Raw genomic sequence first — 72,089 nt, 5'->3', positions numbered from 1 at the left:
GGTGTTCCGCTAGCGGAACGTCTAGATGTAAGAGGTTAAAGTGATTAGTGTTCCATTCCTTAAAGTGGCCAGTGATTCCTAGTCTATGCCTATAGGCAGCAGCCTCTAATGTGCTAGTTATGGCTGTTTAACAGTCTGACGGCATTGAGATAAAAGATAAAAGCCGTTTTTCAGTCTCTCAGTCCCAGCTTTGATGCACCTGTACTGACCTCGCCTTCTGGATGATAGCGGGGTGAACAGGCAGTGGCACCAGTAATGTGTTGGGCAGACCGCACTACCCTCTGGAGAGCCCTGCGGTTGTGGGCGGTGCTGTTGCCGTACCAGGTGGTGATACAGCCCGACAGGATGCTCTCAATTGTGCATCTGTAAAAGTTTGTAAGGGTTTTAAATGACAAGCCACATTTCTTCAGCCTCTTGAGGTTGAAGAGGCGCTGTTGCGCCTTCTTCACCACACTGTGTGGGTGGACCATTTCAGTTTATCTGTGATGTGTTCGCCAAGGAACTTAAAATGTTCCACCTTCTCCACTGCTGTCCCATCGATGTGGATAGGGGGCTGCTCCCTCTGCTGTTTCCTGAAGTCCACGATCATCTCCTTTGTTTTGTTGATGTTGAGTGAGAGGTTGTTTTTATGACACCACACTCCGAGTGCCCTCACATCCTCCCTGTAGGCCGTCTCGTCATTGTTGGTAATCAAGTCCACTACTGTTGTGTCGTCTGCAAACTTGATGATTGAGTTGGAGGCATGCATGGCCACGCAGTCATGGGTGAACAGGGAGTACAGGAGGGGGCTGAGCACGCACCCTTGTGGGGCCCCAGTGTTGAGGATCAGCAAAGTGAAGATTTTGTTTCCTGCCTTCACAACCTGATAGAATTTAGGTAGCCTTGTTCTCAAATTTGCTTTGTTAAAATCCCCAGCTACTATAAATGCAGCCTCTGGATATATGGTTTCCAGTTTACATAGAGTCCAGTGAAGTTCCTTGAGGGCCGTTGTGGTATCTGCTTGAGGAGGGATATACACGGCTGTGACAATAACCAACGAGAATTCTCTTGGACAAGATGCACCTGTGTAATGATCATGCTGTTTAACCAGCTTCTTGATACACCCCACCTGTCAGGTGGATGGATTATCTTGGCAAATGAGAAATTCTCACAAAAAGGGATGTAAACACGTTTGTGCACAGAATTTGAGAGAAATAAGCTTTTTGTGCGTAGATAGAAAACAACTATCATGATATATACTAGATAGAACACAACTATCATGGTATCTACTAGATAGAACACAACTATCCTGGTATCTACTAGATAGAACACAACTATCAGGGTATCTACTAGATAGAACACAACTATCAGGGTATCTACTAGATAGAACACAACTATCCTGGTATCTACTAGATAGAACACAACTATCATGGTATCTACTGGATAGAACACAACTATCAGGGTATCTACTAGATAGAACACAACTATCATGGTATCTACTAGATAGAACACAACTATCATGGTATCTACTAGATAGAACACAACTATCAGGGTATCTACTAGATAGAACACAACTATCCTGGTATCTACTAGATAGAACACAACTATCATGGTATCTACTGGATAGAACACAACTATCAGGGTATCTACTAGATAGAACACAACTATCATGGTATCTACTAGATAGAACACAACTATCATGGTATCTACTAGATAGAACACAACTATCAGGGTATCTACTAGATAGAACACAACTATCATGGTATCTACTAGATAGAACACATGTCACGGGTGTCGTAGGAAAGAGAGGACCAAGGCGCAGCGGGTTGCATGTTCATCATAATATTTAATAATAAGTAGTGAACACGAAAAACACAAGAAAACAAAGAACGACAGACCGACAGTTTCACAGGCTAAATAAATAACAGCAGTGCGAAATACAACTACCCACAAAATACAAACAAAACCCATGCCTCAGGTTCTGGCCTACTGTCCTCCAGACTGTAGGAAGGCTTTCTTGACTCCGGACCGTAGGCAGATTCACTCGGTTCCGGGCCGTAGGCAGACTCATTTGGTTCCGAGCTGTAGCCAGACTCACATAGTTCAAATTTATAGTAAACTTCATTCTGATCCGGACCGCAGGCAGACTCACTCGGTTCCGGGTCGCGGGCAGACTCACTCGGTTCCGGGTCGCGGGCAGACTCACTCGGTTCCGGGTCGCGGGCTGTCTCACCTGGTTCCGGGTCGCGGGCCGTCTGACCTGGTTCCGGGTCGCGGGCCGTCTCACCTGGTTCCGGACAGTGGGCCGTCTCACCTGGTTCCGGACAGTGGGCCGTCTCACCTGGTTCCGGACAGTGGGCCGTCTCACCTGGTTCCTGACAGTGGGCCATCTCACCTGGTTCCGGACACTCTGGACGAGGCACTGTTGCCGGATACTCTGGACGAGGCACTGTTGCCGGACACTCGGGCCTGGTCTGACGCACTGGAAGCCTGATGCGTGGGGCTGGTAGTGGAGGTACCAGCCTGGGGTCACGCACTTCAGGGATAATGCGGGGAGCAGGAACCGGCCGAGTTGGAGTGGGCTGACGCACTGGAAGCCTGATGCGTGGTGCTGGAAGTGCCAGTTTGGGGACACGCACCTCAAGGCTAGTGCGTGTAGCGGGAAACACTGGACCCTAGAGGCGCACTGGCGATCTCGAGCGCAGGACTGGCATCACCCCTACTGGCTGGATGCCCACTTTCTCCTGGCACATGCGGGCCGCTGGTACTGCGCATACCGGCCTGAAAATACCCGGCCTCGCCACAGCACCCACCACCTCAAATCACGGGACCTGTCCAGTCATATGTTGCCCAAAAAAGGTACGGGGATTTGGCCTGGGGCTCAATCCTCGCCCAGCCAAACTACCCGTGTGCCCTCCCCCAAAATATTATGGGGCTGCCTCTCGGGCTCCCTTAACTCCTCCATAGCCCTGGAAATGCTTATCCTCAGTTCTGCCCATGTCTCACGATAGTCCATCCGTTGCTCCCTCCTCCGCTGCTTGGTCCGTTTGTGGTGGGTAGTTCTGTCACGGGTGTCGTAGGAGAGAGAGGACCAAGGCGCAGCGGGTTGCATGTTCATCATAATATTTAATAATAAGTAGTGAACACGAAAAACACAAGAAAACAAAAAACGACAGACCGACAGTTTCACAGGCTAAATAAATAACAGCAGTGCGAAATACAACTACCCACAAAATACAAACAAAACCCATTCCTATATATAGGACTCTCAATCAAAGGCAACTACAAACACCTGCCTCCAATTGAGAGTCCAACACCCAATACCTAACATAGAAATACTAAACTAGAGATAACATAGAAATACAGAAAAACATAGAACATAACCCAAACCTGGAAATAATAAAACAAACACCCTTCTAATCAAACCACCACCCCGAACCAACCAAAACAAATACCCTCTGCCACGTCCTGACCAAACAATAATACAAATAATACCTAAATACTGATCAGGACGTGACAACACAACTATCATGGTATCTGCTGGAACAACAAACTTAATTATTCCATGCAGAATAACAGAATTGTATTATTCTGTGTGTTCTCTGGCCCCCCAACTCTGTTCTCTCCCCCCAACTCTCTTTCTGGCTCACCTCTTGGTCAGCAGGATCTGTACCAGCCTCCTCTCTCTCCTTCTCTTTTCCTCCTCTCCTCTCCTCCTCCCTGGTGCCTCCTCTAGTCTGCGCTCAAGTATGAACCCAGTCAGCCCTCCTCCCTCTCCTCCTTCTCCCTCTCCCTCCATCTGCCACTCCAGCTCCACCTCTCTGCGCTGCCGACTGCTGTAAACCAGCCTTACCAGGGTCACATTGGGAGGCATGGGGTATCCTGAGAGGGGGAGAGGGCAGGGAGACAGAGAGGATGGGGAGGGGGGGGGTCAGAGAAAGAGAAGGGGATGAGAGGAGGAGGTACAGTAGAACAGTAATGAAATAGCCATTCAGTTCATCAGAAAACCAATTTGTTTTGTTTTGTGGGTGTACAGACTAAAGCTTTATTGATCTTATTCTTGACTAATAGCGTAACAGGCATATTACTCTTGACCAACAGTGTAACAGGGATCTTACTCTTGACCAGTAGCGTAACAGGGATCTTACTCTTGACCAATAGCGTAACAGGGATCTCAGTCCCTCCCACGGCGTTGCTAGCGGAGCACCAGTATTGGCCGCTGTCTGTTGTTCCATCCGTCTCTAGGACCGTCAGGTTGGTCCATGCAGCTGCGCGACGCAGCACATACTTCCTGGTTGTGGCCAGGGCTTCCTGGACTTCCTGTCAAACAACCAATCACCTTTTAACTCTACACGTTACTTCCTGTGAATCAACCAATCACATTTTAACTCTACTTGTCACAGGTAGTTCTGCAGTTAATTAAACAAAGTATACAGCAGATATCTATGTTTCTTCACATTCTTCACATTTTCATAACCTTTTTTGTATTTTGCATTTATTATGGATCCCCATTAGCTGCTGCCAAAGCAGCAGCTACTCTTCCTGGGCTCCAGCAAAAATAAGGCTTAAATTAAAGATGTGGCAAATAGGAGTGGCAATATCGTCTGCTATTATCCTCAGTAATTTTCCAAATTGTCAGACACCGGTGGCTTGTCATTATTGATAGATAACAATATTTTTCCACCTCTTCCTCACTGACTTTATGGAATTCAAAAGTACAATTCTTGTCTTTTATAATTTGGCCAGATATACTTGGATGTGTAGTGTCAGCGTTTGTTGCTGGCATGTCATCCCTAAGTTTGCTTGTCTTGCAAATGAAAAAGTCACTAAAGTGGTTTGCAATATCAGTGGCTTTGTGATGAATGAGCATCTGATTCAATGAATGAAGGAGCCAAGTTGGCTTTTTTTCCCAGGAATTTCATTTAAGATGCTCCAAAACGTTTTACTATCATTCTTTATATAATTTATTTGTTTCATAGTGTAGTTTCTTTTTCTTTTTATTTAGTTTAGTCACATGTTTCTTAATTTGCAGTATGTTTGCCAATCAGATGGGCTGCTAGACTTAATTGCCATACCTTTTGCATTATCCCTCTCAAACATACAATTTTAAAATTCCTCATCAATCCACGGGGATTTAATGGGGATTTAACAGTTTTTGCAGTAATTTTGTTAATGGGTCCATGCTTATTAGTATCCATATACTTCTCTGTTGGTATCACATACGTTATCAAGCATTTCACACATATTATCCAGATACTGACTGTTAGCACTTGGTGGTCTATAGCAGCTTCCCACCAGAATGGGCTTTAGGTGAGGCAGATGAACCTGTAGCCATATTACTTCAACAATATTTAACATTAGATCGTCTCTAAGCTTGACAGGAATGTGGTTCTGAATATAGACAGCAACACCGCCTCCGTTGGCATTTCTGTCTTTTCTATAGATGTTATAACCATGTATTGCTACCACTGTATCATCAAAGGTATTATCTAAGTGAGATTCATAGATAGTCAGAATATGAATGTAATCTGTTATACGAAAGTTATTTACTTCATGGACCTTGTTTCTTAGGCAACAAATGTTAATATGGGCTATTTTTTAGCATTTTTCTGGGTTGCTTGATTGTTTCTAATGCTTTACTGGGAGGCTTATCTGCAGGTTCTGCAGGTTACCACCTGCAGAACCACTCCTTTATTGGGGGTGTCTTGCTAATTGCCTATAATTTCCACCTGTTGTCTATTTCATTTGCACAACAGCATGTGAAATTTATTGTCAATCAGTGTTGCTTCCTAAGTGGACAGTTTGATTTCACAGAAGTGTGATTGACTTGGAGTTACATTGTGTTGTTTAAGTGTTCCCTTTATTTTTTTGAGCAGTATATATACAAAGTATGTGGACATCCCTTCAAATGAGTGGAATCGTCAATTTCAGCCACACCTGTTGCTGACAGTTGTATAAAATCGAGCACACAGCCATGCATTCTCCATAGATGAACATTGGCAGGTGTCACGTCCTGACCCTTGTAAGATGTCATTTTCTATAGTAGAGTAGATCAGGGCGTGAACAGGGGGTGTTTTTGGGTGGTTTTCTTGTTATCTGTTTCTATGTTGTTATTCTAGATTTCTATTTCTATGTTGGGGTTGTTGGGATGATCTCCAATTAGAGGCAGCCGGTTCTCGTTGTCTCTAATTGGAGATCATATTTATGTAGGGGGTTTTTCCATTTGTGGTTGTGGGTTGTTAAATTTTTTGTGTTATTTTCTCTCCGTCACGGTTTGTTGTTTTGTTTTTACAAGTATTTTGGTGTATTGCAAACGTTTCACGGGATAAATAAATATGTGGAACTACAGCCATGTTGCGCGTTGGTCCGATCCTTTGAACAGCCGTGACAGCAGGAGAATAGCCTTATGGAAGAGCTCAGTGACTTTCACCGTGACACTGTCATAGGACGCCACCTTTCTAACAAGTGAGTTCGTCAAATTTCTGCCCTGCTAAAGCTGCTCCGGTCAACAGCATGTGCTGTTATTTTGAAGTGGAATCGTCTAGGAGCAACAACGGCTCAGCCTCGAAGTAGTAGGCCACACAAGCTCACAGAACGGGACTGCTGTGTGCTGAAGTGCGTAGTGCGTAAAAATCATCTGTGCTTGATTGCAACACTCGCTTCCGAGCTATAAAATGCCTCTGGAAGCAACGTCAGCACAATAACTGTTCGTCGGGAGCCGCCATTGGACTCTGTCGCACTGGAAACTGGTTCTCTTGAGTGATGAATCACGCTTCACCATTTGCCAGTCTGACAACAAATCTGGTTTTGTGGATGCCAGAAGAACGCTACCTGCCCCAATGCATAGTGCCAACTATAAAGTTTGGTGTAGGAGAAATATTTGTCTGGGGGTGTTATTCATGGTTCTGGCTAGGCCCCTTATTTCCTTTCTCCTATAGAGCTCAATTTGTATGGAATGGTCTGCATATCCATGTGAGAGATGCAGACTCGGTCTCAGTCTCGACCTTTAAGTCTTTATTTAAGATTCATCTCTTCAGTAGGTCCTATGATTAAGTATAGTCTGGTCCAGGAGTGTGAAGGTGAACGGAAAGGCACTGGATCAACGAACCGCCCTTGCTGTCTCTGCCTGGCCGGTTTTCTCTCTCCACTGGGATACTCTGACTCAAACCCTATTACAGGGGCTGAGTCACTGGCTTACTGGTGCTCTTCCATGCCGTCCTTAGGTGGGGTGCATCACTTGAGTGGGTTGAGTCATTTACGTGATCTTCCTGTCCGGGTTGGCGCCCCCCTTGGGTTGTGCCGTGGAGGAGATATTCATGTGCTATACTCGACCTTGTCTCAGGATGGTAAGTTGGTGGTTGAAGATATCCCTCTAGTGGTGTGGGGGCTGTGCTTTGGCAAAGTGGGTGGGGTTATATCCTGCCTGTTTGGCCCTGTCCGGGGGTATTGTCGGATGGGGCCACAGTGTCTCCCAACCCCTCCTGTCTCAGCGTCCAGTATTTATGCTGCAGTAGTTTGTGTCAGGGGGCTAGGGTCAGTCTGTTACATCTGGAGTATTTCTCCTGTCTTATCCGGTGTCCTGTGTGATTCTAAGTATGCTCTCTCTAATTCTCTCTCTAATTCTCTCTCTCTTTCTCTCTTTTTCTCTCTTTCTTTCTCTTTCTTCTCTCTCCTCTCTCTCTCTCTCTCTCTCTCTCTCTCTCTCTCTCTCTCTCTCTCTCTCTCTCTCTCTCTCTCTAAAAGGACCTGAGCCCTAGGACCACACCTCAGGACTACCTGGCCTGATGACTCCTTGCTGTCCCCAGTCCACCTGGTCGTGCTGCTGCTCCAGTTTCAACTGTTCTGCCTGCGGCTATGGAACCCTGACCTGTTCACCGGACGTGCTACCTGTCCCAGACCTGCTGTTTTCAACTCTCTAGAGACAGCAGGAGCGGTAGAGATACTCTGAATGATCAGCTATGAAAAGCCAACTAACATTTACTCCTGAGGTGCTGACCTATTGCACCTCGACAACCACTGTGATTATTATTATTTGACCCTGCTGGTCATCTATGAACATTTGAACATCTTGGCCATGTTCTGTTATAATCGCTACCTGGCACAGCCTGAAGAGGACTGGCCACCCCTCATAGCCTGGTTCCTCTCTAGGTTTCTTCCTAGGTTCTGGCCTGGAGTTTTTCATAGCTACCGTGCTTCTACACCTGCATTGCTTGCTGTTTGGGGTTTAAGGCTGGGTATCTGTACAGCATTTTGTGACATCAGCTGACGTAAGAAGGGCTTTGTGGTATCCCAGGAGGTCTACCCAGGGGGATGGTAATAGAGGGGAGGTACGTGAGGCGATGTTGGCTCCCTCTGCTGGGAATACGGGAGCTGGGCACCCCGACACGGACAGCTAAGTGGAGGTAATTAGAGGAAAGTGCCAACCAGCCGTAAATAAAAGGAGCCCGATGGCAGTCTTCAAAGTACTGTACAGTAACCTGGCCTAGATTAGCAGCAGGTCATTGGCACCAGATTCAGAGGGGGCAGGGCATGTACCTGTATGACTTCCTGTCTGCGGTTGTTGAACCAGATGATCTGATTGACCGGGGGATAGTTAGCTTGCAGGATACAGGTGAGCTGGACATCACTGCCCTCGAACACAGACACCACACTACGCTGGGTCAACAAGACTGGAGCCTCTACCACACACACACACACACACACACACACACACACACACACACACACACACACACACACACACACACACACACACACACACACACGGACACGGAGAGAGAGAGAGAGAGAGAGAGTCAATCACTGTTTTTTAATATACAGACACCATGTGAACCCGGCACATGTCTATCCAACTGTTAGTTAAACCCAGTACATGTCTATTAGACTGTTAGTTAAACCCAGTACATGTCTATTAGACTGTTAGTTAAACCCAGTACATGTCTATTATACTGTTAGTTAAACCCAGTAGATTTTGATTTATTTTACTAGGCAAGTCAGTTAAGAACAAATTCTTATTTTCAATGGCGGCCTAGGAACAGTGAGTTAACTGCCTCATTCAGGGGCAGAACGACAAAGGTCAGGCGATATTGCTGAATATAAACAGTGTAGTTATTCCCTCCGCAAAGCAATCAAACAAGCAAAATGCCGGTACAGGGAAAAGGTGGATTTGCAGTTTAACGGCTCAGACACGAGACATATGTGGCAGGGTTTACAGGAAGTCACGGACTACAAAAAACAAAACCAGCCACGCCACGGATACCGACGTCAAGCTTCCAGATAAACTAAGCACCTTCTTTGCCCACTTTGAGGATAATACAGTGCCACCGTCGCGACTCGCTAACAAAGTCTGCGCCACCCCCCCCCTTCTCCATGGCTGATGTGAGTAAAACATTTAAACATGTTAACCCTCGCAGGGCTGCTGGCGCAGACGGCATCCCTAGCCGTGTCCTCAGAGCATGCGCAGACCAGCTGACTGGTGTGTTTAGAGACATATTTAATCACTCCCTATCCTAGTCTGTTGTCCCCAGATGCTTCAAGATGGCTACCATACTTCCTGCACCCAAGAAGGCAAAGATAACTGAACTAAATGACTACCGCCCCGTAGCACTCACTACTGTCATCATTAAGTGCTTTGAGAGACTAGTCAAGGATCATATCACCTCCATCTTACCGGCCACCCTAGACCCCCTTCAGTTTGCTTACCGCCCCAATAGGTCCACAGATGACGCAATCACCATCACACTGCACACTGCCCTTTCCCATCTGGACAAAAATAATACCTATGTAAGAATGCTGTTCATTGACTACAGCTCAGCATTCAACACCATAGTACCCTCCAAGCTCATCATCATCAAGCTGGAGGCCCTGGGTCTCAACCCCACCCTCTGCAACTGGGTCCTGGACTTTCTGACGGGCCGCCCCCAGGTGGTGAAGGTAGGAAACAACATCTCCACTTCGCTGACCCTCAACACTGGGGCCCCACAAGGGTGCATGCTCAGCCCTCTCCTGTACTCCCTGTTCACCCACGACTGCGTGGCCATGCACGCCTCCAACTCAATTATCAAGTTTGCAGACGACACAACAGCAGTGGGCTTGATTACCAACAACGATGAGACTGCCTACAGGGAGGATGTGAGGGCACTTGGAGTGTTGTGTCAGGAAAACAACCTCTCACTCAACGTCAACAAAACAAAGGAGATGATCGTGGACTTCAGGAAACAGCAGAGGGAGCAGCCCCTATCCACATCAAAGGGTCAGCAGTGGAGAGGTGGAAAGTTTTAAGTTAGGGTTAGAAGATGCACAATCGAGAGCATCCTGTCGGGCTGTATCACAGCCTGGTATGGCAACTGCAACCACCCGAGCCACTGCCTGTTCACCCCGCTATCATCCAGAAGGCGAGGTCAGTACAGGTGCATCAAAGCTGGGATCTGAGAGACTGAAAAACAGCTTCTATCTCCAGGCCATCAGACTCTTAAACAGCCATCACTAACTCAGAGTGGCTGCTGCCCAATATTGAGACCTGATCACTGGACACTTTAATACATGGATCACGAGTCACTTTAAACAATTCCACTCTAAATAATACCACTTCAATAATGTTTACATATGTTACATTACTCATATCACATGCATATACTGTATTGAGACCCAATCACTGGACACTTTAATACATGGATCACTAGTCACTTTAAACAATGCCACTTTAAATAATGCCACTTTAACAATGTTTACATATCTTACATTACTCATATAAAATATACTGTATTTTATACCATCTACTGCACCTTGCCTATGCCGCTCAGTCATCGCTCATCCATATATTCATATGTACATATTCTCCTTCACCCCTTTAGATGTGTGTGTATTAGGTAGTCGTTGAGAATTGTTAGATTAGTTGTTAGATATTACTGCACTGTCGGAACTAGAAGCGCAAGAATTTCGCTACACTCGCATTAACACCTGCTAACCATGTGTATGTGACCAATACAATTTGATTTGATTTTGAAACAGGGTATTATTATATATTTTTTACTATCCCAAATGCTAGCCCAAACTTAACGAGTTGGAATTCATTTCATAACTGTTGATTCTGTTTTAACCCTATTGCAAACCTGTAACCATGTGGACAGAATACAGTCCAAAATAGGTTGAAAATAGATGTTTGTCCATGATTCGTCAAAAATTGACCTGAAACCGTAAGACCTTGTTGGTTTGTGTGTATGTGCTTACCCAGTCTAAGGCTGCAGGTCCTGGTGCGTGTGTCCAGGGGGTGTTTGGCGTAGCAGGTGTAGGCCTGTCCATTCTGGGTGGAGTTAGAACGAAGTACCAGGATGTTGGAGGTCTCCACTTCTTGGCCCCTTCCCTCTCCTTTAGGCCCCTCCCACCACACCACAGCCCTGGGAGACCCACCTACAAGAACAGTATTATTATAATTATATGTATTGTTGTTGTGGTGGTGGTTGTTGTGGCTGTTACTGTTGTTGTAGTTACCTTCCCAGGAGCAGGACAGCAGCAGGTATTGGTTCTTACCGGTGGCATAAGCAGAACACACTGGCTCATCATAAGGAGACCCTGAGAGAGAGAGAGAGAGAGGGAGGGGCAAGTTAGGGGCAGCGTGTGTGTGTGTGTGTGTGTGTGTGTGTGTGTGTGTGTGTGTGTGTGTGTGTGTGTGTGTGTGTGTGTGTGTGTGTGTGTGTGTGTGTGTGTGTGTGTGTGTGAGACTTACAGGCCCGTGCAGTGCATTGTGTGGAGGTGTTGAGAGCAGGGTGTATCCCAAGGCAGGTGAACAGAGAGTTGTTGGAGGCCTGGGATCCAGACTGCAGTACGGAGACATTGTTGGCTGGCCACGCCCCTTCACCCCCAAGCCACGCCCCTCCCTGTTACAATAACAACCAGAACAACAATCATTTAACTTGTTAGGAGCCTTTTTGCGTGTGTTTGTGCGTGTGTGTGTGCATGTGTGTGTGTGCGTGTGTATACGTGTGTGTGTGTGTGTGTGTGTGTGTGTACCTGTGCCAGAAGGTTTGTGGTCCAGCGTAGTGAAGGGGGGGGCAGGCCCCCTGGCCATGAACAGGTCAGGTTGAGGGAGGAGTAGTTCATTGCTGGCAGAACAGAGCAGGAGGGGGAACCATCTGGAGGAACTGGGGGACAACATACAGCGCAACACTGTGTTGACTGTGTTGTTATTGACTATGTGTTTGTGTGTGTGAGGCGAGACCATATGGAGAGGAGAGAGAGAAGCATCAGAAAGTATCACTAAAATGTTTTCAGAAAACTTCCTTTTGCTAAACAAAGACAAATCTATGGCCCATAGAGATAAACTGATTCTCTGGCACTATTGCACAATAGCCTGGCCTAGACAGTCAGTCAAAATCTCTGGCACTATTGCAACCCAGCAGGCTAAAAACCTAGGTGTGATTTTAGACTCACACATCTCTAATGTGACAAAATCAGCTTTTTACCATTTAAGAACTGGATTGAAACTTTAATAGTAAAGTTGTGGGGCTTGCTAAAGCTCTTTAAATGTATTTTTGTAGTAGTGAAAGAAGTTTAAAAAGTTGTACTTTAATTATATTATTTGAATAGTATAATAATGTATAATTCCCATCTATATTCAATAGTGGTCAGTAGTAGTGTGGTTATGGTCAGTAGTAGGATGTGTGGTCAGACCTTGTGTGGTTGTGGTTCAGTAGTTGTGGTCAGTAGTTGTGGTTCAGTAGTTGTGGTTCAGTAGTTGTGGTCAGTAGTTGTGGTTAGTAGTTGTGGTTAGTAGTTGTGGTCAGTAGTTGTGTGGTTCAGTAGTTGTGGTTCAGTAGTTGTGTGGTCAGTAGTTGTGTTGTTGTGGTCAGTAGTTGTGGTCAGTAGTTGTGGTCAGTAGTTGTGTGGTTGTGGTTCAGTAGTTGTGTGGTCAGTAGTTGTGTTGTTGTGGTCAGTAGTTGTGGTCAGTAGTTGTGGTCAGTAGTTGTGTGGTCAGTAGTTGTGGTCAGTAGTTGTGGTCAGTAGTTGTGGTCAGTAGTTGTGTGGTTGTGGTTCAGTAGTTGTGTGGTCAGTAGTTGTGTTGTTGTGGTCAGTAGTTGTGGTTCAGTAGTTGTGGTCAGTAGTTGTGTGGTCAGTAGTTGTGGTCAGTAGTTGTGGTCAGTAGTTGTGTGGTCAGTAGTTGTGTGGTCAGTAGTTGTGTGGTCAGTAGTTGTGTGGTCAGTAGTTGTGGTCAGTAGTTGTGTGGTCAGTAGTTGTGTGGTTCAGGAGTTGAGTGGTTCAGTAGTTGTGGTCAGTACTTGTGTGGTCAGTAGTTGTGTGGTCAGTAGTTGTGTGGTTCAGGAGTTGAGTACACTGTAGTTCTCCGGTTAGAAATTATGTGGTTGTGGTCAGTATTTATTTGGTTGTGGTCAGAAGTTGTGGTCAGCAGTTGAGTGGTTTTGGTCACTAGATGTGGTAGTGGTCACTAGATGTGGTAGTGGTCACTAGATGTGGTAGTGGTCACTAGATGTGGTAGTGGTCACTAGATGTGGTAGTGGTCACTAGATGGGGGAAGCAGTTATGTGGTTGTGGTCAGAAGTTATGTGGTTGTTATCAGTCGTAGTGTGGTAGTGGTCACTAGATGTGGTCAGATGTTGTCTGGTTTTGGTCACTAGTTGTGTGGTTGTGGTCAGTAGTTGTGTGGTTGTGGTCTGTAGTTGTGTGGTTCAGTTGTTGTGTGGTCAATATTTGTGTGGTTATGATCAGTAATTGTGGTCACTCTTCATCCTCATCATATTTATTGCCCTCTATATCTTTGACATAGCAACTGTCACAAGGGTCGTCGAAGGAGGACCAAGGCGCAGCGTGTAAAGTGCTCATATTTCCTTTATTTATGACGACACTTAAACAAAATAACAAAAAACGACAGCCAACAGTTCCGTCAGGTAAATCAACAAAACGGAAAACCCAAAAAACACAAAGGAAAAACAGGCTGCCTAAGTATGGCTTCCAATCAGAGACAACAAAAGACACCTGCCTCTGATTGGAAACCATACCCGGCCAAAACATAGAAAACAAAACATAGAAATAGAAATCTAGAAAAACCCACATAGAAACAGAAAACCCAAAATACATACAAAACAAACCACCTGTCACGCCCTGACCACTCAAATGACCTCTTCCAAGGGTCAGGACGTGACAGCAACGACTCCATTTGGACTGCTCAATGATGACACAGAGAGCGGTTAGTAGACATCACCATACCACTTGTTGTCACTCTAAGCTCCAAGAAACAGCTGCAACCTTTTATTTGTAGAAGGTATTCCTAATCCACTCTATCCAGTCAGAGAGATACAGCCCACCCTTCTCTATAGAAACAGGCAAACTAGCAAGTTAAGTTATTTAGAGCATGTCTAGTAATGTAGTTCGCATTACAAATCTTCCCTTCATCCTTCCAGGTCCTCCAGACTGGGAAAGTATTCAACATCTTAGAGCTAGCTGTTTGGTCTGAAACAGATTGACAAATCATGGGAATATGAAGGGCTATTAAGACATTCATTCCCGCGTGTCAAGCGTTGCTATTCAACAGTAGCATTGGCAACACTGCTCCCTTTTGGCTAAAGCAGTAAGTTTGTTCTTTAATATTAACTACGTACTGCACTCTGACCCACAAAATGTCTTTGCTAGAATCATGATAGTTACGTTGGACAAAGGAAGGAAAGTGAACTTCAAAACATGAGGTTTTATTGGAATTTGCAGCTTTTGTTAGTAAATAATTCATCTGCTAGCTTCTTACATAACTTACTGCAGCTAGAAAGAGATCAGTTGATGGGTTACTAAAACAGCTCTATCTACAGATTGGTAGAGGGTATTCCTAATCCGCTTTCATATTTGACAAGCAGAGAAGGGGAGGATGTCATACCTTCTATGTTTTTGTCTGACTTATTGGGGGAGAGGTCAAAATGGCAGTTTGCAAAAAAAGTTACAAAAAATGTTGATGCGGTTACTAAAACAGCTTTAACTTTTTTAGAGACGCTCTGCACGTTGGAGTTTCTAGTTTAGAAGGTGTAGGAGGACTAGTGTGGTAAAGAATAAACTACTACTACTAATAATAATAATAGGAAGAAGTATGTTGAAGATTAAAGCTTTTGCTGAGCAAGCCCCACAATAATAATAATACAGTGCATTCGGAAAGTATTCAGACCCCTTGACTTTTCCACATTTTGTTACATTACAGCCTTATTCTCAAATAGATTAAATAGTTTTTTCCCCCCTCATAAATCTACACACAATACCCCATAATGACAAAGCAAAAACAGGTTTTTGAAAATGTATTAAAAAAAAACCTGAAATATCCCATTTACATTAGAATTCAGACCATTATGCAGTACTTTGTTGAAGCACTGTGTGGCAGCGATTACAGCCTTGAATCTTCTTGGGTATGATGCAACAAGCTTGGTACACCTGTACTTGGGGAGTTTCTCCCATTCTTCTCTGCAGATCCTCTCAAGCTCTGTCAGCTTGGATGGGGAGCGTCGCTGCACAGCTATTTTCAGGTCTCTCCGGAGATGCTCAATCGGGTTGAAGTCTGGGGTCTGGCTGGGCCATTCAGAGACTTCTGCGTTGTCTTGGCTGTGTGCTTAGGGTTGTTGTCCTGTTGGAAGGTGAATCTTCACCCCAGTCTGAAGTCTTGAGCACTCTGGAGGTTTTTATCAACGATCACTCTGTACTTTGCTCCATTCATCTTTCCCTCGATCCTGACTAGTCCCCAGTCCCTGCCGCTGAAAAACATCCCACAGCATGATGCTGCCACCACCATGCTTCACTGTAGGGATGGTGCCAGGTTTCCTCCAGACATGACGCTTGGCATTCAGGCTAAAGAGTTCAGTCTTGGTTTCATCAGACCAGAGAATCTTTTTTCTCATGGTCTGAGTCCTTTAGGTTCCTTTTAGCAAACGCCAATCGGGCTGCCCTGTGCCTTTTACAGAGGAGTGGCTTCCATCTGGCCACTCTACCATAAAGGCCTGATTGGTGGAGTGCTGCAGAGATGGTTGTCCTTCAGGAAGGTTCTTCCATCTCCACAGAGGAACTCTGGAGCTCTGTCAGAGTGACCATCGGGTTCTTGGTCACCTCCCTGTCCAAAGCCCTTCTCCCCAGATTGCTCAGTTTGGCCGGGCGGCCAGCTCCAGGAAGTCTTCGTGGTTTCAAACTTCTCCATTTAAGAATGATGGAGGCCACTGTGTTCTTGTGGACCTTCAATGCTGCAGAAATGTTTTGGTACCCTTCCCCAGATCTGTGCCTCAACACAATCCTGTCTCGGAGCTCTGCGGACAATTCCTTCGATCCCATGGCTCGATTTTTGCTCTGACATGCAAAGTCAACAACTTTACATAGACAGCTGTGTGCCTTTCCAAATCATGTCCAATCAACTGAATTTACCACAGGTGGACTCCAATCAAGTTGTAGAAACATCTCAAGGATGATCGATGGAAACAGAATGCAGCTGAGCTCAATTTTTAGTCTCATAGCAAAGGGTCTGAATACTTATGTAAATAAGGTATTTCTGTTTTACATTTTTTATAAATTTGCAAACATTTCTAAAAACCTCGTTTTGCTTTGTCATTATGGGGTATTGTGGATAGATTGATGAGGAAAACAATTAATTTAATACATTTTAGAATAAGGTTGTAACGTAACAAAATGTGGAAAAAGTCAAGGGGTCTGAATACTTTCTGAATGCACCGTAAGTATGTCAAAGATTGAAGCTGGGGCTTTCGCTGCGCAAGCCCCACAAATATTGCAAAAGTCTGTTTCTCAGCCGGGCCAACACTTAGAGACTAATGCATGCTTTTATAACTAGCAGGCTTGACTACTGCAATGCTTTGTTCTCTGGTCTTCCCAAAAAAACATTAGCCAACTACAATTAATTCAGAATACAGCAGCACGTGTGCTCGCAAAGATCAGAAGGAGACAACACACATAAAAAAGTCCCTGCATTGGTTGCCTGTTAGTTTTAGAATTGATTTTGAAAGCATTACGTGGCCTTGCACCTGAATACATGCCTGACATGCTGTTAAGATATGTGCCTGGTTGGTCCCTCATATCCTCTGGCACCTGAATACATGTTTGACATGCTGTTAAGATATGTGCCTGGTTGGTCCCTCATATCCTCTGGCACCTGAATACATGCCTGACATGCTGTTAAGATATGTGACCCGTTTCAAGAGGCTAGGCGTATGTCGCATGTCACTACTTCACAGGAGAGGCACTTGAAAGTTTAATTTTTTATTTATATCAAAATGCATTTTTTGGTCAGAAATGCCTTCTGAAACATGTTCACTTTCATGTGTCTTAATAACAGTCTTGTGTGCCATCTCTAAATATGAATACAATTGTTGAATTACGACCCTACTGTAGTTGGTTTAACCACGAAAAATACAGGAACCTTCCCGCTAGCCATGATTGGTTGAGATAATGGATGGGCTGGACATGCTGAGAGATGAGTTCGGATTGGTCTGCCATGTAGCATGCCTCTGTCTATAACATAGACATCTCCGGATTACATCTTGAAACTAAGGGTAACCATCGCATCCGTGACAGAGAGGGAGAAGCGTTCATCCATGTATATGGGTAAAAGTCCAGATAACTAAATTTTCCAATATTATACGTTACTAATTTAGTCAGTCATTTTCATTGCAAGAGCGTACTGTAAACTAGCTAGCGAAATTTGGCTTGCTGGCTCGCTAGCTAATGTTATGTGTATAATCTGTGTAGTAATATTATTTGTATCTCAAAAATCCATTTGCATTGCTAGTTATAGCCTAATGTTAGCTATCTAGCTAACATTGAACCTAGTTGGTTAGCTATAGCTACCTGCAGATTCATGCATGGTGCAAGGTTAGAATGAGTAGGCATTATGGTTAATTGTTTAGCTAGATAGCTAACTATCTAAACAAAAGACTCCACTGTGCAAGTTACCATTTCCTTCTATGGTTTACACCTTCTTTATCCTCTGCATGTGACAAATAAACTTTGATTTTATTTGATATAGTGTGTGTTTACCAGAGATGGTAATGTGAAGAACACCATGACCTGCACCAAAGTCAGATTAGGATGTAGGTCAAGGTTAAGTGTATTTTTACTTCTACTTTTTACTACTACTTTCATCACTTTTAGTCTTGAAATCGGATTGTTTACTACACTATCGATTTCACTTTGTTTTGCACATGGCCTCACATGTGAATCCTTAAAAAGAGGGGTGGGGCTAAGGCTTAAGAGGGTGTGAATGATGCTGAATGGGTGGAGACAAAGAAGAGCTCTGCAGTTGGTATACCAACATTTTCATGGGACATTTTCTCAAAAGCGAGGGTTACAAGTTTATCAACTTTCAAAGCAGAATTACTTTTCCATGATTACTCAACTACATGGTATAATATAACATTTTGGATCCCTGAGTCTCTACTTTTATCCAATGTAAAAAACACAATTTCAAATTTTGCTACATAGGACTGAATCTACGTGGTGGGTCACATATGTGCCCAGTTGGTCCTTCAAATCATCTGGCACTGGCCTTTTAGTTGTTCCAAAGGTCAAAACTAAAACGTTTGGTGAGGCTGCCTTCAGCCACTAAGAAGGATCTTAAAAAACACCTTTTAAGCTGTGCTGTTACATATGGTGTTTTTAGACATACAATCTATTTGATTAAAATCTCCCCATTTCATAGGTGTATCTTATTTTTATTTATTTGTATTAATCTCAGATAGACAGTTAGTATTTAATTATTGTTTTACTATTTTATTTGATCTAATTTTGTTTTACAATTTTGTTTTGCCTCCTAGTTTTTATCTTTTATTATTTTATGTGTTTAAGCACTTTGAAATGCATCACATTTAAGGTTCGACAGATGGGGATCAGGGGTTAAAGGTCAAGGGTTAGAGGTCAGGGTTTAGAAGTCAGAGGTTACTCACAGAAGACGGTGAGGCTGATGGTCTTGCGAGTGCGGGTGTTGAGGTATGTGTTCTGAGCCAGACAGGCATAGGTACCTGTGTTCATCCGCAGAATCCAAGGGATAGTGAACTGGGATCCCGTGTACACCTGGCTGGATTAGAACCAATATATTAAACAGCTGGCTGGGATTGGAATCAATATATGAAACAATTGACTGGATTAGAACAAATATATAAAACACCTGGCTGGATAAGAACCAATTTATAAAACACCTGGCTGGGATTAGAACCAATATATAAAACACCTGGCTGGATTAGAACCAATATAAAACACCTGGCTGGATTAGAACCAATATATAAAACACCTGGCTGGATTAGAACCAATATATAAACACCTGGCTGGATTAGAACCAATATATAAAACACCTGGCTGGATTAGAACCAATATATAAAACACCTGGCTGGGATTGGAACCAATTTATAAAACACCTGGCTGGGATTAGAAGCAATATATAAAACACATGGCTGGATTATAACCAACAAAAAACACCTGTCTGGAATTCGAACCAATAAATAACTACAGAGGTTGTTGCTGCCAAAGGAGGGTCAACCTGTTATTAAATCCAGGCATTCATATACTTTTTCCAACCTGCACTGTGAATGTTTACACGGTGTGTTCAATAAAGACATAAAAAAATATACTTGTTTGTGTGTTATTAGTTTAAGCAGACTGGGTTTGTCTATTTTTGTTCAAATGTTATGACCAATTTATGCAGAAATCCAGGTAATTCTAAAGGGTTCACATACTTTTTCTTCCCACTGTATATCTAATGTGGGTGCTTTGGTGTTTGGACCCCAGGAAGAGTGGCAGCAGCTAATGGGGATCCCTAATAAATACAAATACATAAAACACATGACTGGGATTATAACCAAAATATAAAACACCTGGCTGGATTAGAACAAATATATGAAACACATGACTGGGATTAGAACCAATATATAAAACACCTGACTGGGATTAGAACCAATATATAAAACACATGACTGGGATTAGCCTCTTACATCTAGACGTTCCGCTAGCGGAACACCTGCAATTGCGGAACACCTGCACCTGCAATATAAAACACCTTGCAATTGGCTCAGAACAGGGCAGCACGACTGGCCCTTGGATGTATACAGAGAGCAAACAGTAATAATATGCATGTCAATCTCTCCTGGTTCAAAGTGGAGGAGAGATTGACTTCATCACTGCTTGTATTTGTGAGAGGTGTTGACATGTTGAAAGCACCGAGCTGTCTGTTTAAACGACTAGCACACAGCTCAGACACCCATGCATACCCCACAAGACATGCCACCAGAGGTCTCTTCACAGTCCCCAAGTACAGAACAGACTATGGGACGCACACAGTACTACATAGATCCATCACTACATAGAACTCTATTCCACATCAGATAACTGATGCAAGCAGTAGATTCAGATTTAAAAAACAGATAAAAATACACCTTTTGGAACAGCGGGGACTGGGAAGCAACACAAACATAGGCACAGACACATGCATACACACACATGATAACATAAACACTATACACACATTCACATGGATTTTGTGTTGTAGATATGTGGTAGTGGAGTAGGGGCCTGAGGGCACACACTTACTGTGTTGTGAAATCTGTTTTTAAAATTCTATAACTGCCTTAATTTTGCCGGACCCCAGGAAGAGTAGCTGCTGCCTTGATAAATACAAGTACAAACTGCAGCTATAGCTGTGGCAAATGACATCATAAAAGCACTTGATAAAAAGCAAGTTCTCTGTTTGTTGATTTATCAAAGATATTTGATTCAGTTGACCATTAATTTTTGCTAGCTAGACTCAGTAACACTGGTCTCAATGAAGGGGAAGTAAATTGGTTTGGGAAATATATTTTTGACAAAACACAAAGTATATATACTGACAATCGCAAGTCTAGCTTTCTTGAGATTAATAGAGGTGTGACCCAGGTTTCTATTTTAGCTCCTGTTTTTTCTCAATTTGTATTATTGATTTGGGAAATGGGATGCAACAAGCAAAGTTGCATCTACATGCAGATGATACAGTCATATATTCATGTGCTCCTTCTCTGGTTCAGGTTGTTGAAGAGCTCCACAATGCTTTTCAGTCAGTGCAGGCCTCCCCTCAAACTGGTCTTGAATGTACAAAAATCTAAATTCATGACATTTACCAGAGCTCGCACTCTGCCAGAGAAGGTTAGCATTGTCACATCTGGTGGCTTGTCCATTGAAAAAGTGTCATCCTACAAATACTGAGGAAAATAAGAACAAACCAAAATGTATTTTTGATACTGTCGCAAAACTAACTAAAAAGCAGCATTCCCCAAAAGAGGATGGCTTTCACTTCAGCAGTGATAAATTCATGAACTTCTTTGAGGAAAAGATCATGATCATTAGAAAGCAAATTATGGACTACTCTTTAAATCTGCATATTCCTCCAAAGCTCATTTGTCCTGAGTCTACACAACTCTGCCAGGACCTATGATCAAGGGAGACACTCAAGATTTTTAGGACTATATCTATTGACACATTGATGAAATAAATCATGGCCTCTAAGCCTTCCAGCTGCATACTGGACCCTATTCCATCTAAACTACTGAAAGAGCTGCTTCCTGTGCTTGGCCCTCCTATGTTGAACATAATAAACGGCTCTCTATCCACCGGATGTGTACCAAACACACTAAAAGTGGCAGTAATAAAGCCTCTCTTGAAAAACCTTGACCCAGAAAATATAAAAACCTATCGGCCTATATAGAATCTCCCATTCCTCCCCCAAAAATTGAAAAAGCTGTTGCGCAGAAACTCACTGCCTTCCTGAAGACAAACAATGTATATGAAACGCTTCAGTCTGGTTTTAGACCCCATCATAGCACTGAGACTGCAGTTGTGAAGGTGGCAAATTACATTTTAATAGCGTCAGACCGAGGCTCTGCATCTGTCCTCGTGCTCCTAGATCTTAGTGCTGCTTTTGATACCATCGATCACCAAATTCTTTTGGAGAGATTGGAAACCCAAATTGGTCTACATGGACAAGTTCTGGCCTGGTTTAGATCTTATCTGTCGGAAAGATATCAGTTTGTCTCTGTGGATGGTTTGTCCTCTGACAAATCAACTATACATTTTGGTGTTCCTCAAGGTTCTGTTTTAGGACCATTATTGTTTTCACCATATATTTTACCTCTTGGTGATGTCATTCGGAAACAATGTTAACTTTCACTGCTATGCGGATGACACACAGCTGTACGTTTTGATGAAACATGGTGAAGCCCCAAAATTGCCCTCCCTGGAAGCCTGTGTTTCAGACATAAGGAAGTGGATGGCTGCAAATGTTCTACTTTTCAAATTTGGACAAAACAGAGATGCTTGTTCTAGGTCCCAAGAAACAAAGAGATCTTCTGTTGAATCTGACAATTAATCTTGATGGTTGTACAGTTGTCTCAAATAAAACTGTGAAGGACCTCGGCGTTACTCTGGACCCTGGTCTCTCTTTTGACAAACATATCAAGACTGTTTCAAGGACAGCTTTTTTCCATCTACATAACATTGCAAAAATGAGAAACTTTCTGTCCAAAAATGATGCAGAAAAATGTATCCATGCTTTTGTCACTTCTAGTTTAGACTACTGCACTGCTTTACTTTACGGCTACCCGAATAAAGCACTAAATAAACTTCAGTTAGTGCTAAACACGGCTGCTAGAATTTTGACTAGAAACAAAAAATGTGATCATATTACTCCAGTGCTAGTCTCTCTACACTGGCTTCATGTTAAGGCAAGGGCTGCTTTTAAGGTTTTACTGCTAACCTACAAAGCATTACATGGGCTTAATCCTACCTATCTTTCCGATTTGGTCCTGCCGTACATACCTACACGTACTCTACGGTCACAAGACGCAGGCCTCCTTACTGTCCCTAGAATTTCTAAGCAAACAGCTGGAGGCAGGGCTTTCTCCCATAGAATGGTCTACCTATGGAATGGTCTGCCTACCCATGTGAGAGACGCAGACTCGGTCTCAACCTTTAAGTCTTCATTGAAGACTCATCTCTTCAGTAGGTCCTATGATTGAGTGTAGTCTGGCCCAGGAGTGTGAAGGTGAACGGAAAGGCACTGGAGCAACAAACCGCCCTTGCTGTCTCTGCCTTGCCGGTTCCCCTCTCTCCACTGGGATTCTCTGCCTCTAATCCTATTACAGGGGCTGAGTCACTGGCTTACTGGTGCTCTTCCATGCCGTCCCTAGGAGGGGTGCGTCACTTGAGTGGGTTGAGTCACTAACGTGATCTTCCTGTCCGGGTTGGCGCGCCCCTTGGGTTGTGCCGTGGCGGAGATCTTTGTGGGCTATACTCGGCCTTGTCTCAGGATGGTAAGTTGGTGGTTGAAGATATCCCTCTAGTGGTGTGGGGGCTGTGCTTGGCAAAGTGGGTGTGGTTATATCCTGCCTGTTTGGCCCTGTCCGGGGGTATAGTCGGACGGGGCCACAGTGTCTCCCGACCCCTCCTGTCTCAGCCTCCAGTATTTATGCTGCAGTAGTTTATGTGTCGGGGGGCTAGGGTCAGTCTGTTACATCTGGAGTATTTCTCCTGTCTTCTCCGGTGTCCTGTGTGAATTTAAATATGCTCTTTCTAATTCTCTCTCTCTTTTTATCTCTCTCTCTTTCTCTCTTTCTCTCTTTCTCTCTTTCTCTCTCTCAGAGGACCTGAGCCCTAGGACCGTGCCTCAGGACTACCTGGCCTGATGACTCCTTGCTGTCCCCAGTCCACCTGGTCGTGCTGCTGCTCCAGTTTCAACTGTTCTGCCTGCGGCAATGGAACCCTGACCTGTTCACCGGACGTGCTACCTATCCCAGACCTGCTGTTTTCAACTCTCTAGAGACAGCAGGAGCGGTAGAGATACTCTGAATGATCGGCTATGAAAAGCCAACTGACATTTACTCCTGAGGTGCTGACTTGTTGCACCCTCGACAACCACTGTGATTGTTATTATTTGACCCTGCTGGTCATCTATGAACATTTGAACATCTTGGCCATATGCTGTTATAATCAGTAATCAGTAGAGGACTGGCCACCCCTCATAGCCTGTTTCCTCTCTAGGTTTCTTCCTAGGTTCTGTCCTTCCTAGGTAGTTTTTCCTAGCCAGCATGCATCTACACCTGCCTTCCTTGCTGTTTGGGATTTTAGGCTGGGTTTCTGTCCAGCACTTTGTGACATCGGCTGATGTAAGAAGGGCTTTATGAATAAATTTGATTGATTGATTGATCGATTGATTGATAGATAGGTATATGGTTAGATGAGAAGTTGTCCTTTAAAGTTCATATATATAATCTTGTGAGGAAGCTTAATTTGAAATTGGGTTTTTATTTTCGTATTAAGGCTTGCTTCCAGCTTATGGCTTGAAAGAAGCTTGTTCAGGCCATTTTTCTCTCTGTAATTGATTATGGTGACTTGTTGTTACAGAGACTGGACTCTGTTTATCATGCATCCTTGCACTTTACTGCAAATGCCAAGTCACTCACCCACCATTGCACCTTGTACCAAATGGTGGGTTGGACCTCACTTTATATGCGCAGAAAGCTACATGTGTATGTGTTCATCTACAAAGCTCTGTTAAGGCCTCTAAGAGACTGCATGTCAGTGCAAAAGGTGTCACTGCAGTACCTGGTTTGAATCCAGGCTGCGTCACATCTGGCTCTGATTGGGAGTCCCATATGTGGTGCACAATTGGCCCAGTGTCGTTTGGATGGGGTACGCCGTCATTGTAACTAAGAATTTCTTCTTAATAAGGATCTGTCCCTTTTTTTCAATGTTCGCCTAAATTACATACCCAAATCTAACAGCCTGTAGCTCAGGCCTTGGTTGGTAAGGTAAGAATTACAGACTACAAAGGGAAGCACAGCAGCGAGCCGCCCAGTGACACGAGCCTACCAGATGAGCTAAATCACTTCTATGCTCGCTTCGAGGCAAGCAACACTGAGGCATGCATGAGAGCATCAGCTGTTCCGGACGACTGTGTGATCACACTCTCCGTAGCCGACGTGAGTAAGACCTTTAAACAGGTCAACATACACAATGCTGTGGAGCCAGACAAATTACCAGGATGTGTGCTCCGGGCATGTGCTGACCAACTGGCAGGTGTCTTCACTGACATTTTCAACATGTACCTGATTAAGTCTGTAATACCAACATGTTTCAAGCAGACCACCATAGTCCCTGTGCCTAAGAACACAAAGGTAACCTGCCTAAATGACTACAGACCCGTAGCACTCACGTCCGTAGCCATGAAGTGCTTTGAAAGGTTGGTAATGGCTCACATCAACACCATTATCCCAGAAACCCTAGACCCACTCCAATTTGCATACTGCCCAAACAGATCCACAGACAAATTTGTAGACGTCCACAAGTCTGGTTCAACCTTGGGAGCAATTTTAAAATGCCTGAAAGTACCACATTCATCTGTACAAACAATAGTACACAAGTAAAAACACCATGGGACCACGCAGCCGTCATACCGCTCAGGAAGGAGATGCATTCCATTTCCTAGAGATTACGTACCTTGGTGCGAAAAGTGAAAATCAATCTCAGAACAACAGCAAAGGACCTTGCGAATATGCTGGAGAAAACAGGTACAAAAGTATCTATATCCACAGTAAAACGAGTCCTATATCGACATAACCTGAAAGACCATTTAGCAAGGAAGAAGCCACTGCTCGAAAACTGCCATAAAAAAGCCAGACTATGGTTTGCAACTGCACATGGGGACAAAGATCGTACTTTTTGGAGAAATGTCCTCTGGTCTGATGAAACAAAAATAGAACTGTTTGGCCATAATGACCATCGTTATGTTTGGAGGAAAAAGGGGGACGCTTGCAAGCCGAAGACACCATCCCAACCGTGAAGCATGGGGGTGGCAGCATCATGTTGTGGGGGTGCTTTGCTGCAGGAGGGTCTGGTGCTCTTCACAATATTGATGGCATCATGAGGTAGGAAAATATGTGGATATATTGAAGCAACATCTCAAGACATCAGTCAGGAAGTTAAAGCTTGGTCGCAAATGGGTCTGCCAAATGAACAATGACCCCAAGCATACTTCCAAATTTGTGGCAAAATGGTTTAAGGACAACAAAGTCAAGGTATTGGAGTGCCATCACAAAGCCCTGACCTCACTCCTATAGAAAATGTGTGGGCAGAACTGAAAAAGCGTGTGCGAACAAGGAGGCCTACAAACCTGACTCAGTTACACCAGCTCTGTCAGGAGGAATGTGCCAAAATTCATTCAACTTATTGTGGGAAGCTTGTGGAAGGCTACCCAAAACGTTTGACCCAAGTTAAACAATTTAAAGGCTATGCTACCAAATACTAATTGAGTGTATGTAAACTTCTGACCCACTGGGAATGTGATGAAAGAAATAAAAGCTGAAATAAATCATTCTCTCTACTATTATTATGACATTTCAAATTTTTTAAATGAAGTGGTGATCCTAACTTACCTAAAACAGGGAATTTTTACTAGGATTAAATGTCAGGAATTGTGAAAAACTGAGTTTAAATGTATTTGGCTAAGGTGTATGTAAACTTCCGACTTCAACTGTACTTAAAGTCCCCAGGACATTTACAGTATTAGGCAAGACTGCCTTCTCGTCTTCTGCACCAGAGGCATGGAATAGTCTACAATCTAGATATATTAGTGCCAGTGAATTAATTTAAAATGTTGAATGCTTGTTTTATGCTGGATCATGTTGTTGTATTGTATTGTTGTATGTTTTAATTCTGTAATGTATTGATTGTTGCTGCCTTCTGGGCCAGGTCTCCCTTGAAAAAGAGACTCCGGGTCTCAATGGGCTTTTCCTGGTTAAATAAAGGTTAAATAAAATACAAATAAACAAATATAAGTGATTTTGTCCAAATACTTTTGGTCCCCTAAAAAGGTGGGGGATTATAAACAGTTCAAACTATTGGCATGAAAATACATTATTAAAGCTGACAGTTAAAGCTGCACTTTAACCGCATAGTTGTTGTAACATTTGAAATACAAAACAACAAAAAGTGTGTCACTGTCCAAATACTTTTGAACCTCACTGTAAAACGCTGATGCTCCAGTGCAGTGACATCTCTGACATCAGGTGGCGGCTATTGTGGTGGAACTGAATTGACTCTAGCCAAAAATGTGCAAGTGAAACGTGCATTTTGAAAACAAAACAAACAAATAATTATAAAATATAATGATTAAGGATGAGTGAGTGTGTGTGTGTGTGTGTGTGTGTGTGTGTGTGTGTGTGTGTGTGTGTGTGTGTATATGTTAAGGCATACCTGTTGTTGTAGAACCAGACATATTGACTGGGAGGGTTGGACTGGGCCTGGCAGAGCAGAGAGACCGTCTGTCTCTCCTGAGCAGAGTATCCTCTGTCTGTTACACTGTAGGGAGTCACGTCGATCTGGGGAATATCAGGACCGACTGGGGAGAGGACACACACACACTATGTTAAACACACAAACACACAACATTACACACACACTATGTTACATAGAAACACAATATGTAACACAAGCACTACTTTATACACAAACACATTATGCACACACTACATGTTACACACACACTATGTTATGCACACACACTACGTTGCACACACACACTACGTTAATGTTAGGTTCATTGTTCATTGAGTAGGCCGTCATTGTAAATAAGAATTTGTTCATAACTGACTTGCCTAGCTAAATAAAGGCAAAAAAATGTATAATAATAATAAGAAGAAATATCTAATTGTTAAGGTATTTGGTATTTTGGTATTTTTTTAGGATCCTCATTAGATGTTGCAAAAGCAGCAGCTACTCTTCTTGGGGTCCACACAGAACATGAATCATAATACAGAATGACATAATACAGAACATCAACAGACAAGAACAGCTCAAGGACAGAACTACATACATTTTTTTCAAAAGGCACACGTAGCCTACATATTAATGCATACACACAAACTTTTTAGGTCAAATAGGGGAGAGGCGTTGTGTAGTGTGAATGCTAACAGATGATGAAGAACTATGGGATTATAATGATGACACGCAAGTTTGTAATTTGAATTTAGTGGTCGTACATTGAGATTTGTGGTTGCAAGTACGGTTCTCAAATGTGTAATTTAATATGACAAGCTTGTATCATGATTGCGTGAAAGATTTAACAGTCGCAAAGTGGAACTTGAAGTGAAATTCTCACGCTCCAAAGAGAAAACAAGAACCTCACAGCCAAGGTAAAAATCCACGATTCCAACTTGGGTTGTCTACTCAGGGAAACCAGGGTGATGAAGGAGTCACTACCAGACATACAAAGTCGTAGCATGCGTGAAAATCCATTTTTTTCTGGGATTCCTGAGGACGCATCCAATAATCCAGAGGGCGCGATCAGAGAATTCATGCAATCCGCCTTGAAACTTCCTATAGAGACTAAACAAGGTGGCTTTCCACCGTGTACACAGACTTGGAGCTCGGAGCGACAAGACCAAGGGTCCCCGACCGATCATCACAACATTTGAACACTACCAACAAAAGGAGCTGATCAAAAGCAGAGGAAGGAGCTTAAAGGGACCAAATACAGGCTCAATGACCAATTTCCAAGGGAGATAAACAAACGTCGTAAGAGACTGTATCCTGTACAGAGGCAACAGAGGGAGAGGGGTAAGCGTGCCTTTCTCATTGTGGACAAACTCTTTATAGATGGACAGCTATTCCGAGACAGCTCCATAACACTGTGGCTGTACTAAATTCTACAGGGACTTCAGGTTACGGAAAAAAGAAGGTATGGGAACTGTAAAAATATCTGAACACTATGAAGTGGATATGAACATACACGTACTCAATTACATGCTTCCTTACACATACGGACTAATACATACACACCTGATCTCGCTCTCTTATCTCACTCTCTCTTTCTCTCATCTCTTCTCTCCCTCTCTCTCTATTGTCGAGAACTGTTTTATAATTTAATGTGTTTCTTGTTTGTCTATCTTTTTTATGTATTTGTCTACATGTTTATATATGTTTACAACAAGCAAGGGGAAGATATCAGAATAGGGGCATTGGGGAATAATAACATATTGTATGGAATACATTTGTACTGTAGTGAAGCCGTCTCCAGAGTAATGCAAGGTCTCTTTCATGATCATGTGAAACATCGATTGCTATGGAAATGCTGGGATGTGTTGTTCAATGATGTTAAAGGTAATTATGATGCAACTACGATGGTGATACGATATAGATTACAATTATGAATATTAAGGCTATACGCACTACATGTTACACACAGAGACACTCAACCATGCAAATTGGCAGAGTTATTATTTATTTGGACATCACACATTATAGTCTTACTCTTATACAGACATCGTACACACTCTCACTATACCACATCCAATATCATACACATCAACCTACTCAGATTTGTTACACATAATATCTTGTCTCAATCTTCTAACATCTGTGGCATTGGCTCACAGGCAAACAGGCAAGGGAATAAAACAAATATTACTAGAACCTATTTCTTGAATTCTAAATATCAGACATTTGAAAGCTCTAGTTTTGACCTTCATAATACCTCTGATGGCAGTAACTTAACAAGCACTAACTATGGTCAATTTAGACTGAGAATGGTATCTAGTTATGGTCAATTTAGACTGAGAATAGTATCTAGTTATGGTAAGGGGTGAAATAAGTATAGCCAGTTATAATTGTAACGGTTTAGCAGGTTATAAAAAAGATCAGTCTTTACATGGCTAAAAGAAAAGGAATATAACACATACTGTTTACAGGAAACTCACTCTACATCCTTAGATGAAGTTGCGTGGAAAAGGGAATGGTGTAGTGAAATAATTTTCTGTCATGGTGAAAGGAACTCAAAGGGTGTGATGATATTAATTAACAAAAATTTAGATCTGAATGTGCCAATAGTCAGGAATGATTCGCAAGGAAGGTGGATCCTTTTGAATATGAAAGTGGACGAAAAGAGATTTGACTCATTAATCTATATGGTCCAAATCAGGATGATCCACACTTCTTCAATGATCTAATCATTATGGTAGGAGACTATAACACAGTGTTAAGTACCTCAATGGACCGTAAAGGTAATCACTCTACAAACTATCATCACCATGCCCTTAAGGAAATCACAAATATTATGGACACATTAGAAATGGTGGATATTTGGAGACTAAAAAACCCCGACCTAGTGAGATATACATGGAGGAGACTTAATCAAGCTGGTCGTCTTGACTACTTTCTTGTCTCTTTCTCTCTTGCATCAAAGGTTAAACAAGTTTTAATAGGAGACAGAATGCGATCGGATCATCATCTAATTGGCATTCACATAACACTTATAGATTTTCCACATGGACGGGGATATTGGAAATTTAATCAAAGTTTACTGGAAGACAACTTATTTTTAACTAAGACAAAATAATTTATAACTGAATTTTTCCAGTATAATATAGGTTCAGCAAATCCCCTTATTGTTTGGGATACCTTTAAATGTACCTTCAGGGTTCATTCAATTCAATATTAATCAATAATAAAAAAGAAGTTTCTGGCTAAAGAGACAAGACTAACAAGGGAAATCCATGAACTAATAGTACAGGTAGACGGCAATAAAAAACGATACTACAGCGATACAAAATAAGTTAGAGGAGAAACAAAAAAAACTTGAGGAACTTATTCTAGAACCATCTAATGTAATCTATTACAAAAATAAAGCAAACTGGATGGAATATGGAGAAAAATACAAAAAATTCTTCCTGAATCTCCAATACAGATGTCAAGGCTGTGGGTAACTGGTGAAAGGAGTCAGGCGCAGGAGAGCTGAGATGCGTGGACAAGGTATTTAATACAAGATAACACCAGTATACACACAATACTATGGTGCGGGAAAAATATCGGTACCACGAAATAAACAGGCATAATCACAAAACCCGGTAACAATATACCAGCCGTCAGATACAGCCTTCACAATAAAACAAACATGCACACAAACATGGGGGAAACCAGAGGGTTAAATAATGAACATGTAATGATGGAATTGAAACCAGATGTGTAGAAAACAAAGACAAAACAAATGGAAAATTAAAAGTGGATCGGTGATGGCTAGAAGGGCGGTGACGTCGACCGCCGAACGCCGCTCGAACAAGGAGCGGGACCGACTCCAGCGGAAGTCGTGACAACAGGAACGCTAACAAAAATAATTTGCAGAAACTCGTTACTCAGTGGGTTTTGTCCAACATGTCTCCGGACCTACTCACTGCCACAGTCATACTCTGGACCTAGTTTTGTCCCGTGGAATAAATGTTGTGGATCTTGATGTTTTTCCTCATAATCCTGGACTATCGGACCACCATTTTATTACGTTTGCAATCGCAACAAATAATCTGCTCAGACCCCAACCAAGGAGCATTAAAAGGCGTGCTATAAATTCTCAGACAACCCAGAGATTCCTTGATGCCCTTCCAGACTCCCTCTGCCTACCCAAGGACGTCAGAGGACAAAAATCAGTTAACCACCTAACCGAGGAACTCAATTTAACCTTGCGCAATACCCTAGATGCAGTTGCACCCCTAAAAACTAAAAACATCTGTCATAAGAAACTAGCTCCCTGGTATACAGAAAATACACGAGCTCTGAAGCAAGCTTCCAGAAAATTGGAACGGAAATGGCGCCACACCAAACTGGAAGTCTTCCGACTAGCTTGGAAAGACAGTACCGTGCAGTATCGAAGAGCCCTCACTGCTGCTCGATCATCCTATTTTTCCAACTTAATTGAGGAAAATAAGAACAATCCGAAATTTATTTTTGATACTGTCGCAAATCTAACTAAAAAGCAGCCTTCGCAAATGGAGGATGGCTTTCACTTCAGCAGTAATACATTTATGAACTTCTTTGAGGAAAAGATCATGATCATTAGAAAGCAAATTACAGACTCCTCTTTAAATCTGGGTATTCCTCCAAAGCTCCATTGTCCTGAGTCTACACAACTCTGCCAGGACCTAGGATCAAGGGAGATACTAAAGTGTTTTAGGACTATATCTCTTGACACAATGATGAAAATAATCATGGCCTCCAAACCCTCAAGCTGCATACTGGACCCTATTCCAACTAAACTACTGAAAGAGCTGCTTCCTGTGCTTGGCCCTCCTATGTTGAACATAATAAACGGCTCTCTATCCACCGGATGTGTACCAAGCTCACTAAAAGTGGCAGTAATAAAGCCTCTCTTGAAAAAGCCGAATCTTGATCCAGAAATTATAAAAAACTAATCGGCCTATATCGAATCTTACATTCCTCTCAAAAATTTTTGAAACAGCTGTTGCACAGCAACTCACTGCCTTCCTGAAGACAAACAATGTATACGAAACGCTTCAGTCTGGTTTTAGACCCCATCATAGCACTGAGACTGCACTTGTGAATGTGGTAAATTACCTTTTAATGACGTCAGACCGAGGCTCTGCATCTGTCCTCGTGCTCCTAGATCTTAGTGCCGCTTTTGATACCATCGATCACCACATTCTTTTGGAGAAATTGGAAACCCAAATTGGTCTACATGGACAAGTTCTGGCCTGGTTTAGATCTTATCTGTCGGAAAGATATCAGTTTGTCTCTGTGAATGGTTTGTCCTCTGACAAATCAATTGTAAATTTCGGTGTTCCTCAAGGTTCCGTTTTAGGACCACTATTGTTTTCACTATATATTTTACCTCTTGGGGATGTCATTCGAAAACATAATGTTTAATTTCACTGCTATGCGGACGACACACTGCTGTACATTTCAATGAAACATGGTGAAGCCCCAAAATTGCCCTCGCTAGAAGCCTGTGTTTCAGACATAAAGAAGTGGATGGCTGCAAACTTTCTACTTTTAAACTCGGACAAAACAGAGATGCTTGTTCTAGGTCCCAAGAAACAAAGAGATATTCTGTTGAATCTGACAATTAATCTGGATGGTTGTACAGTCGTCTCAAATAAAACTGTGAAGGACCTTGGTGTTACTCTGGACCCTGATCTCTCTTTTTAACCTGTTAGGGCTAGGGGGCAGCATTGACACGGCTGGATAAAAAACATACCCGATTTAATCTGGTTACCACTCCTACTCAGTAACTAGAATATGCATATACTTATTACATATGGATAGAAAACACCCTAAATTTTCTAAAACTGTTTGAATGGTGTCTGTGAGTATAACAGAACTCAAATGGCAGGTCAAAACCTGAGAGATTCCTTTACAGGAAGTGGCCTGTCTGACCATTTCTTGAACTTGTTTTCCATCTCTATCATTTACTAAGGATCTCTGCTCTAACGTGACACTTCCCACGTCTTCCATAGGCTCTCAGAGCCCGGGAAAAAACAGAATGTCGTCATTCCAGCCCCAGGCTGAAACACATTATCGCCTTTCTCAAGTGGCCCATCAAGAGACACTAGCTTATGTGCGTGACCCCGACCGCCCCCGCCTTTGGGATTTTTTCCTCTGTTTGCCGAAAAGGAGATTCCCTGTCGGAATATTATCGCTTTTCTACGAGAAAAATGACGTAAAAATTGATTTTAAACAGCGGTTGACATGCTTCGACGTACGGTAATGGAATACTTTGAATTTTATTGTCAGGAATTGCGCCAAGCGCGACACTTCTTTACTATTTCGGATAGTGTCTGGAACGCACGAACAAAACGCCGCTATTCGGATATAACGATGGATTATTTTGGACCAAACCAACATTTGTTATTGAAGTAGCTGTCCTGGGTGTGTATTCTGACGAAGACAACAAAAGGTAATGAAATTTTTATAATAGTAAATATGATTATGGTGAGTGCTAAACTTGCTGGGTGTCTAAATAGCGAGCCCGTGATGCCTGGGCTATGTACTTAGAATATTGCAAAATGTGCTTTCACCAAAAAGCTATTTTAAAATCGGACATATCGAGTGCATAGAGGAGGTCTGTATCTATAATTCTTAAAATAATTGTTATGCTTTTTGTGAACGTTTATCGTGAGTAATTTAGTAAAATGTTAGCAAATTCCCCGGAAGTTTGCGGGGGGTATGCTAGTTCTGAACGTCACATGCTAATGTAAAAAGCTGGTTTTTGATATAAATATGAACTTGATTGAACAAAACATGCATGTATTGTATAACATAATGTCCTAGGGTTGTCATCTGATGAAGATCATCAAAGGTGAGTGCTGCATTTAGCTGTCTTCTGGGTTTTGGTGACATTATATGCTGGCTTGAAAAATGGGTGTCTGATTATTTCTGGCTTGGTACTCTGCTGACATAATCTAATGTTTTGCTTTCGTTGTAAAGCCTTTTTGAAATCGGACAGTGTGGTTAGATTAACGAGAGTCTTATCTTTAAATGGCTGTAAAATAGTCATATGTTTGAGAAATTGAAGTAATAGGATTTTTAAGGTTTTGAAAATCGCGCCACAGGCTGGCAGTGGCTGTTACGTAGGTGGGACGAATTCGTCCCGCCGGTCCCATAGAGGTTAAGAACATATCAAGACTGTTTCAAGGACAGCTTTTTTCCATCTACGTAACATTGCAAAAATCAGAAACTTTCTGTCCAAAAATGACGCAGAAAAATGTATCCATGCTTTTGTTACTTCTAGGCTGGACTACTGCAATGCTCTACTTTCCGGCTACCCGGATAAAGCACTAAACAAACTTCAGTTAGTGCTAAATACGGCTGCTAGAATCCTGACTAGAACCCAAAAATTTGATCATATTACTCCAGTGCTAGCCTCCTACCTATCTTTCCGATTTTGTCCTGCCGTACATACCTACACGTACGCTACGGTCACAAGACGCAGGCCTCCTAATTGTAACTAGAATTTCTAAGCAAACCGCTGGAGGTAGGGCTTTCTCCTATAGAGCTCCATTTTTATGGAATGGTCTGCCTACCAATGTGAGAGACGCAGACTCAGTCTCAACCTTTAAGTCTTTACTGAAGACTTATCTCTTCAGTAGGTCCTATGATTAAGTATAGTCTGGCCCAGGAGTGTGAAGGTGAACGGAAAGGCTGGAACAACGAACCGCCCTTGCTGTCTCTGCCTTGCCGGTTCCCCTCTTTCCACTGGGATACTCTGCCTCTAACCCTTTTACAGGGGCTGAGTCACTGGCTTACTGGTGTTCTTCCATGCCGTCCATGGGAGGGGTGCGTCACTATAGTGGGTTGAGTCACTGACGTGGTCTTCCTGTCTGGGTTGGCGCCCCCCCCCTTGGGTTGTGCCATGGCGGAGATCGTTGTGGGCTATACTCGGCCTTGTCTTAGGACGGTAAGTTGGTGGTTGGAGACATCCCTCTAGTGGTGTGGGGGCTGTGCTTTGGCAAAGTGGGTGGGGTTATATCCTGCCTGTTTGGCCCTGTCCGGGGTATCATCGGATGGGGCCACAGTGTCTTCTGATCCCTCCTGTCTCAGCCTCCAGTATTTATGCTGCAGTAGTTTATGTGTTGGGGGCTAGGGTCAGTCTGTTACATCTGGAGTATTTCTCTTGTCTTATCCGGTGTCCTGTGTGAATTTAAATATGCTCTCTCTAATTCTCTCTTTCTCTCTTTCTGTCTTTCTCTCGGAGGACCTGAGCCCTAGGACCATGCCTCAGGACTACCTGGTATGATGACTCCTTGCTGTCCCCAGTCCACCTGGCCGTGCTGCTGCTCCAGTTTCAGCTGTTCTGCCTGCGGCTATGGAACCCTGACCTGTTCACCGGACGTGCTTGTTGCACCCTCGACAACTACTATGATTATTATTATTTGACCATGCTGGTCATTTATGAACATTTTAACATCTTGACCATGTTCTGTTATGATATATACCCTGCACAGCCAGAAGAGGACTGGCCACCCCTCATAGCCTGGTTCCTCTCTAGGTTTCTTCCTAGGTTTTTGCCCTTTCTAGGGAGTTTTTCCTAGGGAGTTTTTCCTAGCCACCGTGCTTCTTTCACATGCATTGCTTGCTGTTTGGGGTTTTAGGCTGGGTTTCTGTACAGCACTTTGAGATATCAGCTGATGTACGAAGGGCTATATAAATAAATTTGATTTGATTTGATTTGATTTGAAGACGGAGTCATCTATGATTCTCCGGATGATATTTTAAAAGAAGAAGCTAATTATTTTAGGCAGATGTTCTCGTTTCCGTCTCATCCTCTCCCACTGAATGAAGATTATGGTAAGGAATTCTTTCCAAATAATACAAAAAAATAAAAATTAACAAATGTACAGAAAGATCAGCGCGAAGGCCAAATTACAGAGGAAGAACTTTTTGAGGCTATGAAATCCTTTCAGTCTGGAAAAACCCCAGGGCTTGATGGCATACCGGTAGAGGTATATCAAGTATTTTTGATATACTATAAACTCCATTGTTAGATTGTTTTAACTACTCCGATAGAAATGGTAGACTGTCAGGTACTCAGCAGGAAGGTCTGATTTCTCTATTATTAAAACAAGACCCAGATGGCAAATATAAAGACCCAGTCTATCTAAAAAACTGGAGGCCCCTTACACTTCAATGTTGTGATGCAAAAATACTAGCAAAATGCATAGCACTCAGAATTAAAAGGGTTTTACCAGGTACTGTTCATCCTGATCAGACAGGTTTTTTACATGGACGATACATTGGAGATAATATACGACAACTACTAGAAATAATAGAACATCATGAAACATATAAGAAGTCAGGAATGGTATTTATAGCGGAGTTTGAAAAGGCATTTGATAAAGTAAGCCTGGATTTTATTTATAAATGCCTGGATTTTTTCAATTTTGGTAATTCTCTAATAAAATGGGTAAAAATAATGGATAGCAACCCCAGGTGTAAAATAGTAAATAGCGGCTACTTGTCAGAGATTTGAATTGTTAAGAGGAGTTAAACAAGGGTGTTCGCTGTCACCATATCTATTCGTTATGGCCATCAAAATGTGAGCTATTAAAATCAGATCCAATAACAACATTAGAGGATTAGAAATCCAAGGCTGAAAAACAAAGGTGTCCATGTATGCCGATGACTCAAGTTTTATATTAGGTCTGCAAGCTAGATCCCTGCAATGTCTCATTAAAGATCTAGATAACTTTTCTGGACTCTCTGGACTAAAACCTAATTATGATAAGTGTACAATTTTACGTATTGGATCCTTAAAAAATAAATTACATTACCCTGCAGTTAACCTATAAAATGGGCTTATGGTGAAGTAGATATACTCGGTATTCATATCACAAAATCAGCGGAATCTGATTCTGGGTCGGTACCTAGATGAAACTTGACCCCCTGCGTTGTGTTTTCTCATGTTTTCTACGTGGAAAGTATTGGTGTGGATCACAGTAACGGACTTGTGACCTGTTGTGAAGATGTTCTATATGTTTTAGTGGGAAAGAAAGTGTAAATAAGCTCTCCACAATGAATTTCATTAGAAAACTTGTAACAATAGACAAGATCCTGCAACCATGGAGAGGTAAATACCTGTCTATCTATGGAAAAATTGCCCTGATTAACTCCTTAGTCATATCTCAGTTTACTCACTTACTTATGGCACTGCCTACTCCTGATGATTCGTTTTTCAAATCATATGAGCGAAAAATATTTAGCTTTATTTGGGATGCTAAACCAGACAAAATAAAACGTGCCTATATATACAATGAATATGAATTGGGTGGGTTGAGATTATTAAATATAAAAGCACTAAACCTCTCTCTAAAAGCTTCACTCATTCAAAAGTTGTATTTGAACCCTAAATGGTTCAAGTAGATTACTAAGAAAAGCTCATCCATTGTTTAAAAATGTCCGTTTTGCCTTTGTGCAGATTGCCATGTCTCATTTTTGATTAATTGAAAATAATACTTTTTTCAAAGTATCTCTCTTTTTCAAACAAGCATTGCATGGCTACAATTTCAATTTAATCCCCCTGAAAAGATAGAACAAATATTATGGCTGAACTCAAATGTGCTGGTTGATAACATACCTGTATTTATGGGAAAGATATTTGAAAAGGGTATTTTGCTTGTTGCACCCTCGACAACTACTATGATTATTATTATTTGACCATGCTGGTCATTTATGAACATTTTAACATTTTAACATCTTGACCATGTTCTGTTATAATATCCACCCTGCACAGCCAGAAGAGGACTGGCCACCCCTCATAGCCTGGTTCCTCTCTAGGTTTCTTCCTAGGTTTTTGGCCTTTCTAGGGAGTTTTTCCTAGCCACCGTGCTTCTTTCACATGCTTTGCTTGCTGTTTGGGGGTTTTAGGCTGGGTTTCTGTACAGCACTTTGAGATATCAGCTGATGTACGAAGGGCTATATAAAAATAAATTTGATTTGATTATTTTGTTCTTAAATTATATTGTCAATTGAAATAGTAGAGATATGTCCTTCATGGACTTATCAGAATTGTACGGAAAGGTCTGCTCAATCCAAGAGTACAACCAATTGATTACAGCATTACCCCCAAAATGGAGGAGGCGGGTGGCAGCAGGAGGAGGTAGGGAACTGGTCTGTCTGCCCAATATAAAGGATCAAAACTGGCAGAGGAATAAAAATAGCATAAATAGGAAAGTATACCAGTTTCATTTGAGGACCAGGATGTTGACAACTGTGCCATACAGATTGCAAAATAGTTGGGAAGAGATTTTTTATGTACCGATTCCATGGTACAGGGTGTAGGAGTTGATATATAAAACAACGCAAGATTCAAGACTTCGTGCTTTCAGCTAAAATTATTATATAGAATTCTTGCCACCAACAAACTGAATATTTGGGGCATAAAATCATCGAAGCTCTGCAGATTTTGTTGTGAGGATGCAGAATCAATAGACCATTTATTTTGGTATTGCCCTCAGGTAGCCTGTTTCTGGTCTCAGGTTCAGGAATGGCTGAAAATGCATAGCATTGATCTAAAATTGACCCTAGAAATAGTACTGTTAGGAGATCTGGAGACACCGGGTCAGTCAATTACTAATATACTTATACTCGTAGTAAAAGTATTTATCTTCAACACGCAATCTGTGGATTCTATTCGATTAGATAGATTGAAATTGTACATTAAACATCACAGCATAGTTGAAAGATATGTGTTCCGTAGAAACACGAAGGGGTGGCCAGCAGAGTTAGATGGGATGGGCTGAGGGAAGCTGAGGGTTGGGATGGGTTGAAACAGGAAGTGGGTGGCCAGCAGAGATAGATGGGATGGAGGGAAGCTGAGGGTTGGGATGGGTTGAAACAGGAAGTGGGTGGCCAGCAGAGATAGATGGGATGGGCTGATGGAAGCTGAGGGTTGGTATGTGGAATTGGAGACAAGTGGGAGTGGAGTTGCTGTGTGAGAGATAGAATGATGGTCAAATATAAAAGTAAAACTTTTTATTTTTTAAGTCAAAATAAATCATAATAAAAAGTACATTTGAATGACACTAAGTGACAGTGTTTTTACAACTAATGGCGGTTTGCCTGAGGCTATTGCCGTGCAGGTGTTTGTACACATGCATATATACACACTCTCATTCAAATAAACACATACAAGAACACACACATACATGGAACTTGTAATAGTGCCAGACATGCACACAAACATATACAGTTGGCATTGCTGTTATGATTTTAGTTGTTTTAAATGTATTATTATTTTGTTTTATTTTTATGTGTTGTTGTTTGCTGTTTTCTTCTGTCTTTTCCTTTTTTCTCTTTAGTTCATTCTCTTGGTTGTTGGTGCGTTGGGGGGTTCGTGGAGGAATGGAATTTATTTTTTATTTGATTTTTCTTCCTAGGAGGAATGTGGGAGGGGTCTCGAATGGTTGAGGGACAGCTATTGGGGAACTGTGGGGGGGGGGGTCTTGGAGGGTTCGGGTTCACGTTTTTTGTCCTGGTGGTAGATCGGTCAACATGCCCTTGAGCAGGGAATTGACCCTGTATGCTTCTGTGTGTTGCTCTGAATGGGAATCTGTTGGATGACTGGTATGATGTAGTTATTGAGCGGCTTCACTGCAAGTATATTGTATGTTGTGAATTATTACAAGTCAATTCATGAGTATGACTATTCTGCAGTGAATCAAAAAACACTTGCAGATTTTGAATCTGTGGGCGTACAGAGCTCTGTCACTGTTGTCACTTTACCAAGAGATTCGTAAACTTGTCTAAAGTTTTGTGAGTTTGTAGAAAGAGATTTGCAAGTAAAAAAAAATATTTGAACAGCTAAGGGCACAGGACAGTTTACTTCTGACTAAGCCTCAGCCGCCTAACCATTGGCTGGATTGTTCCGTCAATCAAATCTCAGGAAGTAGCTACCCACATGAGCAAGAGTGGATGAGGTAAATGAAAAGAAAAAATGATCTACTTGAAGGTAATCGTCTCATTTATCTATGTACATTTCAGATGAACTCCAGACCAGCTATTGCACTGACAACTCATGAGAGTTTCATCATAGCACTTGATGGTTTTTGCGACTGCACTTGAAGAAACTTTCAAAGTTCTTGAAATGTTCTGTATTGACTGACCTTAAGACACTAACAGCTTACAGACGGTAGGCAATTAAGGTCACAGTTATGAAAACTTAGGACACTAAAGAGGCCTTTCTACTAACTCTGAAAAACAACAAAAGAAAGATGCCCTGGGTCCCTGCTCATCTGCGTGAACGTGCCTTAGGCATGCTGCAAGGAGGCATGAGGACTGCAGATGTGGCCAGGGCAATAAATTGCAATGTCCGTACTGTGAGACGCCTAAGACAGCCCTACAGGGAGACAGGACGGACAGCTGATCGTCCTCGCAGTGGCAGGCCACGTGTAACAACACCTGCACAGGATCGGTACATCCGAACATCACACCTGTGGGACAGGAACAGGACAGAAACAACAACTGCCCGAGTTACACCAGGAACGCACAATCCCTCCATCAGTGCTCAGACTGTCCGCAATAGGCTGAGAGAGGCTGGAGTGAGGGCTTGTAGGCCTGTTGTAAGGCAGGTCCTCACCAGACATCACCGGCACATATGGGCACAAACCCACCGTCTCTGGACCAGACAGGACTGACAAAAAGTTATCTTCACTGATGAGTCAAAGTTTTGTCTCATCAGGGGTGATGGTCAAATTCGCGTTTATCGTCGAAGGAATGAGCATTATCCTGAGGCCTGTACTCTGGAGCGGGATCGATTTGGAGGTGGAGGGTCAGTCATGGTCTGGGGCGGTGTGTCACAGCATCATCGGACTGAGCTTGTTATTATTGCAGGTAATCTCAACGCTGTGTGTTACAGGGAAGACATCCTCCTCCCTCATGTGGTACCCTTCCTGCAGGCTCATCCTGACATGACCCTCCATCATGACAATGCCACCAGCCATACTGCTCGTTCTGTGCGTGATTTCCTGCAAGACAGGAATGTCAGTGTTCTGCCATGGTCAGGGAAAAGCCCGGATCTCAATCCCATTGAGCACGTCTGGGACCTGTTGGATCAGAGGGTGAGGGCTAGGGCCATTCCTCACAGAAATGTTTGGGAACTTGCAGGTGCCTTGGTGGAAGAGTGGGGTAAAATCTCACAGCAAGAACTGGCAAATCTGGTGCAGTCCATGAGGAGGAGATGCACTGCAGTAGTTAATGCAGCTGGTGGCCACACCAGATACTGACTGTTACTTTTGATTTGACCCCCCCTTTGTTCAAGGACACATTATTCCATTTTTGTTAGTCACATGTCTGTGGAACTTGTTCAGTTTATGTCTCAGTTGTTGAATCTTGTTATGTTCATACAATTTTTACACAAGTTAAGTTTGCTGAAAACAAACGCAGTTGACAGTGAGAGGGCGTTTATTTTTTTGCTGAGTTTATTACCTCGACTAACCGGTGCCCCCGCGCATTGACTCTGTACCGGTACCCCCTGTATATAGCCTCACTATTGTTATTTTACTGATGCTGTTTAATTACTTTTATTTTTTAAATCACACTTATTTTTTCTTAGAACTGCATTGTTGGTTAAGGGCTTGTAAGTAAGCATTTCACTTTAAGGTCTACACCTGCTGTATTCGGTGCATGTGACAAATTTAATTTGATTTGATATACATCAAACGCATGGTTTCAATAGGTTGGCCATTCCATTTACTTCGTTCCAGCCATAATTATGAGCCATACTCCCCTCAGCAGCCTCCACTGGTGTAGAGTTAGGGTGTAGTGTTCAGTGTGTATACTAACAAATTATGTTCAGCCAGATGGGTAAGAAGTAAAGGTTCAGCGTTAGAGGTAGTGTGTAGGGTTTAGGGTGTAGTTTTCAGTCTGTAGTGTGTATACTAACAGATGATGTCCAGCCAGATGGGTTAGAAGTTAGGGTTCATCATTAGAGGTAGTGTGTAGGGTTTAGGGTGTAGTGTTCAGTGTGTAGTGTGTATACTAACATATGATGTCCCTCCAGATGGGTTAGAAGTTAGGGTTCATCATTAGAGGTAGTGTGTAGGGTTTAGGGTGTAGTGTATATACTAACAGATGATGTCCAGCCAGATGGGTTAGAAGTTAGGGTTCATCATTAGAGGTAGTGTGTAGGGTTTAGGGTGTAGTGTTCAGTGTGTAGTGTGTATACTAACAGATGATGTCCAGCCAGATGGGTTAGAAGTTAGGGTTCATCATTAGAGGTAGTGTGTAGGGTTTAGGGTGTAGTGTTCAGTGTGTAGTGTGTATACTAACAGATGATGTCCAGCCAGATGCGGTCGGACCGTTCCTGGTTGACCTGGTTCCGGGCCACACAACGATACCAGCCTGTGTGGTTACGGTTGACTTCTGTCATGTTGAACACGCTGCTGTTGCCCTGGGAGACGGTGCTGACCAATCCACTGTATGTCTCATGCTCCCACAGGAAGTAAAGTGGCCCAGTACCATTCTCCAGGCCGCAGCGCAGCCACACTGAAGATCCCTCCGCAGGGGATGCATCACTCAGAAGAATATATGGCTTACTGACCGGGACTGCACACATGCAAATACGCAAATACACAAACACACACACACACACACACACACACACACACACACACACACACACACACACACACACACAAACAGTAATAAGATTAAGAACTTTATTGGTCAATTGCAGGTCCAACCGAATTTTGACTTCTGCTTTTAACGCAGCCCTTCTGAAAGACACACATACAGACATATACAGCTCTTGGAGAGTTGCGGGTGAGCTGTTGTTGTGGGGGGTTAAGTGTCTTGCTCAAGGGTACAATGGCAGGCAATGGCATCTTGTAGTAGTAATAATATAGCTTACCCAGTATAAGGGCTTAAAAAACATCTAATTGGTAGCACTTGTGCTCCCAACTAAATGTTAGGAGCACAACAAAACATTTAGGAGCACCAGAATATGTATTTTTTTTATTGACATAAGATATAGCCTATATTGTGCATATTCACCTTGATGCCTGGCAACAAGGCGGCATCCAATTTGTTGCGATTCTCTTCCTGCTTTCGGCCTATTCACATGTAAGCAAAACATTGGTTAATATGAATTACGCTTGTGAAAAGTATTAAATAATGTGCACATAACTTGAAAGATATGTTAGTTCTATGTTAAGAATAATTATTGAAAAAATGTAAACGTTTGTTTTCCCTTAGTAAAAGTACTCTGAAGGCGACACTAGTTAATGGTTAGCTTTCTCATGTTTTGAATAGGCCGGAAGGAGGAAAACAATCAAGTTCGATCAGGAACCGGGTGCAGTGGATTGGGCATCATAAGTTGAATATGAACTCTAGCTTCTATTGAAGCAAGCTATGCCCTAGAAACTTCTAGAAATAAACACACACACACACACACACACACACACACACACACACACACACACACACACACACACACACACACACACACACACACACACACACACACACACACACACACACACACACACACACACACACACACACACACACACACACACACACACACACACACACACACACACACACACACACACACACACACACACACACACAGGTAGTGAGAGAGTCAATCTGTCTTCATATACAGACACAATGCAATGTTGTAGTTAAACCTGTTATGGGGTGGCAGGTAGCCTAGTGGTTAGAGCGTTAACGTAATAACCGAAAGGTTGCAAGATCGAATCCCGAGCTGACAAGGTAAAAAATCTGTCATTCTGCCCCTGAACAAGGCAGTTAACCCACTGTTCCTAGGCTGTCATTGTAAATAAGAATTTGTTCTTAACTGACTTGTCTAGTTAAATAAAATTATAATGACATGTCTATTAGACTGTTAGTTAAACCCAGTACATGTCTATTAGACTGTTAGTTAAACCCAGTACATGTCTATTAATGTTAGTTAAACCCAGTACATGTCTATTAGACTGTTAGTTAAACCCAGTACATGTCTATTCATGCTAGTTAAACCCAGTACATGTCTATTAGACTGTTAGTTAAACCCAGTACATGTCTATTAGACTGTTAGTTAAACCCAGTACATGTCTATTAGACTGTTAGTTAAACCCAGTACATGTCTATTAGACTGTTAGTTAAACCCAGTACATGTCTATTACTGTTAGTTAAACCCAGTACATGTCTATTAGACTGTTAGTTAAACCCAGTACATGTCTATTACTGTTAGTTAAACCCAGTACATGACTATTATACTGTTAGTTAAACCCAGTACATGACTATTATACTGTTAGTTAAACCCAGTACATGACTATTAGACTGTTAGTTAAACCCAGTACATGTCTATTCATGTTAGTTAAACCCAGTACATGTCTATTATACTGTTAGTTAAACCCAGTACATGTCTATTAGACTGTTAGTTAAACCCAGTACATGTCTATTAGACTGTTAGTTAAACCCAGTACATGTCTACTAGACTGTTAGTTAAACCCAGTACATGTCTATTAGACTGTTAGTTAAACCCAGTACATGTCTATTATACTGTTAGTTAAACCCAGTACATGTCTATTATACTGTTAGTTAAACCCAGCGAAGTCCCACAGGGTCTCTTTACCAAGGCTGCAGGTCCTGGTGCGTGTGTCCAGGGGGTGTTTGGCGTAGCAGGTGTAGGCCTGTCCATTCTGGGTGGAGTTAGAACGAAGTACCAGGATCTTGGAGGTCTCCACTTCTTGGCCCCTCCCCTCTTCTTTAGGCACCTCCCACCACACCACAGCCCTGGGAGACCCACCTACAAGAACAGTATTATTATAATTATATGTATTGTTGTTGTGGTGGTGGTTGTTGTGGCTGTTACTGTTGTTGTAGTTACCTTCCCAGGAGCAGGACAGCAGCAGGTATTGGTTCTTACCGGTGGCATAAGCGGAACACACTGGCTCACCATAAGGAGACCCTGAGAGAGAGAGAGAGAGAGAGAGAGAGAGCGAGAGAGAGAGAGTGGTTAGCTTAGTGGTAATTGAACTAAATTAAGATCGAAGTAGTGTTTTCAGTACTTTTTTATCAATGTAGTGGTTTAGTTTTCTACAGAAACTACACACTGCTTTTTTTGCATAAATAAAATAAAATATGGGTGAAGAAGGAAAGAATTTAATTTGTTTGGCATTAGATCTGCCTAATTCTCCTTTGAAAGATTGTTTTGTGTTTAACACTAAAACCTCAATGGACCCCGATTCAGGCCAATGGCACGTCTTTATAATGTCAACATTCTAACAGTCTAATAAATACATTTCATAAATACTATCAGAAGTATAATGATTTGGATGTGTTTATGAAGCTCTTAGCTGACATTAGAGTATCAAATAATGATTTTTTCAGAGAACATATCATTACATTTCATTAGTTCATGTTCTGTAGACTATATGTACTTTAGACTATATGCACTGTAGACTATATGTACTGTAGGCTGCATGCACTGTAGACTATACGTACTTCAGACTATATGTACTGCATACTATATGTACCGCAGACTATATGTACTGTAGAATCTAAGTTCTGTAGACCATGAGTACTGTAGACTATATATATTGTAGACTGTATGTACTGTAGACTACATGTACTGTAGACTATATGTACTGTAGACTATATGTACTGCAGACTATATTTACTGTAGAATGTATGTACTGTAGACTATGTGTACTGTAGACTATATGTACTGTAGACTATATGTACTGCAGACTAAATGTACTGCAGACTATATGTACTGCAGACTGTATGTACTTTAGGATATATGTACTGTAGACTGTATGTACTGTAGACTGTATGTACTGTAGACTGTATGTACTGTGGACTATAAGTACTGCAGACTCTATGTACTGTAGACTATATTTACTGCAGACTGTATGTGAAAAATGAAAAACCAGTAAAACCACCACAGTACAAGAGTTAAATCCATCACAAAGGTATCCATTACAATATTGTTTTGGTTTGTCTTAAGAAAATGTATTTAAAATGAATGGAATAGTATATTTTACATTTATTATGTCACTAGTCCTTGCTTGAGCAATGTTGCCGCTGAGTGCCCATGTGCTGAACCCATGCGTGGACAGTGCGGTTATTGTTGGGAAAAGCAATATTTGGAAATATGATGCATCTCTTTTTGAGAGTTATTTGAAAAGGTAAGTGTCTTATAAACTGCTTAATCTGCTCTTTCTGATAACAAACAGAAATCAAAACATCTTAACTGGATGCAAATGAAGGAGGATTTGAAAAGTGGTTCTCCTTTCCTGCTTCTGTCAGTTCCAAGCTGCGCCACTCTCTTCATGTACAATTTGACAATTGATCAAATTGTCACCCATCAGACTATTGTCAATTTAATCTCATTATCATGACCTCTTATCATATCATCATTCTGAACAGTCGTAACCTCTCATCGTTGTCTGTGATCAGGCCTACCACTGTTATGTCATCTGCAAACTTAATGATGGTGTTGGAGTCATGCCTGGCCATGCAGTCGTGGGTGAACAGGGAGTACAGGAGGGGACTGAGCACGCACCCCTGTGGAGCTCCAGTGTTGAGGATCAGCGTGGCGGATGTGTTGTTGCTTACCCTTACCATTGAACAGCATTCTCACATAGGTGTTCCTTTTGTCGAGGTGGGAACAGGCAGTGTGGATTGCATCATCTGTGGATCTGTTGGGGCGGTATGCAAATTGGAGTGGGTCTAGAGTTTCTGGGATGATAGTATTGATGTGAGCCATGACCAGCCTTTCTAAGCACTTCATGGCTACTGACTTGAGGGGCGGTAGTCATTTAGGCAGGTTACCTTCGCTTTCTTGGGCACAGGAACTATGGTGGTCTGCTTGAAACATGTAGATATTACTGACTCAGTCAGGGAGAGGTTGAAAATGTCAGTGAAGACACCTGCCAGTTGGTCCGCGGAGTACACATCCTGGTAATCCGTCTGGCCCCGCGTCCTTGTGAATGTTCAGCTGTATAAAGGTCTTGCTCACATCGGCTATGGAGAGCGTGATCACACAGTCGTCCAGAACAGTTGGTGCTCTCATGCATGCTTCAGTGTTACTTGCCTCGAAGTGAGCATAAACGGCATTTAGCTCGTCTGGTAAACTCTCATCACTGGGCAGCTCACGGACGGGTTTCCCTTTGTAGTCCGTAATAGTTTGCAAGCCCTGACACATCAGACGAGTGTCAGAGCCGGTGTAGTAGGCTTCAATCTTAGTCCTGTATTGATGCTTTGCCTGTTTGATGGTTCGTCTGAGGGCATAGCAGGATTTCTTATAAGCGTCCTGATTAGTGTCCTGCTCCTTTAAAGCAGCAGCTCTAGTCTTTAGCTCGGTGCTGATGTTGCCTGTAATCCATTGCTTCTGGTTGGGATATGTAAATACAGTCACTGTGGGGATGACGTCATCGATTCACTTATTGATGAATCCTGTGACTGAGGTGGTATACTCCTCAATGCCATTGGATGATGTTTATGAAGCATGTGATAAATACAATTTGATTTGATGAATTAACAAATGACTGAGTAATAATATATTTTTAATTCGCATAATTGTGACACTCTCAGCCTTTCTACTGTTAATAGGATAAATTATACATTCTGTTAACATATGTGAATCATTTCAGGAAACTAGGCGTATGTTGCATGTCACTACTTCAGAGGAGAAGCATTTGAACGTAAATAAATAAATGTTATGTGAAATAAATGTTATGTGTCTTTTGGCAGAAATGCCTTCGGGAACATGTGAACAACATTCAGTAAATCAGTAAATATGAATACAATCGTTAAATTACAAGCCTAGTTGGTTTAGCCACGGAAAAAGTCAGGAACCTTCCTGCTAGCGATGATTGGCTGAGATAATGGATGGGCTGGACATGCTGAGAGATGAGTTTGGATTATTCTGCCATGTAGCATGCCTCTGTCTATAACATGAACTGTTCAGTATGTGTAGATAATGATTTCTTCTGCTGCTTTTTTGAAAGATATCATGAAGCACTGCAAAAGTTTTGCTATTGCTCTCCTCTTTCTGAGGACGATCATGCCATGCTGACTCTCTCTGACTGAAAATGAATCAGACGATGAGGAAATCCCTCATTTTCATTGAACCAGACATTGTAGAGTTTCTGATGACAGTGATTGGGAAGAAACAGCGATCAACAGTGTTGTCACGGAAGAAATTGACCAAGTTTTGAAATCAGTGGAATGCCCTTTGGAAGCAGAGTATGATAGATAAGGAGATGGAGAAGATTCTGGCGTATGATTGGAAATATGTGGAGGGAGTCAAAAAGATAACACACTGAATATTTGTATAAAACACCGGTCTCAGGATTACACATTCAAACTAAGGGCAACTATGGAATACGTGACACAGAAGGAGAAGTGTTCATCCACGTATATGGGTAAGAAAGTCTAGCTAGCTACATTTTCAGATATTATATGTTTCTACTTTTGTCAGAAAGTTGTTTTCATTACAAGTTAAAGTACTGTTAGCTAGCTTGCTAACGTTAGTTGGCTGGCTCGCTAGCTAAAGTTATGTGTATGATCTGTGTAGTAATATTATTCGTATATCAGAAATACATTTGCATTGCTAGTTATAGCCTAATATTAGCTAGCTAGCTAACGTTGAACCTAATTAGTTAGCTTTAGCTGGTGGCTAGCTATGGTGGCTAGCTATGACAATCTGTTTGTATTGCTAGTAGTATGGGTTGGGATTATTGCAGAGTTCAAAACAATTGGGAACTCGGAAATGGGAATTCGGAAATCTCCGAATTCAGTGCATTCAAGACAACTGGGAACTCTGAAAAAAAACAATCTCCGACTGGGAAAAATCATTTTGGACATCATCCAAAATAGAATTCTAACTCGGGAACTATGGCCCCGTTCTAGAGCCCCCGACTTTCCAACCTGAAGATCACTGACGTCATGATTTGACTTCAAATTTTTCCAAGTTCCCAGTTGTCTTGAAAGCACTATTATGTTCATTGTTTAGCTAGCTAGCAAGCTACAGTGGTTCCTCCTTTAAAAGTTGCGAGCTTGCACCGGACTTAGAGGTACCCAGCGTCACGGCTTCATTGCTCCAGACCACCACAAGGGGGAGTTAAAGCACTCATTATGCATTTGGTTCCCAAGGTTTTTATATGACCAATCATATCGAGTGGATCCAATGACGCATTTGACACGGGCCACCAATCCCTGGCGACTTCAACAAAGATGGCTGACAAAACATTACGAGGACGCTAATTTAAGTAATTATAACGTCCCCCCTATCTGAGATGTTTACTGCAGTCCTCATTCTCCACATATAACACCAGTTCGGCCAGTCACATTCTGTTAAAGGTCCCCCAAAGCACACACATCCCTATGGTCGCTTGTCTTTTCAGTTCGCTGCAGCTAGCGACTGGAATGAGCTGCAACAAACACTCAAACTGGACAGTATTATCTCAATCTCTTCATTCAAAGGCTCAATCATGGACACTCTTACTGACAGTTGTGGCTGCTTTGCAAAATATATATTGTGTTGTCATGTGTTGCTGCCTTGCTATGTTGTTGTCTCTTTATGTCGTCCTTCCCTGTAGCTCAGTTGGTAGAGCATGGTGTTTGCAACGCCAGGGTTGTGGGTTCGATTCCCACGGGGGGCCAGTACAAAAAAAAATGCATGAAATGTATGCATTCACTACTGTAAGTCGCTCTGGATAAGAGCGTCTGCTAAATGACTAAAATGTAAATGTAAAATGTTATGTAGTGTGTTGCTGCCTTGCTATGTTGTTGTCTCTTTATGTAGTGTGTTGCTGCCTTGCTATGTTGTTGTCTCTTTATGTAGTGTGTTGCTGCCTTGCTATGTTGTTGTCTCTTTATGTAGTGTGTTGCTGCCTTGCTATGTTGTTGTCTCTTTATGTAGTGTGTTGCTGCCTTGCTATGTTGTTGTCTCTTTATGTAGTGTGTTGCTGCCTTGCTATGTTGTTGTCTCTTTATGTAGTGTGTTGCTGCCTTGCTATGTTGTTGTCTCTTTATGTAGTGTGTTGCTGCCTTGCTATGTTGTTGTCTCTTTATGTAGTGTGTTGCTGCCTTGCTATGTTGTTGTCTCTTTATGTAGTGTGTTGCTGCCTTGCTATGTTGTTGTCTCTTTATGTAGTGTGTTGTCTCTCTTGCCGTGATGTGTTTTTTGTCCTATATTTTTTATGTATTTTTTTAATCCCAGACGCCGTCATTGTAAATAATTGTTCTTAACTAACTTGCCAAATTAAATAAAGGTTAAAAAAATCAAATAGCGTAGCTTAACTTCTTCCAGTGTGAAGTAATTGGTAGTTTGGTAAACTATATTTTCAGTGTAGCTTCCGCAACACTGGTGTGTGTGCGTGTATGTGGCATATAGGACCATGCTGTGTGTGAGACTCACAAGCCCGTGCAGTGCATTGTGTGGAGGTGTTGAGAGCAGGGTGCATCCCCAGGCAGGTGAACAGAGAGTTGTTGTTGGTCTGGGATCCAGACTGCAGTACGGAGACATTGTTGGCTGGCCACGCCCCTTCACCCCCAAGCCACGCCCCTCCCTGTTACAATAACAACCAGAACAACAATCATTTAACTTGTTAGGACCCTTTCTTTGAGTGTGCGTGCGTGTGCATGTGTGTGTGTGTGTGTGTGTGTGTGTGTGTGTGTGTGTGTGTGTGTGTGTGTGTGTGTGTGTGTGTGTGTGTGTGTGTGTGTGTGTGTACCTGTGCCAGAAGGTTTGTGGTCCAGCGTAGTGAAGGGGGAGGCAAGCCCCCTGGCCATGAACAGGTCAGGTTGAGGGAGGAGTAGTTCATTGCTGGCAGAACAGAGCAGGAAGGGGAACCATCTGGAGGGTCTGGGGGACAGGGGGACAATATACAGCGCAACACTGTGTTGATTGTGTTGTTGTTGTGTGTGTGTGTGTGTGTGTGTGTGTGTGTGTGTGTGTGTGTGTGTGTGTGTGTGTGTGTGTGTGTGTGTGTGCCTGCCTGCCTGCGTGCGTGCGTGTGTGTGTGTGTGTGTGTTTCTGTGGTTATATATGTGTGTGTGTGTGTGTGTCGTGTCGGTGTATGTGTTTGCCGGTGTGTATGTGTGTGTGTGTGCGGTCAGGTGTTAGAAGTCAGAGGTTACTCACAATAGACGGTGAGGTTGATGGTCTTGAGAGAGCGGGTGTTGAGGTACGTATTCTGAGCCTGACAGGCATAGGTACCAGTGTTCATCCGCAGAATCCTAGTGATGGTGAACTGGGGTCCCGTGTACACCTGGCTGGATTAGAAGCAATATATAAACACCTGGCTGGATTAGAACCAATGTATAAAACACCTGGCTGGATTAGAACCAATGTATAAAACACCTGGCTGGATTAGAACCAATATATAAACACCTGGCTGGATTAGAAGCAATATATAAACACCTGGCTGGATTAGAACCAATATAAATAAAACCTGACTGGGATTAGAACCAATATAAAATACACCAGGCTGGATTAGAACCAATTTATAAACACCTGGCCGGATTAGAACCAATTTATAAAACACCTGGCTGGATTAGAACCAATATATAAAACACCTGGCTGGATTAGAACCAATATATAAACACCTGGCTGGATTAGAACCAATATAAAAAACACCTGGCTGGATTAGAACCAATATATAAACACCTGGCTGGATTAGAACCAATATATAAAACACCTGGCTGGATTAGAACCAATATATAAACACCTGGCTGGATTAGAACCAATATATAAAACACCTGGCTGGATTAGAAGCAATATATAAAACACCTGGTTGAGATTAGAAGCAATATATAAAACACCTGACTGGGATTAGAACCAATATATAAACACCTGGCTGGATTAGAAGCAATATATAAAACACCTGGTTGAGATTAGAAGCAATATATAAACACCTGGCTGGATTAGAACCAATATATAAAACACCTGGCTGGATTAGAACCAATATATAAACACCTGGCTGGATTAGAACCAATATATAAACACCTGGCTGGATTAGAACCAATATATAAACACCTGGCTGGATTAGAACCAATATATAAAACACCTGGCTGGATTAGAACCAATATATAAAACACCTGACTGGGATTAGAACCAATTTATAAAACACCTGGCTGGATTAGAACCAATATATAAAACACCTGACTGGGATTAGAACTAAATCAGAAATTTGTAGGGAAGATAGAAAACATTTTCATACAACAGACAAATAAAGGCCTAGATTCAATCAGTTCCAGCGCTAATCTGCGATAATGACGACTGCATTGCTTTTGTTTAGGCGCTGTCGGAGGTGTAACTGTGTTGGTGCTCATTGAGTGGTTGCTCTTCTTATTGTCATGAAACCTCACCTGTCCTTAAATCTGAATAAAATCCAATAAAATTGTATTTGTAACATACGCTGAATAAAATGAAATGCTGACTAACGAGCCCTTAACCAACAATGCAGTTTTAAGAAAATAGAGTTAAGAAAATATTTTCTAAACAAACGAAAGTAAAAAAAGTAACAAAATAAAATAACAATACGGAGGCTATATACAGGGGGTACCGGTACAGAGTCAATGTGGAGGCTATATACAGGGGGTACCAGTACAGAGTCAATGTGGAGGCTATATACAGGGGGTACCAGTACAGAGTCAATGTGGAGGCTCTATACAGGGGGTACCAGTACAGAGTTAATGTGGAGGCTATATACAGGGGGTACCGGTACAGAGTCAATGTGGAGACTATATACAGGGGGTACCGGTACAGAGTCAATGTGGAGGCTCTATACAGGGGGTACCAGTACAGAGTCAATGTGGAGGCTATATACAGGGGGTACCGGTACAGAGTCAATGTGGAGGCTATATACAGGGGGTACTGGTACAGAGTCAATGTGGAGGCTATATACAGGGGGTACTGGTACAGAGTCAATGTGGAGGCTCTATACAGGGGGGTACCGGTACAGAGTCAATGTGGAGGCTATATACAGGGTGTTACGGTACAGAGTCAATGTGGAGGCTATATACAGGGTGTTACGGTACAGAGTTAATGTGGAGGCTATATACAGGGGGTACTGGTACAGAGTTAATGTGGAGGCTATATACAGGGTGTTACGGTACAGAGTCAATGTGGAGGCTATATACAGGGGGTACTGGTACAGAGTTAATGTGGAGGCTATATACAGGGGGTACTGGTACAGAGTTAATGTGGAGGCTATATACAGGGGGTACCGGTACAGAGTCAATGTGGAGGCTATATACAGGGGGTACCGGTACAGAGTCAATGTGGAGGCTATATACAGGGTGTTACGGTACAGAGTTAATGTGGAGGCTATATACAGGGGGTACTGGTACAGAGTTAATGTGGAGGCTATATACAGGGGGTACTGGTACAGAGTCAATGTGGAGGCTCTATACAGGGGGTACTGGTACAGAGTTAATGTGGAGGCTATATACAGGGGGTACTGGTACAGAGTTAATGTGGAGGCTATATACAGGGGGTACTGGTACAGAGTCAATGTGGAGGCTCTATACAGGGGGTACTGGTACAGAGTTAATGTGGAGGCTATATACAGGGTGTTACGGTACAGAGTTAATGTGGAGGCTATATACAGGGGGTACTGGTACAGAGTTAATGTGGAGGCTATATACAGGGTGTTACGGTACCGAGTCAATGTGGAGGCTATATACAGGGGGTACTGGTACAGAGTTAATGTGGAGGCTATATACAGGGGGTACCGGTACAGAGTCAATGTGGAGGCTATATACAGGGGGTACCGGTACAGAGTCAATGTGGAGGCTATATACAGGGGGTACCGGTACAGAGTTAATGTGGAGGCTATATACAGGGTGTTACGGTACAGAGTCAATGTGGAGGCTCTATACAGGGGGTACTGGTACAGAGTTAATGTGGAGGCTATATACAGGGTGTTACGGTACAGAGTTAATGTGGAGGCTATATACAGGGGGTACTGGTACAGAGTTAATGTGGAGGCTATATACAGGGTGTTACGGTACAGAGTCAATGTGGAGGCTATATACAGGGGGTACCATTACCGAATCAATACAGAGGCTATATACAGGGGGTACCGGTAGCGAATCAATGTGCGGGGGTACAGGTAAATTGAGGTAATATGTACATATAGACAGCGGTAAAGTGACTATGCATAGATAATTAACAGCGAGTAGGAGTAGTGTTAAAACAAAGGGTGGGTTGTCAATGTAAATAGTCTGGTAGCCATTTTATTAATTGTTCAGCAGTCTTTTGGCTTGGGGGTAGAAGCTGTGGAGGAGTCTTTTGGACCTAGACTTGGCGCTCCGGTATCGCTTGCCCTGCGGTAGCAGAGAGAACAGTCCCTGACTTGGGTGACTGGAGTCTTTGACAATTTTTTGGGCCTTCCTCTGACTCCACCTAGTATAGAGGTCCTGGATGGCAGGAAGCTTGGCCCCCCAGAGCCGTACGCACTACCCTCTGTAGTGCCTTAAGCTTGGATGCCGGGCAGTTGTCATACCAGTCTGTGATGCAACCAGTCAGGATGCTCTCAATGGTGCAGCTGTAGAACTTGTTGAGGATCTGAGGACCCATACCAAATCTTTTCAGTCTCCTGAGGGGGAATAGGCATTGGCGTGCCCTCTTCACGACTGTCTTGGTGTTTTTGGACCATGATAGTTTGTTGGTGATGTGGACACCAAGGAACTGGATTCGCTCCACTACAAACTCCACTACAACCCCCACTACAACCTCGATGTGAATGGGGGTGTGTTCGGCCCTACTTTTCCTGTAGTCCACGATCAGATCCTTTGTCTTGATCACATTGAGGGAGAGGTTGTTGTCCTGAAACCACACTGCCAGAACTCTGATCTCCTCCCTATAGACTGTCTCATCATTATCGTGATCAGTTCTACCACCGTTGTGTCGTCAGCAAACTTAATGATGGTGTTGGAGTTGTGCTTGGCCACGCAGCCGTGGGTGAACAAGGAGTACAGGAGGGGAATAAGCATACAACCCTGAGGGGCCCCAGTGTTGAGGATCAGCGTGGCAGATGTGTTGTTCCCTACTCTTACCACCTGGGGCGGCCCATCAGGACGTCCAGGATCCAGTTGCAGAAGGAGATGTTTAGTCCCAGGGTCCTTAGCTTAGTAATGAGCTTTGAGTGCACTATGGTGTTGAACACTGAGCTGTAATCAATGTACAGCATTCTCACATAGGTGTTCCTTTCGTCCAGGTGGGAAAGGGCAATGTGGAGTGCAATAGAAATTATGTAATCTGTGGATCTCTTGGGGTGGTATGTGAATTGGAGTGGGTCTAGGGTTTCCAGGATGATGGTGTTGATGTGAGCATTGGCCAGCCTTTCAAAGCACTTCATGGCTACCGACGTAAGTGCTACGGGCGGTAGTTACCTTCAAGTTCTTAGGCACAGGGACTATGGTGGTCCGCTTGAAACATGTAGGTGTTACAGACTCAATCAGGGAGAGGATGAAAATGTCAGTGAAGACACTTGTCAGTTGTTCTGCACATGCTCTGAGTACACGTCCTGGTGTTCCGTCTGGCCCCGCGGCCTTTTGAATGTTGACCTGTTTAAATGTCTTGCTCACATCGGCTATGGAGAGCCTGATCACACAGTCGTCCGGAGTAGTTTGCAAGCCCTGCCATATCCAATGAGCGTCAGAGCTGGTGTGGTAGGATTCAATCTTAGTCCTGTACTGACACATTGCCTGTTTGATGGTTAATCTGAGAGCATAGCGGGATTTGTTCTAAGCATCTGGATTAGTGTCCTGCTCCTTGAAGCGGTAGCTCTAGCCTTTAGCTCAGTGTGGATGTTGCCTGTAATCCATGGCTTCTGGTTGGGATATGTACGTATGGTCACTGTGAGGAAAACATTGTTGATGCACTCATTGATGAAGCCAGTGACTGAGGTGGTATACTCCTCAATACCATTGGATGAATCCGGGAACATATTCCAGTCTGTGCTAGCAAAACAGTCCTGTAGCATCATATGACCTCTTCAGTATTGAATGAATCACTGGTACTTCCTGCTTTAGCGTGAATCAGGAGGATATAGTTATGGTCAGATCTGCCAACTGGAAGACAAGGGAGAGCTTTTTACTCATCTCTGTGTTTGGAGTAAAGGTGGTCTAGAGTTTTTTTTCCTCTCATGTGATGTGCTGGTAAAAAATTGGTAAAATGGATTTAAATTTGCCTGTATTAAAGTCCACGCCCACTAAAAGCGCCTCTTCTGGATGAGCATTTTCTTGTTTGCGTATGGCGTTATACAGCTCTGTCACATCCTGACCAGTATAAGGGGTTATTTGTTATTGTAGTTTGGTCAGGACGTGGCAGGGGTGTGTTTGTTTTGTGTTGTCGGGGTTTTTGGGTATTGTTCTATGTTTTGTATTTCTATGTTTTTTCTATGTTGTGTATTTCTATGTGTTGGCCTGGTATGGCACTCAATCAGGGACAGCTGTACATCGTTGTTGCTGATTGAGCATTCACATACCCGCTGCATTTTGGTCCAATCACTACGACAGCTATTACAAACTCATTGAGTGCGGTCTTAGTGCCAGCATCGGTTTGTGGTGGTAAATAGACAGCTACAAAAAATATACATGAAAACTCTCTTGGTAGGTAGTGTGGTCTACAGCTTATCATGATGTACTCTACCTCAGACGAGCAATACCTCAAGACTTCCTTAATATTAGACATCGCGCTCCAGCTGTTAAAATAGACACACAACACTACCCTCGTCTTACCGGAGGTAGCTGTTCATTCTTGCCGTTGCACGGAAAACCCAGCCAACAGTATATTATCCGTGTCGTCGTTCAGCCATGACTCGATGAAATATACGATTTTACTGTTTTTAATATCCCTTTGGTAGGATAGTCTCGAACGGAGCTCATCTAGTTTATTATCCAGTGATAACAAAAAAATGTTGGGACACATATTTAAGCCCTTAGTTATGTTGGCACAAAACTACCTCCATACTTCCATTAATTTGTACCTTCAGATGAGTCCCGTGGGGCTTGTGAGGGTCATAGAGCAAAACAGAGAACACCATCGTTCGGACGTTATAGACGTTTTCACGAGGGGACCGATTTTTGGGGTGTCTCCTGGTCTGACTAACAGCTCTGTATCTCTGCAACTCTTTCCACCACAGATGCTGAAGTGCGACATAATGTGTATTGAGAATCAGCCCATCCCCCAAAAAATCATATCTCTATCTTAAGCAGACGGATTTTGATGGGGATTTTTTTATTATGTTCATTAGATTGACGCTTGGGTGCGTCAATAGATTCTTAAGGATACTAAACAAAATAATAAGGATTTCTATCAGCCTAATCGAGGTGTAGATTACATCATCCAATTTGTAACATGGCTGCATAGGATTATTACTAATGCGATATAGCACATCCAATGGTAATGTCTGTGTTAGGTATAATTTGATTTGATTTATTAGGATCCCCATTAGCCGACGCCAATGGCAACAGTTAGTCTTACTGGGGTCTGACACATAACGAAAAAGACATCACAGACAAAATACTTTACAATTGAAGTACATTTAAAAACATGAACATGTAGTGTGTATGAGTGTGTGTGCATCTATCAGTTCCACATGCATGTCAGTACATACACACAACCAGTAGGTCACATGTCAGGACATACACACAACCAGTAGGTCACATGTCAGGACATACACACAACAAGTAGGTCACATGTCAGGACATACACACAACAAGTAGGTCACATGTCAGGACATACACACAACAAGTAGGTCACATGTCAGGACACACAACCAGTAGGTCACATGTCAGGACACACAACCAGTAGGTCACATGACAGGACACACAACCAGTAGGTCACATGACAGGACACACAACCAGTAGGTCACATGTCAGGACACACAACCAGTAGGTCACATGACAGGACACACAACCAGTAGGTCACATGTCAGTACAGACAACCAGTAGGTCACATGTCAGTACAGACAACCAGTAGGTCACATGTCAGTACAGACAACCAGTAGGTCACATGACAGGACACACAACCAGTAGGTCACATGTCAGGACACACAACCAGTAGGTCACATGTCAGGACACACAACCAGTAGGTCACATGTCAGGACAGACAACCAGTAGGTCACATGACAGGACACACAACCAGTAGGTCACATGTCAGGACATACAACCAGTAGGTCACATGACAGGACACACAACCAGTAGGTCACATGACAGGACACACAACCAGTAGGTCACATGTCAGGACACACAACCAGTAGGTCACATGACAGGACATACAACCAGTAGGTCACATGACAGGACATACAACCAGTAGGTCACATGACAGGACAGACAACCAGTAGGTCACATGACAGGACACACAACCAGTAGGTCACATGACAGGACACCCAACCAGTAGGTCACATGACAGGACATACAACCAGTAGGTCACATGACAGGACAGACAACCAGTAGGTCACATGACAGGACACACAACCAGTAGGTCACATGGGGGAGATGCAACCAGTAGGTCACATGACAGGACATACAACCAGTAGGTCACATGACAGGACACACAACCAGTAGGTCACATGTCAGGACATACAACCAGTAGGTCACATGTGGGAGATACAACCAGTAGGTCACATGACAGGACAGACAACCAGTAGGTCACATGGTCAAAGAGGTCAGGGATACAACCAGTAGGTCACATGGGGGAGATGCAACCAGTAGGTCACATGACAGGACACCCAACCAGTAGGTCACATGGGGGAGATGCAACCAGTAGGTCACATGGGGGAGATGCAACCAGTAGGTCACATGACCAGAGGACGGGACCCAACCAGTAGGTCACATGACAGGAGACCCAACCAGTAGGTCACATGACAGGACACCCAACCAGTAGGTCACATGGGGAGATGCAACCAGTAGGTCAACCAGTAGGTCACATGGGGGAGATGCAACCAGTAGGTCACATGGGGAGATGCAACCAGTAGGTCACATGGGGGAGATGCAACCAGTAGGTCACATGGGGGAGATGCGTTGTGCCGTGAGTTGTTGCTTTAGTTGTTTGTTTGAAACCAGGTTTGCTGTTCGTTTGTGCTCTATAAGATAGAAGGGAGTCCCATGCACTCATGGCTCTGTATAATACTATATGTTTGCCTGAATTTGTTCTGGACCTGGGGACTGTGAAAATGATGGGAGCCACATGCTGATTTGAAAAGGTCCAACGCAATTACACCTCCAACATCGGCTAAATAGAACCAATAAAAACTGTATTCAGTGGTCGGTTATCATGAGTGGAACTGATTGAATCTAGCCAAATATGAACTGATTGGATCTAGCCAAAGATGAACTGATTGAGACTAGCCAAAGATGAACTGTAAAATGTAAAATGTAAAAATGTAAAATGTAAATGTAATTGAATCTAGCCAAAGATGAACTGATTGAATCTAGCCAAAGATGAACTGATTGAATCTAGCCAAAGATGAACTGATTGAGAGTAGCCAAAGATGAACTGTAAAATTTAAATGTAAAAATGTAAAATGTAAATGTAATTGAATCTAGCCAAAGATGAACTGATTGAATCTAGGCAAAGATGAACTGATTGAATCTAGCCAAAGATGAACTGATTGGATCTAGCCAAAGAGGAACTGTAAAATGTAAAATGTAAATGTAAATGTAATTGAATCTAGCCAAAGATGAACTGATTGGATCTAGCCAAAGATGAACTGATTGGATCTAGCCAAAGATGAACTGTAAAATGTAAAATGTAAAAATGTAAAATGTAAATGTAATTGAATCTAGCCAAAGATGAACTGATTGAATCTAGCCAAAGATGAACTGATTGGATCTAGCCGAAGATGTGTATGTTAAAGACTAAACAAACAAGATAATCATAAAATATAATGATTCATGATTGTGTGTGTGTGTTTGTGTGGGTGTGTGTGTGTGTGTGTGTTTGTAAGTGTGTGTTAAGGCATACCTGTTGTTGTAGAACCAGACATATTGACTGGGAGGGTTGGACTGGGCCTGGCAGAGCAGAGAGACCGCCTGTCTCTCCTGAGCAGAGTATCCTCTGTCTGTTACACTGTAGGGAGTCACATCTATCTTGGGAATATCAGGACCGACTGGGGAGAGGACACACACACACTATGTTAAACACACACGACATTACACACACACTCCCTTACACACACTATGTTACCTACACTAGTTTACATACACTACGTTACATACACTACGTTACATACACTACGTTACCTACACTACGTTACATACACTACGTTACCTACACTACGTTACATACACTACGTTACATACACTACGTTACATACACTACGTTACCTACACTACGTTACCTACACTACCAAAACCTGCGGGCTCTCCTTCACCGCAGCCGACGTGAGTAAAACATTTAAACGTGTTAACCCTCGCAAGGCTGCCGGCCCAGACGGCATCCCTAGCCGTGTCCTCAGAGCATGCGCAGACCAGCTGGCTGGTGTGTTTACGGACATATTCAATAAATCCCTATCCCAGTCTGCTGTTCCCACATGCTTCAAGAGGGCCACTATTGTTCCTGTTCCCAAGAAAGCAAAGATAACTGAACTAAATGACTATCGCCCCATAGCACTCACTTCCGTCATCATGAAGTGCTTTGAAAGACTAGTCAAAGACCATATCACCTCCACCCTACCTGACACCCTAGACCCAGTCCAATTTGCTTACCACCCCAATAGGTCCACAGACGACACAATCACAATCACACTGCCCTAACCCATCTGGACAAGAGGAATACCTATGTAAGAATGCTGTTCATCGATTACAGCTCAGCATTTAACACCATAGTACCCTCCAAACTTGTCATTAAGCTCGAGATCCTGGGTCTCAACCCCGCCCTGTGCAACTGAGTCCTGGACTTCCTGACGGGCCACCCCAGGTGGTGAGGGTAGGTAACAACATCTCCAACCCGCTGATCCTCAACACTGGGGCCCCACAAGGGTGCGTTCTCAGCCCTCTCCTGTACTCCCTGTTCACCCATGACTGCGTGGCCATACACGCCTCCAACTCAATCATCAAGTTTGCAGACGACACTACAGTGGTAGGCTTGATTACCAACAACGACGAGACGGCCTACAGGGAGGAGGTGAAGGCCCTCGGAGTGTGGTGTCAGGAAAATAAACTCACACTCAACGTCAACGTCAACAAACAAAGGAGATGATCGTGGACTTCAGGAAACAGCAGAGGGAGCACCCCTCTATCCACATCGACGGGATAGTAGTGGAGAAGGTGGAAAGTTTTAAGTTCCTTGGCGTACACATCACGGACAAACTGAAATGGTCCACCCACACAGACAGCGTGGTGAAGAAGGCGCAACAGCGCCTCTTCAACCTCAGGAGGCTAAAGAAATGTGTCTTGTCACTGAAAACACTGACAAACTTTTACAGATGCACAATCGAGAGCATCCTGTTGGGCTGTATCACCGCCTGGTACGGCAACTGCGCCGCCCATAACCGGAAGGCTCTCCAGAGGGTAGTGAGGTCTGCACAATGCATCACTGGGAACAAACTACCTGCCCTCCAGGACACCAGCACCCGATGTCACAGGAAGGCCAAAAAGATCATCAAGGACAACAGCCACCCGAGCCACTGCCTGTTCACCCCGCTATCATCCAGAAGGTGAGGTCAGTACAGGTGCATCAAAGCGGGGATCTGAGAGACTGAAAAACAGCTTCTATCTCAAGGCCATCAGACTGTTAAACAGCCATCACTAACTCAGAGTGGCTGCTGCCAACATACTGACTCATCTCTAGCCACTTTAATAATAAAAATTGGATGTAATAAATGTATCGCTAGTCTCTTTAAACAATGCCACTTTATATAATGTTTACATACCCTACATTACTCATCTTATATGTATATACTGTACTCTATACCATCTACTGCATCTTGCCTATTCCGTTCGGCCGTCGCTCATCCATATATTTATATGTACATATTCTTATTCATTCCTTCACACTTGTGTATAAGGTAGTTGTGAAATTGTTAGGTTAGATTACTTGTTAGATATTACTACACAGTCGGACTAGAAGCAAAAGCATTTCGTTACACTCGCATTAACATCTGCTAACCATGTGTTTGTGACCAATAAAATTTGATTTGATTTGAAACACACACTACGTTACAAACGCACACTACATTACACACACTCACACACAACGTTGCACACACACACACTACATTACACACACAAACACACAACGTTACACACACACACACTACATTACACACACTCACACACTACGTTACACACACACACACACTACATTACACACACTCACACACAACGTTACACACACACACACTACATTACACACACTCACACACAACGTTACACACACACACACTACATTACACACACTCACACACAACGTTACACACACACACACTACATTACACACACTCACACACTACGTTACACACACACACACTACATTAAAAACTCACACACAACGTTACACACACACACAAACACACATCACACACTACGAACACACTCACACACAACGTTACACACACACACACACTACATTACACACACTCACACAACGTTACACACACACACTACGTTACACACTCACAGACAATGTTACACACACACACACTACGTTACACACACACACACTACATTACACACACTCACACACAACGTTACACACACACACACTACATTACACACACTCACAGACAACGTTACACACACACACACTACATTACACACACTCACACACTACGTTACACACACACTACATTACACACACTCACAGACAACGTTACACACACACACACTACGTTACACACAGATAGATTGGAAGTTAGGGTACAGCGTTAGGGTTACTTGTAGGCTTTAGGGTGTAGTGTGTATACTAACAGATGATGTCCAGCCAGATGCGGTCGGACCGTTCCTGGTTGACCTGGTTCCGGGCCCCACAACGATACCAGCCTGTTTGGTTACGGTTGACTTCTGTCATATTAAACACGCGTCTGTTGCCCTGGGGAGACGGTGCTGACCAATCCATTGTAAGTCTCATGCTCCCACACGAAGAAAAAGCGGCTCAGTACCGTTCTCCAGGCCACAGCGCAGCCACACCGAAGATCCCTCCGCCGGGGACGCATCACTCAGCAGAATATAGGGCTTACTGACAGGGACTACACACACACACACACACACACACACACACACACACACACACACACACACACCATGTAGTAGAAGAAGTAACAGTAGTAGTAGTAGTCGTAGTAGTAGTAGTCAGTGGTGGAAAAAGTACTAAATTCTCATACTTGAGTAAAAGTAAAGATACCTTAATAGAAAATGACTCAAGTAAAAGTGAAAGTCACCCAAGAAAATAATACTTCAGTAAAAGTCTAAAGCATTTGGTTTTAAATATATATATATATATATATATAAGTATCAAAAGTAAATGTAATTGTTACATTTAGTTACTACATTTAGCCAGGGTAACAATCCAACGGTCACAATTTAACCCTCAGGCATCATTTACAAACAAAGCATTTGTGTTTAGTGAGTCTGCCAGATCAGAGAGAGCAGGGATGACCAGGGATGTTCTCTTGATGTGTGTGTATGAATTGGAATATTTTCTGTCCTGCTAAGCATTCAAAATGTAACAAGTACTTTTGGGTGTGAGGGAAAACATATAGAGTAAAAGTACATACTTTTCTCTAGGAATGTAGTGAAGTAAAAGTAAAGGTTGTCAAAAATATAAATAGTAAAGTAAAGTACAGATACCAAAAAATGACTTAAGTAGTACTTCTTTTTTTACTTAAGTACTTTACACCACTGAAGTGGTGTAAAGTGGTAGTAGTAGTATTAGTAACAGTAGTAGTAGTAGTAGCAGCAGCATCAGTAGTAGTAGTATTGGTAGTAGTTGAAGTAGTTGTAGTACTAGTATTCATAGCAGAAGTAGCAGCAGCAGCAGTAGTTGGTGTAGCAGCAGTAGTACTAATAGAAGTAGTTCTAGTAGTGGTAGTTGCAGTAGTGGTAGTATCATTAGTTGAAGGAGTATTAGGATTAGTAGTAATAGTACTAATAGTACTAGTAGTAGCAGTACAAGTAGTAGTTGGAGTAGTAGTTGTAGTAGTAGCAGCAGTAGTAGTAGTAGCTGCAATAGTAACAGTAGTATTTGTAGTAGTAGCAGTAGTAGTAGAAGTAGTCAAAGCAGTAGTAGTAGTAGTAGTAGTAGTAGTAGCAGTAGTAGTAGTTGCCACAGTAGTCGCAGTTATAGTATTAGTATTCATAGCAGAAGTAGTAGTTGCGCTATCAGTAGTTGTGGTAGCAGCAGCAGTAGTACTAATAGTAGTAGTTCTAATAGTGGTAGTAGCACACCCACATACACACCATGTAGTAGTAGTAGTAGTAGTAGTAGTAAGCAGCAGCAATAGTAGTTGTGATTGTTGTAGTAACAGTAGTAGCAGTAGTCGTAGTAATAGTAGTTGTAGTACTAGTAGTAGTAGCAGTAGTAGTAGTAGAAGCAGCAGCAATAGTAGTTGTGATTGTTGTAGTAACAGTAGTAGTAGTAATACTAATAGTAGTTGTTGTAGTACTAGTAATAGTAGTAGTGGTTGTAGTAGTAGTAGTAGTAGTAGTAGTAGCAGCAGCAGCAACATTAGTTTCAGTAGTAGTTGCATTGGTGTAGTTGTAGTATTAGTAGCAAAAGTGGTAGTAGTAGTATTAGTAGCAGTCGTAGTAGTAGCAGCATCATCAGTAGTAGTAGTAGTATTAGTAGTAGTTGAAGTAGTTGTAGTAATAATATTCATAGCTGAAGTAGTAGTAGCTGTAACAGTGGTAACAGCAGCAACTGTAGTTGGTGTATCAGCAGTAGTACTAATATGAGTAGTTCTAGGAGTGGTTGTAGCAGTAGTAGTAGTTGTCACAGTAGTAGCAGTTATCAGTAGTAGCAGTAGTATTAGTATTCAAAACAGAAGTAGTAGCAGCGGTAGCAGTATTAGTAGTAGTAGCGGCAGCAGCAGTAGTACTAATATAATTTTTCTAGTAGTGATAGTAGCAGTACTGCTGCTACCACTACTACTACGGCTACTACATCTACTACTACTGCTACAGCTGCTACTACTAATGCTACTACTAATTCTGCTATGAATAATAATACTACAACTGATAATACTGTGACAACTACTACTACTGCTACTACTATTACTGCTACTACAACTACTACTTTACCTCTGCTGCTACTCCTACAACTACTATTACTACTCTACTGCTATTACTACTACTACTAATACCACTTCTGCTACGAATACTAATACTACAACTACTTCAACTACTACAAATACTATGCTACCTCAACTACTAAAAGTACACAGAGAGCTAATATTAATGACATGCATGTCAATCTCTCATGGCTCAAAGTGAAAGAGAGATTGACTTTGTCACTATTAGTTTTTTAAGAGGTGTTGACAAGCTGAATGTACCGAGCTGTCTGTTTAAACTACTAGCACACAGCTCAGACACCCATGAATACCCTACAAGACATGCCACCAGAGGTCTCTTCGCATTCCCCAAGTCCAGAACAGACTGTGGGAGGCACACAGTACTACATAGAGCCATGACTACATGGAACTCTATTCCACATCAGGTAACTCATGCAAGAAGTAGAATCAGATTTATAAAACAGGTAAACATATATCTTATGGAACAACAGGAACTGTGAAGAGACACACACAAAGGTACATGTATACACACATATTGGGATATTGTTATAGTAGCTGTTGTAGAGAAGTAGTAGTAGTAGTAGTAGCAGAAACAATAGTAGCTATCGTTGTTGTCGTAGGAGCAGTAATAGTAGAAGTAGTAGTAGTAGTAGTGGCTGTAGTAGTACCAGTAATAGCAGCAGCATTACTAGCAGTAGTAGTATTAGTAGTAATAGTAGCAGTAGTAGTATAAGCAGTAGTAAAAGTAGTAGTAGTAGTAAAGTTGTAGTATTAGTAGTAGTCCTGGTAATAGTAACAGTTGTAGTAGAAGCAGTAGTAAAAGTAGTAGCAGTAGTAGAAGCAATGGAAGTAGCAGCAGCAGTAGTAGTAGTGGTAGTAGTAGTAGTATTAGTATTAGTACCAGCAGAAGTAGAAGCAGCAGCATCAGTAGTAATAGTAGTAGTAGTAGTATAAATATCATTAGTAGCAGTAGTAGTGGTGGTAGTAGTAGTAGTAGCAGTAGTGTAGTAGTGGTAGTAGTTGTAGTTAGTTAAACCCAGTAAATGTCTATTATACTGTTAGTTAAACCCAGTACATGTCTATTAGACTGTTAGTTAAACCCAGTACATGTCTATTAGACTGTTAGTTAAACCCAGTACATGTCTATTATACTGTTAGTTAAACCCAGTACATGTCTATTAGCCTGTTAGTTAAACCCAGTACATGTCTATTACTGTTAGTTAAACCCAGTACATGTCTATTATACTGTTAGTTAAACTCAGTACATGTCTACTAGACTGTTAGTTAAACCCAGTACATGTCTATTAGACTGTTAGTTAAACCCAGTACATGTCTATTAGACTGTTAGTTAAACCCAGTACATGTCTATTAGACTGTTAGTTAAACCCAGTACATGTCTATTAGACTGTTAGTTAAACCCAGTACATGTCTATTAGACTGTTAGTTAAACCCAGTACATGTCTATTATACTGTTAGTTAAACCCAGTACATGTCTATTAGACTGTTAGTTAAACCCAGCGAAGTCCCACAGGGCTCTTTACCAAGGCTGCAGGTCCTGGTGCGTGTGTCCAGGGGGTGTTTGGCGTAGCAGGTGTAGGCCTGTCCATTCTGGGTGGAGTTAGAACGAAGTACCAGGATGTTGGAGGTCTCCACTTCTTGGCCCCTCCCCTCTTCTTTAGGCACCTCCCACCACACCACAGCCCTGGGAGACCCACCTACAAGAACAGTATTATTATAATTATATGTATTGTTGTGGTTGTTGTTGTTGTGTTTGTGGGGGTGGTTGCATGAGTTTCTTGATGTGGAAAAGAGTTCTATGTAGTCATGGCTCTATGTAGCTCTATGCTCTATGTCGCTAAACCCACTGGCTCCAGGTCATCTATAAGTCTATGCTAGGTAAAGCCCCGCCTTATCTCAGCTCACTGGTCACCATTGCAGCACCCACCCGTAGCACGCGCTCCAGCAGGTACATTTCACTGCTTACCCCCAAAGCCAATTCCTCATTTGGCCGCCTCTCCTTCCAGTTCTCTGCTGCCAATGACTGGAACGAACTGCAAAAATCACTGAAGCTGGAGACTCATATCTCCCTCACTAGCTTTAAGCACCAGCTGTCAGAGCAGCTCGCAGATCAGTGCACCTGTACATAGCTCATCTGTAAATAGCACAGATCCACCATATAGCAGGGGGTGTAAAGCCATAACACCTACGTTTTTCCAGCAGCAGATTATGATCAATAATGTCAAAAGCTGCACTGAAGTCTAACAAAACAGCTCCGACAATCTGTTTCATTATCAATTTCTCTCAGCCAATCATTAGTCATTTGTATACATTCTGTGCTTGTTTTATGCCCTTCCCTATAAGTGTGCTGAAAATCTGTTCTTAATTTGTTTACTGCGAAATAGCATTGTCGGCATGTCATGCCATACACCCCCCCGTTTCCCCTGTACTGGTCCCCCATGGGAATCTAACCTACAACCCTGCCGGTGGAAGCTCCACACGGGACCAGTTGTTGTTGATGTTGTAGTGTTGTTGTTGTTGGTGATGGTGGTAAGGGTTTTAGTATTTGTAGTTACCTTCCCAGGAGCAGGACAGCAGCAGGTATTGGTTCTTACCGGGGGCATAAGCAGAACACACTGGCTCACCATAAGGAGACCCTGAGAGAGAGAGAGAGAGAGAGAGAGAGAGAGAGAGAGAGAGAGAGAGAGAGAGAGAGAGAGAGAGAGAGTTTAGGGACAGTGGTGGTGTGTGTGATGTGCAGGCCTCTGCCATGCTGTATGTTTGTGCTTGTGTGTGACGTACAGTGGTTCTTCCGTTTAAAGTTGCATCGTACTGCATCACATCTTGCGGGCTGCCACAACATTCTATGGCACGGTATTAAGTGTCAGCCATTGCTGCCATTAATGGTAGTTAGTGATAGTTTGTCCACTAGAGGGCATCTTTGAGAAGCTAAATTATTGAAATGACTTGGAGCTTTAAGCCTAAGAGTCAAAGGGAGCCTTGAATAGAACAGACTATATGGGATAGATTTTTAGAAATGTAGCTTAATTAATTTGATGAATATTATGGTTTTTCTATTCCAAGAAAAAACGAAAATGCATTTCTTACTGTAGCCGATGTACTGTGGGCCTAAGGGTTTCCGTTAGGAAAATATGGCACTGTACAACGTGTTTCTATTCCAAGAAAATGAAAATGCCTTTCTTACTGTAGCTGTTTTAGTGTAACTTACTTATTGGCATAAAGGTCTACTTAAATATACAGTACATCAATCAATCACTCATTAATTTGTGCATGTCAACACACAGCATACAAGTCATCCATGTCTTTAATAAATACAGTCAAGCATTTTAGTTATAAAACTAAATAACAAAGGGAGCCTTGATTAATTTTACAATCATGGCTAAAGAAATGTAATTAAGGGTTTCAGTTAGGAACATATGATGCTGCACAAAGGGACTGGTTGGGAGTAGGTCTAAACTACTGAGTGACTGCGAGTGAACAGCAAAATAATCCTTACATTTCCACATAAAAATCTGATTGTTTTATAAAGACCAGTCCCCATTTATTTAAAAAAATAATAATACTTGTTTACCTTTATTTAACTAGGCAAGTCAATTACTAACACATGTTTATTTACAATGACGGCCTAGGAACAGTGGGTTAACTGCCGTGTTCAGGGGCAGAACGACAGATTTTTACCCATCCTCTGTCATTCAGTGATATTTATTCCCATAGTAATTAATTATGGATCCATCCAGATGTGATTAGAAAACAGTGCAATTGGTGGGCTATGCAAAAGAGATGGGAGAAGTGACATGCCTCGCAAACATCCATTAATACTGTACATTTAAAGTCCCTAAACTCGGCAAGAGTCTATCGTCCTGCTGATAGCCCATCAAGGGTCACAAATACTTGTGAAAAACAACTGTTTGAAAACATGTTTTCAAAATGCCTCCAGCTGTACATAACTGCTGTAAATAGAAACACAACATCTACAGTGGTGGAAATGTATTATTGAATTTGATTTAAACAAATTAAATGCAGCAAATTTTCTATTTTATACTAACAAGTGGTTGCGTGAATAATCCAAAAATAATTGTTATGACAAAGCTCTCGGAACTCATTAAGAGGTGGCTTCTGAATGAAAATACTTTCAAATCAATAAAATGTCCTTGTAGATCTAATTAAATTTAGAGGATTGGAGGATTCTAAATTAATATCTAAGGGGCATTTTCCATTAGGGCAAATCTGGTCTGTGATATTGATTTAGAAATGTAAAACCTTACAGAGAATATCTAAGGGGCTTTTATATAATTATAATGCAGGGTTAATAATAATAATAATAATCATTGGATAACAGATCGGCTCTCGGAACTCCTTAATTCATAAGGTTAAACCCATAGGTTTTAGGCCTGCAGTAGGTTATAGTTATGGGTGGAGTTAGAATTTTGGCTTTCAGAAGTATTAAAATCAACCAATGTCAGCCCTTTAAATGCTTTATTATACAAATGTTTAAAGTCTGTATGGGCGACGGAGAGAAACAAAATGGTGCAGTTTGAGGCCATGAAATGGAGAGTGATACAGGCGCTAGAGATGGGGGTGTGAGCAGGTGGGTCTGGGCAGGTGTGATGAAGATGTCGTCTGTATGCGTATGTTTTGTGTTGTCTAAAAATATAAATAAATTTGTTTAAAAAAAATAAGGAAAAATAAAGCTTGCAACACGCATCTGATTATTCATTATGATTTATTTTGTTTACGTTCTTCATTGTTACCACAATGTCACAAATAATTAAACACACACAACATGAGCAGGTTAACTTGGTCAAAACATTTCTTTATTAACCTCTTAGTGACCCCTTTGAGACAGGATCCCGTTAACGGGATAGCATGGCGCGAAATTCAAAACAACAAAAATCGAATAATTTCAATTTCTCAAACATACGACTATTTTACACCATTTTAAAGATACACTTATCCTTAATGTAACCACATTGTCCGATTTCAAAAAGGCTTTACAGCGAAAGCAAAACATTAGATTATGTTAGGAGAGTACATAGACAAAAATAACCACACAGCCATTTTCCAAGCAAGGAGATATGTCACAAAAACCCAAAACACAGCTAAATGAAGCACTAACCTTTGACGATCTTCATCAGATGACACTCATAGGACATCATGTTACACAATACATGTATGTTTTGTTCGATAAAGTTCATATTTATATCCAAAAACAGCATTTTACATTGGCGCATGATGTTCAGAAAATGTTTAGCCTCCAAAACTTCCGGTGAATGAGCACAATGAGAAATACAGAAATACTCATCATAAACGTTGACAAAATACATAAATTCAATATTCTGAGTACATAGCTCGCCATCAAAGTTCTGATGTCACCTAAACTCAGAATTAGTATTATAAATATTCTCTTACCTTTGCTGATCTTCATCAGAATGCACTCCCAGGACTGCTACTTCCACAAGAAATGTTGTTTTTGTTCGAAATAATCCATATTTATGTCCAAATACCTCCGTTTTGTTCGTGCATTCAGGTCACAATCCAAAGACATAATGCGCGAGTACAATTCGAGACACAAAAAGTCAAAATGTTCCATTACCATTCTTAGCCTGTTAGGGCTAGGGGGCAGTATTGACACGGCTGGATAAAAAACGTACCCGATTTAATCTGGTTACTACTCCTGCCCAGTAACTATAATATGCATATAATTATTGGCTTTGGATAGAAAACACTCCAAAGTTTCTAAAACTGTTTGAATGGTGTCTGTGAGTATAACAGAACTCAAATGGCAGGTCAAAACCTGAGAAGATTCTGTACAGGAAGTACCCTGTCTGACCATTTCTTGGCCTTCTTTGCCATCTCTATCCATTACAAAGGATCTCTGCTGTTACGTGACACTTCCTACGGCTGCCATGGGCTCTCAGAAGGTGGCAAAAAGCTGAATCGTGGCTTTGCAGGCTCTGGCTGAAAAAAAGTAGCGCGTTTGGGTAGTGGCTGGTTACAGTACTGTGAGACTCAGGCTCGTGCCCGCGTCGACCGAATGCTTTCTTTTCCTTTGTCTGTTTACCTAAACGGAGATTCCCGGTCGGAATATTATCGCTTTTTTACGAGAAAAATGGCATAAAAATGGATTTTAAACAGCGGTTGACATGCTTCGAAGTACGGTAATGGAATATTTAGAATTTTTTTGTCACGAATTGCGCCATGCTCGTAACCCTGATTTACCATTTCGGATAGTGTCTGGAACGCACGAACAAAACGCCGCTATTCGGATATAACGATGGATTATTTTGGACCAAACCAACATTTGTTATTGAAGTAGAAGTCCTGGGAGTGCATTCTGAAGAAGACAACAAAGGTAATCAAATTCGTCCCGCCTAGCCCAGAGAGGTTAGAAACATGTCAAACGTTGTTTACGATCAATCTTTATGGTATATTTAACGTAAAAATGCAATAATATTCCAACCGGACAATAGCGTATTCATTCCAGAAGAAAAATAAGGAAAGGCGAGCTCGCGGGATCGTGCATCACCAATCCCTTTGTCCATAGGCAGTCCACTCATTGAC

The 72,089-nt window shown here is 42.3% G+C and overlaps 1 protein-coding gene and 1 long non-coding RNA gene across 2 annotated transcripts; both read right to left on the bottom strand.

The window, feature by feature from the left end:
• Positions 1 to 4,224: 4,224 nt before the first annotated feature.
• Positions 4,225 to 11,358, bottom strand: LOC123725265 (uncharacterized). Its single transcript, XR_006757768.1, has 3 exons — positions 11,209 to 11,358; positions 8,515 to 8,657; positions 4,225 to 4,299 (listed from the first exon to the last, which is right to left on the bottom strand). It is a non-coding gene; the product is annotated as an uncharacterized lncRNA (long non-coding RNA).
• Positions 11,359 to 26,538: 15,180 nt separating this feature from the next.
• LOC106591959 (V-set and immunoglobulin domain-containing protein 10-like 2) lies at positions 26,539 to 63,340 on the bottom strand. The gene is made up of 10 exons (XM_045688925.1): positions 63,193 to 63,340; positions 60,248 to 60,392; positions 51,413 to 51,543; positions 51,003 to 51,133; positions 50,687 to 50,837; positions 45,146 to 45,226; positions 44,891 to 45,064; positions 42,580 to 42,855; positions 27,229 to 27,373; positions 26,539 to 26,563 (listed from the first exon to the last, which is right to left on the bottom strand). Exons 1-10 carry the CDS (start codon positions 63,338 to 63,340, stop codon positions 26,539 to 26,541), a joined length of 1,407 nt encoding a protein of 468 aa, XP_045544881.1.
• Between the last annotated feature and the right edge of the window lie 8,749 nt (positions 63,341 to 72,089).

Source organism: Salmo salar, chromosome ssa11 (assembly GCF_905237065.1).
Source record: "Salmo salar chromosome ssa11, Ssal_v3.1, whole genome shotgun sequence".
Taxonomy (NCBI): domain Eukaryota; kingdom Metazoa; phylum Chordata; class Actinopteri; order Salmoniformes; family Salmonidae; genus Salmo; species Salmo salar.
Note: the sequence above shows the minus strand (reverse complement) of the source record. Positions and strands in the feature narration are given on the sequence as shown.

Excerpts from the sequence above, each read along its gene's own strand:
- LOC106591959 (XM_045688925.1), bottom strand. The coding sequence starts at position 63,340 with ATGGATTGGTCAGCACCGTCTCCCCAGGGCAACAGACGCGTGTTTAAT. Across the intron at positions 51,134-51,412 it reads CATCAACCTCACCGTCTATT|ACCCTCCAGATGGTTCCCCT; the intron begins GTGAGTAACCTC and ends CCTGTCCCCCAG. Across the intron at positions 26,564-27,228 it reads GTCTGGTTCTACAACAACAG|AAGACGAGAAGGCAGTCTTG; the intron begins GTATGCCTTAAC and ends CCTCTGGTGCAG.